We start from the raw sequence: 72,089 nt of genomic DNA on the forward strand, positions 1-72,089 counted from the left end.
ACATATAATTGATAATTGTGTTCAAACAAGTAGGTTATAAATTTGTTTCTGGAAAGCAGGAGTGAGGAAGGAAAATCTTTTGTTTTCTTCTTTTTGCAGTGCTGTGGTAAACTTAGGGCCTCACACATGCCAGGCAAGTACTGTATCTCTGAGTTACATCCTCAACCAGAATACATTTTTGTGTGTGGGACAGTAGTGGGGATTTAACCCAGGGGCAATATATCACTGAGCTCCATTCCTTGCTCTTTTTGTTTTTTATTTTGACACATGGTCTCACTAAGTTGCTTAGGGCCTCACTAATTTGTTGAGGCTGGCCTTGAACTTGCATTCCTCCTGTCTCAGCATCCCCAGCCACTGGGATTACAGGTCTGGACCACCATGCCAGACCAGAGTAGATTGTTTGATATCCTTGACTCTTATTTATTTATTTATTTATTTGGTGCCAGAGATTGAACCCATGGGTGCTTAACCACTGAGTCACATCCCTAGCCCTTTTTATTTTGAGACAGGGTCTTGTCAAGTTGCTTAGGGCCTCACTAAGTTGCTGAGGCTGGTATCAAACTTGTAATACTCCTGCCTCGGCCTTCTGAATTGCTGATATTATAGGCATGTACCACTGTACCCAGCAACCTGTCTCTATTCTGTATGACAAAATGATTTTTAATAATATCATATAAAAGGCTGGGGTGGTGGCTCAGTGGTGGAGTGCTTGCCTCACAAATACAAGGCACTAGGTTTGATCCTCAATGCCACATAAAAATAAGTAATATCATGTAAAACTAGTTACAAGAATTTTCTTGATTTCACCTTCAATTTTAAAGCAATGAAAAATTTTAAAAGAATACATTTCAATTTTAAATATAATGTCCAAATTTCAGTAAAGTATTTAGTGTATGAACTAGATTTTCACTTACCAAAAACACAGTATTACATCTTGTAGATTGCACTCTGTTGGCTGTTTTCCATCTTAAATACAAATAAAAACTCCAAGTTGTCACACAGAACAACAAGAGTTGTACTGTTTGTCTATGCAATCACCTGACTCTATTTCAAATGTACTGTTAAAACACAGGAATATCTGAATTTGGAGAAAGGAATGGCAAGCCAGAAGTAAGCTGGAAGGATTCCAAATAGTTGTGTATCTGATTTAGAGACAAATGTGGATAGTTGAATCTACATGTAACAGGGGCCAAATATATAACAGGAAGTTGTCAGAATTAACTTCCAGGTAGAGAAAAATGTTTGTGAAGGAGCTAAGTAATGAAAATGTTCTAATATAAGCTTCAAAGTCTATGCCAAATAGAAATGCATTCATATATTCACCAAAAGGTACATTAAAAATGTTGATAGCAGCACTATTTGTAATAGTTCAAACCTAGCAACTGGCCAAATGTTGATCAACAGGAGAATGAATAACAAGTCTGGGAGACTAGAGGGACGAATAGCATGTAGAACTGTTTAAGGCAAAATTATGAAACACATGACATTGGTATTTTAATGTATGTAACCAAGTACTCTACTAGGCATTTTTATGGGAGGGGAGTGTACTGGATGTTGAACCCAGGGGTACTCTGCCACTGAGGTACACCTGAGTCCTTTATTTTGCTGAGGCTGGCCTCCTACTTGTGATCCTGCCTCTGTCTCCCAAATAGCTGGGATTACAAGTTTGCACCACCCCACCCATCTGAAAGATGGAAAACACTGAGGTTCAGAGAAGTGCAGTGACTTGCCCAGTTTCACAAAACTATCGTTTCATATCCTCCTTCATAAGGAGGCCACGGACTGTGTGCAGGGCTTTGTGGTGGATGCTAGAGTTATATAGGTGAGGACATTAGAAATGGCATCACTAGAAGCAACTGTTGATTGCTTATTTTATCTATTTGAGTCTTCAGGGATTTTTTTCTAATCCCATATAGGAAATCGTGGAGGCAAAAATAAAGATCAGTAATAGTAATAGTTCCCATTGTGTACTGTCCTATGTACTGAAACACACACTCACCTTTAATCTTCATAAAAATCCTGTTAGTGTACTGTTTTATGCTCATTCTATTTACTGAGGAAAAAAGAGGCTCAGAGTCTGATTTGCAGTTGGTTACAAAGCAGTTAAGTGTTTCAGATTTGTACCCTGATCTGGCTGCCTCTGGGGCTGTAGGTCTCACTTCTTAAAACCAGGTAAAGGTTTTTGAAAGAACTGGGCCACGAGTCAGGAAAATGGAAGCCAGAATGTAGTACAAGGTCTTGGCAAGGGGACGCCTGGCTCGAGGGGCCACGTGCTGAGGGAACTCTGAAGCCAGTGTTAACATTAAGGACAACTAGGGACAATACGGACAGAGGTAGGTTTGGGAATTTGGGGATCCTCTGAATGGGAGGCTGAGAGAGAGAGAGAGAGAGAGAGACAGAGACAGAGAAGCTGCGCAGGGGCAGTCGCCGCTTCTTCCGGAAGAAAATTCCCACGGCCACCTCGCGAGCGTGGAAACCGGTAGCCACCGGCGGAGGCGCGCTGGCGAGCGCGCGGGCGGTGCTGGAGGGGGCGGGGCGAGGGCGGGGCGAGGGCGGGGCCTGCCTCTCCTTCGCTCTGAGCGGTTGCCTCAGCGGCAGAGAGCGTTGGACAAACCTCTTGGCTTTCCCGCGCCGCGCCGCCTCCTGCAGCGCCTCCGCCTCCTCCTCTGCCTCTCCGTCGGCTTCCTCCTTCTCAGACTGCCGTCAGCCGCGCGCCGGCCGGCTCCGTTATGGCGACCCGCAGCCCCAGCGTCGTGGTGAGCAATTTGACTCGCTAGCCCAGCCCGGCACAGGCCGGCGCGGCCAGCTGCGGAGTGACGGCGGCCCGGCCTTGTGGCGCCGGGCCCGCACTGCGCGTTGGGGGCCGTGATGGCCCGGGGAACCCCGGGGGGCTGAGGTGGTCACAGGTTCCCTGGTTTGGCTTTACGTCATATGAGGGCGGCAGGGAGGACGGAATGGCGGGGTTTGGGGTGGGTCCCTCCTTAGGAGAGCCCTGGAAAAGCGGGCTGCGTGTGGGCAGAGGAGGTGGAAATGGCGTTTTGGTTGACATGTGCCGCCTGCGAGCGTGCTGTGGGGAGAGGCCGTGGGCTGATTCCGGAATGATGAGGCGGGGTGAGGGCGTGGGAGCTTTCTCCAGAGAAGCCCTTCCCTGGAAGTTTGGGGTGGGGTGAGGTCCTCGAGCATCTCGGGAGAGAGCCTCGGCCCGAAAACCACCGCAGGGGAGAGCTTGTAGGGACCTGGGCTTTACATTTCGTTCTGCAGATGCTATAATTCATATATGGGAATGCGCACTGCCTCCTTGAATCCTCCCAACAGCCCCTGTAACCATAGTCGTGCCTGTTTTACACACCACGAAGCTACTGAAAAGACAGGTCATTTTCTCACGGCCAGAAGTAGCGGGACTTGAATTCAGATATGCTCGAATCCGGATCCTGTGCTCTTTGATGCTACGGAGATTAAAAATGCGAACCTGGTCCTTGCTTTCAAGGACGTTCTTACCACAATCAGCCTCTGATATCTTGTCTTCACCCTCATTGGTTCTTTTTTTCCCCTTGAGCTGGCCAAAATTGTTATCACCTCTTCCCAACCTTTTTGATCATGATTATTAAAATAGCCAAGGCTGCCTGTCCTCACTGCCAGTTAAACGCCTTAGCCTCCTTTATATGCTTATTGTCGTTGTTGATTTAGAATTACTTAGTTACCTGTTGATTGTCTCTCCCGTTTAAACTTCTTTTATTTTTGCCATGCTGAGGCTGGAACACAAGGCCTTGGGCATGCTAGGCAAATGGTGTACCACTGAGCTACGTCAGCCCCTAAACAAACATTATAAAGTTAGGATCACCACTATAACTCCAATACATACAGTGCCTTACTAGTAGGAAGTTTTCAATAATGGTTAAATGAATAAATAATCACTTGAGCCCTAAGAAAGAAAAGATTCTGTTTATATTAGGCATTGTGACTTAACATAAAGAGAAGTGTTCTTAATGCAGTTTGACTGGAATCCTGCTCCTGCTCATTTGGGCTGTTTACCAGCTGTGTGACCTTGGGCATCTTCACCTCTCTAGACTTATGTGCATCTGAGGTGCTCGCTACTGATGTTATTGCCTATGTGAATAAACAATCCTTACATAGTCCCTGACTCGGAGTGAATAAATAAAAGAAGGAACTCTGACTCAAGCTTAGGTCTCTCTCCAGAGCCTATGCCCTAAATGGTGCACTAATATACAGTGAATACTCAACAAATGGTAATGGACTGTTGCTGAGCAAGTTAGATGCCTTTAGCTTAGGGGTATGATGCCTGCACCAGGATACAGAGAATTAGTTATCATTTCTAGTTCTGATTATCAATGGTTTTCTTTGAACATCAAGAAATTTATTGTTTTCAGTTTGCAAATTCCTGTTCCTTTTTAAAAATTCCCTTCCCCTAAATTGCCTTCATGTTAGCAATAACAAACACTTAAATAGTGCTTACCATGTGCTAGTTAACCATTCTTAACCTTTTACATATATTAACTGATTTGATTTTTTTAAAATTTTTTTAAAATTTTTAAAATATTTATGTGGCATTCAAATAAATGTTTTGCTGATGTTATCTAATGTAAATGCCCTAAAGTTACATATTAGGTAGATAAACAGTAACTAGTAATGACCTTGGGCACACATGATAGTGTCCTAGAGCATGTGGATGAAATTGACCCCGGACCTGCCTGATAGAAACTATGCTACTATTTTCATTTTAGAAGGAGTTTCTGGATTTTTGTAATTTAATGTGAAACATCAGATATATTTTACATGCCTCTATCGTCTAAACTTTAGGATGGTAGTGCTAGAAGTGTAATATTATACTAACTGAACTTTAATCTTACCCTGCTGCTGATTTTTTTCTGTGTGTATTGGCGATCAAACTCAGGACCTTGCATATGCTCTACCACTAAGCTATACCTCCAGCCATCTGCTAGTGATTTTTACAGGATTAGTAAAATGGTGCATTGTTTTTGCCCACAGTTGTCTCTTTATTGTCAACAGGGTTTAAACTAACATTAGTCTAGAGGTATAAACCAAAATTATTCTTCAGAACTATCAAGAAATGGAGCAGATCAATTTAGGGGTTTCTTCTTATGAATTGAGTACTATGCCATGCATACTACAGATCCATTTTTCTCGGAGTGGCTGGGTACTGGGGATTGAACTCCAGGGTGTTCTTCCACTGAGTGACGTCCCCAGCCCTTTTTATTTAGTTTGAAACAGGATTTCACTAAGTTGTTGAGGCTGGCCTTGAACTGCGATCCTCCTGACTCAGCCTCCCAGTACTGGGATTATAGGTGTATGCCACAGTGCCTAGCATATAGTTCCATCTTAACTGTTTTCTGTCCATTATTTGTATCTGCGTGGTGCCAAAGGTGAGAAAAGGATCCACCGGATCAGCAGAGAAGAGGTATCTTGGAGTTGTTTTTTTTTTTTTTTTAAGTTTTTTTTTTCTTAAATTTTATTTTTTAACCAGGCAGTGACACATACCTGTAATCCCAGTTACTCAGGAGGATGAGTCAGGGGAATCACAAGTTCAAGGCCAGCCTCAGCATCTTAGTGAGACCCTGTCTCAAAATAAAAAGTAAAAAGGCTAGGGATGTAGTTCAGCAATAAAGCCAGTCTGGTTTCAATCCCCAGTACTGCCCCCCCCAAATTAAATTAAATCAAACTGAGGCATGGTGGTATATGCCAATAATTCCAGCAACTCAGAAGTCTAAGGCAGAAAGATTGCAAATTCAAGGCCAGCCTGGGCAAATTAGTGAGACCCCGTCTCAAAATAAAATTAAAAAAGCTGGGTAGATATAACTAGCATGTTCAAGGCTGTCTTCAGTAACACCAAGAAAAAAGAAAAAGAAGAAGAATTGAAATCAATTCTTGACTATTTAACTCAGGGATAAATTATTATCCACTTTAGGCAAGTGGACCTATAACTACTACATGTATAAGAACATGAATTTACCCAAACACTGTAATCTTTTATTAATATACATGGTGGAATAATAGGCATGTTCACTTTGGACAAAATATATATATATACCGAACAGTTACCAGAAGCCCAAGGTTAAAGATAATTGTAGTTCCATGACAATTTGAAGTGTTTGAATTCTGATTAATGGTGTATTATTTTAAATATTAGTTTGGTAGCACTGGCAGGAAAATAACAATTGAGTCTCAATATTGATATTAATGGTGGTGATTGGTATTTTATGTGGTATATAATTTTTTTTCAAAACTTTCTCATATTTTTTAGTGAACCAGTAAAAAACAGTACTTCTGAACCTCCACAGCTAAAGAAAATCACATTCCCAGTCAAATATTCTCAACTGCCCAAATACTGGTGACATTTTTAGCTTGATATGACATGGTGATCATAATCTTGATACTGAGAGGGACCACACATTAGTACAACCACTATAGAAAGCCAGTATGGAGACTCCTCAAAAAACTAGGAATGACTCATCATATGCCCACTCGGTATTTATCTAGAAAAACTAAAATCAGCTTGTAATCAGCTAGTGATATAGCCACTTCAGTATTCATAGCAGCACAATTCACAATAGCCAAATTATAGAATCAACCTAGGTACCCATCAAGAGATGAATAAATCAAGAAAATGTGGTATGTGTGCACTATGAAGTTATACTCAGCAATAAGAAAAATGAATTTATGGCATTTGCTGGTAAATGGATGGAACTAGAAACAATCATGCTAAGTGAAATAAGCCAGACTCAAAAAAATCAAAAGCTGCATGATTTCTCTCATAGGCAGAAGCTAGAGCAAAATAAGGGAAAGAAGGTGGTTGGGGAGAGTGTGAGATAACATAAAGAAAAGGAAGATCAGCGAAGTTGAAGGATGAGAAGGAAGGAGGAAGGAAGGGAAAGGGGAAGAAATATGGAAAGGATTTAATGATATCATGTTATATACATATATAAATGTACCAAAAAGAATTTCACCTTTATGTATATACCAATGAAAAATAAATAAAAGAGAGGAGAAAGAATAGGGGGAGGGAGAAGGGGAGAGAAAGGGGCAAGGAATGGAGATTGAAATCAAATTCTCTGCATGCAATATTTTGTCAAAATGAACCTGAATACTATGTATAATTATAATGTGCTAATAAAAAAATTAATGCTTGTCATGGTTTAAGCCTTAGGAGGGAACACAAGGAAGATAAATATATGTGTGTGTGTCTGAGAGTGTGTGTGTGTGTACACATATATTAATATATATAAGAATGATAAAATTGAAAGATGAATATACTACTAGCTTACTTTTATATTTAGGAATATCTGCATCAGTAAGTCATAATGTTGGATTTATAATACCTGAGTTAACACAGATTATCCCAAGGGAATGGCATATTATCTGTTTTGATGGTTTTTGAAAATTTTAATGTATCTGAATTATAAAAGGTAAAAGCATGCCACCTAGTGATTTCTGTCATTCTAGAAGCTTAGAGATGTTGTTGGTTACTAGGAGTAAAATCAAATGTATTTTATCTATTGTACATCTTTTAATTCACATAACTTAAGACTCACTTCCTCTCTTCTATTTTGTCTTGTTCAGAACCACAAACAATTGTCATTTTTTTATCAGAAAGAGACTTATGCAGTTCTTGTCACAGATGATAAATTGATGTTGCAAGGTTTATATTAGCTTGGGTTAATTTCCTTGATCACTATAATTTTAGATAATGTATCTTTTTTAATTTTTAGCTGTAGATGGACACAATATCTTTATTCCATTTATTTATATGTGGTGCTGAGGCTCGAACCCAGTGCCTCACACATGCCAGGCGAGTGCTCTACCACTGAGCCACAGCCCCAGCCCTGATAATGTATCTTTATAATTAGAAATTTTATGTGTAAACCACAAGAGTTTTCACATGAAGGCCATTATTACAAATGTGACACACATACAAAAAATATTTTTTTGGTACCAGGGATTGAACTCAGGGGCACTGAGCCATATTCCCAGCCCTGTTTTGTATTTTGTTTAGAGACAGTTCTCACTGAGTTCCTTAGCGTCTCACCATTGCTGAGGCTGGCTTTGAACTCTTGATCCTCCTGTCTTAGCCTCCCAGTCTGCTGGGATTACAGGCATGTACCACCATGCCCAAATGACCACATAATTATTAAGAATTTGTAGTGCCAGTTTTACTGGAAAATAAAATGATCTCAGTAATTTATGATGCCAAAAATATTGATTTTAATTCTAGACAAAAGGTAGATAAGTATCTGTAAATTTTATTACTGACAAGTGTAACACAAATAGTTTAGAATTTGAGAACTGTGTTCTAGAGCTCTGAGGAGGTGCAGTCAGATTTCTGAACTAGGTGGGTATTGGTAAGTAACTCAGAGCTATTAATAACCTGTTCTTTGATTTACAGTTCAACCAGAAATGGCCATAGTGGGAAAGGTGTTCTGGGGGAAAAAGCGCCTTTCCATGTGTACACTACTTGTGACCACTCCAGAGAGCTCCCCAAATATTTTGGAATTGGACCCTTCCCTGAAAGTCATCCAAGACCTTTTTGTGTTCCTCTCTAGTCATTTTTATGTTGGGTACTTGTTATGACCTGAGCATTTGTGTGTTTTCCCCACCCCTAAAATTCACATATTGAAGCCCTTACTCCCAATGTGGTGGTATTTGGAGAGGGGGCATTGGGGAGGTATTTAGGGCTAGATAAGAATAAGACCCTGATCTGTTGGGATTAGCACACTTGTAAGAAGTGGTACCAGAGATCTTGCTATAGAGGAGATCTTGTGAACACACAGTGAAAAGGCCCAGAAACCAAGTGAAGAGGTCTCAGAATGAATCCTACCTTGCAGGCACCTTGAGCTTGGACTCAGTCTTCAGAACTATGACAAATAAATTTCTATTGTTTAAGCCATCCATTCTGTGGGTGGTATTTTGTTATGGTGCCTTTGCAAACTAGTAGTTCTTTTAGAAGGTGTTGGTAATAACCACACACAGCACCGCATTACCCCAAACAGATGTGATTTGTATTGACATAGAAAGTTTGGCACAGCTATTAGTTGATTTAGAAGGCCATGCTGATTCAACATTAGCGATGTGGTGGTCTTATTTACTCTTTACAGTCTAGGCCACAGAATATAATGACTACTTTAAGAGAGAATCATCAGGTCTGGGTAACCTTGGATTCTATGTTTTGCTTTAATGCATATATAACAGCATTTGATATTTTACATTTGTGTGCTTGTCAAGTTAGATTTTAGTACAGATTAAAATTTTATTGTGCTGTACAGTTGTATGTATGCTTTTCCCACTAGATTATAAATTCTTGAAGGGATGTAAATATAAAATAATCCTTGTATCTTCCACAAAACCTATTGCACAGTCCCTTAAGGTGAATGCTTAGTGCATTTTTGTGTAATTTAATTATACTGCAATCCCCAGTTCTAACCCTTCCTATTAAAGCAGCCACTAGATTATTGACTATTCCATATAAGATGAGATTAATATCAGATATTAGCCAGTGTCAGATAAGCTAATAAGATTATAGGTCACCTTGTATATTTCTGTCTAGCTTTTATAGAGAATGACATTCTTGGATGTCTTGAACATGAAGTTATGCTGTTTGGGATGATTAAAACTGAAGTTCTATTCAATTTTATCTATTATATATTATTTCATAGCAGTGGTCCAGGTAAGTGCACGTTAGGCTTCTGAGTTCTCTTATACTATCAACAGCACTACCTGTATCCTTTTTTATAGCTAGCTATGGTTATTCATATACATGTTTTGTCATTTAATCTGCCATAATCTCATTGATGTTATCTTTGTCAAATTGAATCTTTTCTAGTAGGTACAATATGGTAGGTACTCAGTAAGCACTTGAGTATTAGTAATAAGAATACAAGTTCTAGGGCTAGGGGTATAGTTCAGTGGTAGATCATGCGCCTGGTATACAAGAGGCCCTGGGTTCAATCCCCAGCACTCGATAGATAGATATATAGGGATACATATATCTGAGTAGGGGTGCATGCCTCTAATTCCAGCTATTTGGGAGACTGAGGCAGGAGGATTGCAAGTTCAAGGCCAGCCCCAGCAACTTGGTGAGACCCTTTCTCAAAATAAAATTTTTAAAAAAGGGACTTGGCATGTAGCTCAGTGGTTGAGTGCCCCTGGATTCAGTCCCCATTACCCACCCCCACAACAAAAAATACATACTGGGTATGGTGGTGCATACCTGTAATCCCAGCAGCTCTGGAGGCTGAGGCAGGAGGAATGCGAGTACAAAACCAGCCTTAGCAACTTAGCAAGGACCTAAGCAACTCAGTGAGACCCTGTCCCTAAATAAAATATAAAAACAGCTGGTAATGTTGCTCAGTGGTTAATCCCCCCTTGGTTAAATCCCCAGTACCAAAAAAAAAAAAGAAAAGATACACACACACACCCCTAAATATATATTCTTTTCTTTCTAGTGCCCAGTTATGATGACTCTCCATCTATAGCCAATAATTTCTCAAATTAGTTATCCCCCAAATACCCATTTATAAAACAAAATTGTGAATTCATACCTAAAGAATCTCCAAGGATACATGTTTTATGAATTTTATTCTTGCCTTTTTGGAATAGTTTTATTAACATTTTTTAATGCTTGAAACAGTGAACTCTGTAAATAAATCTTTGAAAAAAAAACAAAATATAGGATTCAATTGAAAAATAACAAATCAACTCTGAAACGTAAGTCTGTTTTGATTGGGGTCAAACCTTTGAATTAGAAGTCAATTTGGTGTGTTGACAGATAGGATTACTATTTTGGAGTACATACCTGCTGATAAACTCTAGGCAGAATTCACATTCACTTTGATTGAAATGAGATTCCCAAGTTCCTAGACTACCTGCAAAACATTTAACCAGGCATTGACCCATTTTAATATGATGCAATAGTCTTTGAAGAGTCTTGGGTGAGTCTTGGTTTGCACTTGTGGCAGTGAGTAATTAGGTGAAAGGAGTGAGTAAGCGTCAGGAGAGTTATTTTGGTACTCTAGATCTTGATTTTAAGGCAGTATGAAAAGGTATATTTCTGTTCTTGTCAGGTGATACAAATATATTCTGTGAGCCTGACCTGAATGTTTATTGTATTACCTTATAAAATCAAAGTCTATCTTCTTTTCCCAAAACTTGAACTAAATTTCAGCTTATAAAATTTATAAACTCAATACTTGTTGCAAAATATTCTTGGAATGCTCCTGTACATGACACAAATTTCCCATTTCTATGTTTTTGTTTTTTTTTTAGTAAATGTGCTCTGATGTAAACATGAAATGAATGTTTAGCAAATAATTAGCACTTAATCTTAGAGGATCTGGCATAATCTTTTTTCCCAAAAAGTAGAAAAAATTTCTGCTTATGAAATTAAAACGTGTTTTTAAAAGCAAATCAATATTGACTGTGGGGTACTACAGGCTGACAACACAAAATCCCACCAGAGTCTGAACTCAAAATGGAGCTTTTGGGCCTGGAAGAGAGACAACATGAATTTCAGTTTTCAGCAGTAGAAACCTCAAAATCTTACTGGATTATGTGAATAATATTTTAATCTTACATATGTATTTTTTAGATTTTTTGAAAGTCAAACTACTTGTTCTTAAGCACCTAATAAATACAATGCAGGAAAAAGTACTCAATAAGTATTAACTGATACATTGAGATATAATTATGATTTGACCAGTATTTCTTGAAAACTGCCAGAGTTTTTATCACCACCTTCTTAAATGTGGTAGTTTTGAATATCACATGATGTAGTGTTATAATCCTTCCTGATTTATTTCCCTGAATAAGCTTTGAATATTTCACTTTAGTTTAACGTATCTTTTTGGGGAGGTATTGAGAATTGAACCTAAGGGTTTCTTACCACTGAGTTATATCCCCAGCCTTTTAATTTTGAGACAGGGTGTTGCTAAATTGCTGAGGCTGGCCTCTAACTTGTGATCCTCCTGCTTCAGCCTTCTAGGTTGCTGGAATTACACGTGTGCACCACTGTGCCCAGCAATTTAATGTATCTTTTTAAAGTATCCTATACTTTTGGGGCTCAAAGAACTAAATAAAATCACTCTAACTCCTTCCCAAAGATAACAACTTTTATAATTTTGTTGTATTCTCTTTGGGGGGTGTATAGGTATATATATAATATTTATAAAAATAATCATAGTACATTTTGCCACTTTCAGGTACCACATTATTGGGGTTAAATATTTGTATGCAAGGACTGGGCATACCAAGACAACCAATATGTGGTTCCTATTCAAACAATTTTGGAATATCAACCTTAAAGGCACCCCACGATTTGATCATAATCTCTGATTTCTATGAGTTTGAGTTTTTAAAGGATCATTTAGCTTTTTTGGTGTTTTTTCCCTCTGAGTTGAAAGAGATTATTTGGATTTGAGATGGGACATGGCAGTTTTTGTTCTGTATAGCATGTTAGCTTATTAGACTGTAGTGTACTAAATTTTTAAAATAAAATTTCAAATATACTCAAAAGTGGAGAGAATAGTGTAATGAATCACTTGTTTAATATTATCAATGTTTTGCCACATTTGTCTTACCTCCTTAAAATTTTTCTTTTTGCTTTGTAACCTGAAGGAAATTTCACATCATGTTATTTCACTTCTACATTCTTGACTGTTCATGTCTATGATATATGGTTTTCTTAAATAACTGTAATGGGGCTGGGGTTGTAGCTCAGTGGTAGAGTGCTTGCATAACTCATGTGAGACACTGAGTTCGATCCTCAGCACTACATTAAAAAACAAATAAAAAAGTTAAATTCTAGAAAAATTACTATAATGTATTATCAGGTTATAATATAAACAGTTCTTGGTATTATCTAATACCTAAATTTCTCTGGTAAACTAAGCTTTATCATTTAACTAATCAGATGTTTGTATCCTTTAATGTTATCATTTGAAACAGCTCTATTTCTTTTTCAGATTAGTGATGATGAACCAGGCTATGACCTGGATTTGTTTTGTATACCTAATCATTATGCCGAAGATTTGGAAAGGGTGTTTATTCCTCATGGACTAATTATGGACAGGTTAGTAAGATCTCAAATGGAAATTTATTTTTTCTCGTATTAATTTCAAGTGCCAGCAACTTAAGAGTTAACCACAAGTTAGAGTGGTTGATACTTGGACATAACCTAGGCCAACTTGTTAACTAGTAAATGCTTTCTATTTTTAAGGTCTTCTTTTCAAAAACAAAAAAGGGAGAACTTACTAATCACCCAGTGTAAGTCATGGTATAGTGGGAATCTATAGGGAGTAGAATAAAATCAACATTGAAGTGAGGTTGGAAGAATGAACTCTAATCAGAGTCTATTTTCCCAGTCCTGAACAGGGTAATGGGGACTGGGACTGACTCACATAATGGCAAGGTCAGATTTTGATTATTATGCATATCTAGTTTGAAAGTTTCCCCTCAAATGAATTATAATGAACAGTCTTTCTTTGTATTTAAATATTTGCCTTAAGTGTGTAGCTATTTTTTATTTTAAAAATGTATTTTAAAAATATATCAATACATTTATGTTATAAAACATTCTATCTATAGAGACTATAAATGGAAAGGGTAAAGTTTTCTCAGCCACCTGTATACATGCCCTCCCTTAGATACTGGCTGTGTTCATATATTTAAATGTGCATATATACATATATATTTTAACACGTGTAAGCATTCCACTTATGGATGTACTACAGCTGATTTAACCAGTCCACTATTGTTGAACACTTAAGATCTCTCCGTTTTAGCTCTTACAGACTCTACTAGAGGGAACATCCTTTTACACATGTTCTGTCACTTGCTTAAGAAATTCTGGGTCAAGGGGAAGATGTTTTTCAAACTTTTTTTTTTTTTGGTACAGGGGTGCTTAACCACTGAGCCACATCCCCAGCTCTTTTTATTATTTTTTATTTAGAGACAGGGTCTTGCTAAGTTGCCGAGGCTGACTTTGAGTTTGCAATCCTTCTGCCGCAGCCTCCTAAGCCACTGGAATTACACACATGTGCTAACATGCCCAGCTTATCAAATGTTTTGGTACTGCAAATTATCCTCCCAAAAGTTGTATCATAACTTATGACAGTGTTCTAATCTCGTCTAATGTTTTATATTAGACAAGTATCATTTAATCAGAATTTGCCAATCTAATAGTTGAAAATTCTATCTTGTTTTTATTTGCATTTTAAAAATTTATAGTAGATGTTCAGTGTATCTGATTTTTGAAGGTATCAAATTTTAATTTTGCTTGGTAAAGTAAGGGTATGCTTCATTGGACAAAGGGGATATGTTTTATGGAAGTTTAATGCTTAAGTTATAAAGCTTAAATATATGAAACTTTCTTTTAAATCCCCGATTTTGTTTCCGTAGAACTGAAAGACTTGCTCGAGATGTGATGAAAGAGATGGGAGGCCATCACATCGTAGCCCTCTGTGTGCTCAAAGGGGGCTATAAATTCTTTGCTGACCTGCTGGATTACATTAAAGCACTGAATAGAAATAGTGATAGATCCATTCCTATGACTGTAGATTTTATCAGACTGAAGAGCTACTGTGTAAGTACATTTGATATGATTTTAAAAAATATGACAGCTCTAGTTTTGCCTGTATTTTCTTTAAAGCTCTGCAGGCTATACTTATATATTCATTTCACTTGGTTACAGTGGGATTTTTCTAATGTATCCATTAGTGATTTACATCAAAGTAAGTATTATCTTTTTCAAATTAGTCACCTGAGTGGCTATATACTTATTTTTTAGGTTTTTTTGTTTGTTTTGTTTTTCAAGACCAACTCCTAGGATTGTATTTCTTATAACTAAAATTTTTCCTTTACAGGGATTTCTCTTAACTTCTTCATAAATTAGAATAAGTTCAGTGTTTGCTGATTCATGAGTTAGTATTGTAGTCCATCTTTCATTTTCAACTTTCATTCATGTTTTTATAGAGTAAGAACACTTACATTTGAATTTGAACCTTCATTCTCTTCATTAATTATTTATTTGACTCAAGTCTGGCCTTTTTCACAATTTTTCAGTTTAATTTCCTTTTTTTCTAGAAGATAATTTTTCCTCAGTCCTCAGTGACTCATCCCCTTTGGTGGAGTTCATGGGGCAGCACCAGCATGTCTAAATTGGGGCAGGGTTTTGGTCTTTTCTGGGCTTAGCAAGATCAGTTTCTGATCACCTTGCTGTGAATGGCAGAGTTCATGCAGTAATGTAGCTTCAAATACAACTTGGGAAACAGGCATCAAGGGACTTGCTTGGGAAGTGTCTCCAAGAGACATTTCATAGCTGTGGCCTCTGCTGTGTTTCAGATAACAAACTTCTTAGCAGCCTTGTCCTTGGGCACACGTCAGGCACGGTTTGTGCAGCAAATAGGCTGCATGCTCCTCCTTCATCTTTTTATTTATTTATTTATTTTTAATTTTTTTTTTGCCATCTTGGAAGCAAGAACTAGAAAGTATTTTTTCACATTTTGATCAGTCCTATGGGTAATTGGTCAACTATTTAAGTATTATCATAGACATCTGTATCCCATCAAACCCTTTCTGCCCATGTATCATGACATTACTTCCTACTTGCAAACTTTTAACTACCCATAGCTTTGCTTGAATTAACAACTTATTAAAATGTGGATTCTTACTCAACAGAAATTATTGATTGATTGGTTCATAGTTTGCACTTGGACTTAATTCCAGTCAGTACATCTGCTGGCGTTATAGCTGACCAGCCTTTAATAACATCGTTGCTTAGAGTCAAAACATTTACTTACAGTCCATGATATGATTTATCTCTTTGGTCTTGTTTAGCCTCTCCCCACTGTACAAAATAAATCTTGTTACTTTATGATTCATATCTGGGGATTTGTGCAGAATGTTCTTTCTTTGAAAAGCAAAAACAAGCAAAAATGGGGGAGTTTAATATTCTTAAAAATGTTATAGTTATAAAAGCAATTTGGAGCTGTAGAAACATTTTGAAATTTTAATTCCATTTTCTACATTTAGTAATTTTTAACTTTTAGTTTTAGATCTTTGAGGATTATTAGACTGAACTTCTGAATGGAGAAAAAAAGCATGAACTCAGGCTGGGGTTGTGGCTTAGTGGTAGAGCACTTGCCTAGCACGTGTGAGGACGTGAGTTTGATCCTCAGCACCACATAAAAATAAAATAAAGGTATTGTGTCCACCTACAACTAAAAATTTTTTAAAAAATTTTAAAAACCATGAAATCTTAAATATAAACAACATTTTATATTAATTTTTGAGTAGAAAAAAATCCATTATATTTTATGTGAAATTCTGTAAGATTTACTACTAAACAGTAGAAATTAAGAAAACTGTTCAGATACTCTGTGGACTGGAAGTAACATTTCCAACCTATTTAATAATTCAACAGCTTGTCCTGGAAGGTATTCACATACATATAAAAAAACTAAAGAGCTTAATTTGATAAAATCATACGTTCATTATTTTAAAAATCATACAACTGCAGAAAATTGGGCTGGGGAGACAGCGCAGCTGGTAGAGTGCTTGCCTCATAAGCACAAGGCCCTGAGTTCCATCCCCAGTACCGCAAAAAAAAAAAAAAAAAAACTGCAGAAAATTATAAAGGAATTAAGTCATCCAAATTCTGCTACCACTTTCTAATATTTTAAAGAATTTTTTCAAAAAAAAAAAAGAATTTTTTCTCTGTATACCCACACATTATTGTAGTTTATGTACTCAGAATAGCTAGGTAATATTTTTAAAAATATTTTTAGTCATAGACGGACACAATGCCTTTATTTGTTTATTTTTGTGTGGTGCTGAGGATCAAACCCAGTGCCTCACATATGCTAGGCAAGTACTCTGTCACTGAGCTACAGCCCCAGCCCCATTAGGTAATATTTTACTTGCCTAGGGATGAGAATTAGCCTGGGATTCCAAATTTTTTTTTTTTTTTTGGGTGCTGGGGATCGAACCCAGGGCCTACTGACTGAGCTATCTCCCCAGCCCCCAATTCCAAATATTATGTTTGATTAAGATGACACTGATTAAGACTTACTACTGTTTTTTGTGCTTCTAAAAAATAAAACTTTTCCAGTTATATTTATGGTGCCATCAATTGTAATAATGTTGATTTTAGGGGTATTAAAATGTAATGTGCATCTTAGAACAATGAAAAATAGTATTATATATTTGATGTCCTTTCTTGACCCTAAGATTGTGATATTCAGAAAAATGAAACAGTTCATAAGTATGCAGATAGATTTCCTCTACTATGAGGTATTTCTATAGTATTTTTTTACTAAAATAATTGAATAAAATTAATGACACTTTTAGAAGAAGTTTTGCAGGGCTACTGAGGATTGAACCTAGGGCCTTGCACATGCTAAGAACGTGCTCTGCCACTGAGCTACATCCCCAGTCCCAGTTCTTTTTGCTTCCTTGAAGTTTTCAAAGTTTCTAGGAACAAAAAAATAGGAACAAAGTTCTTCCCTATTATCCTCCTTTTTTCATCCAGATGCCAAGATGACATAGAAAGACAGGCACTGGGGCTGGGGTTGTGCTTAGTAGTGGAGCACTTGTCTAGCATGTGTGAAGCCTTGGGTTTGATCCTCAGCACCACATAAAAATATATCAATAAAATAAAGGTATTGTGTCCATCTACAACTAAAAATATATTTAAAAATTTTTATTTTTTATTAAAATTTTATTTTTATGTGGTGCTGAGTATCAACCCAGGGCCTCGCTTATGCTAGGCAAGTGCTCTACCACTGAACTACAACCCCAGCCCCCTAAAAAAAATTTTAAAAAAGAAAAGAAAAGAAAGGCGCTCATGGTATTTGTAGACCTAAAGAGTTTCTCTGGGAATTTAGGTTAGGTATTTGACAGTGACATTCTGAGTTAAAGGTAACTTGGACTCTGGTTGAGAGAAGTAAGGAGAAAGGATGTTTGGGGTGGATAAAGCAACTCTGAAAGGGGGGGCTCTCTCCTCACCCATGCCAGTCTTGTCCCAGACTTCTCCATACTTGAAGATGAGGCATTTAAGAGGCACTCAGTCAAGGGGGACCGTGGGAGGCTTGTCAGGAAAGGAGGGAGGTGCAATTCCCATGGCCAGCCAGATGGGGTAATTGATACATGGATGCAGTTTGGGCACTTATATTCCAGCAAGTGGGCTGTACCATTAGTCTTACATAGTTCTTCTTTATTAAACTCTGCTTAAAGGGTTGCTGTGTTTTCATGAAAAAAGCCTCAGGAGAAACAAGCTAAAAACCTTGGGGCCAACAGAATCTTGGAGATTCAGACGTTATAGAGCACCAATGTTCTGTGTGCTTGTAATTCTCATGTCTCTTGCCCTGTCATTGCAGTCTTTGGAGCCTGGATATTTTTCCAGTACTCTGCACTTTTGTTCTTGTGTTGTTCTTGTGCCTCTCATCCTTTTCTCTCTCAAAAAGGATCAATTGGCATTGGACTGTAATACCACATTCTTACAGAAGATGGCAATATTTAACAAGTTTATAGTGGGAATCGTTTAACATTATCCACTCTCATCTAAAGCTTCAGTTTTTCTACTTTTTTTTCTATTAATGCTATATGTTTGAAATGCTGTCTTTTAAGTTAGTTAGAATAAGGAGTATCTGTAATTTCCCTAAGATGAGAAGTAATATGCAAGGGTCTTTTGATATCATAAAGTCATACATTTAGTTTACAACTTGGAATAGTTATATGGTGGATTTTTTTTTTTTTTTTTTTTTTTTTTTTGGATACCACAGATTAAACCCAGGGGCATTTAATCACTGAGCTATATAAACCCCAGCCCTTTTTATTTTTGATTTTGAGACAGGGTCTTGCTAAGTTGCTGAGGCTGGCTTTGAACTTGTGATCCTCCTGCTTTAGGCATGTGCCACTGTGTCTAGCATTATATGGTATTTTATTTATTTATTTATTATTTTCAGTGCTGGAGATGAAACCTATCACACATATAAGAAAGTGCTCTACCGGGGCTAGGGATATAGCTCAGTTGGTAGAGCGCTTGCCTTGCAAGCACAAAGCCCTGGGTTCAATCCTCAGCACCACAAAAAAAAAAAAAAGAAAAGAAAACGTTCTACCATTGAGCTATACCCCCAGCCCAATATGGAGTAGTTTTAAACAAAAGTGGTTTCATAGGCAACACATTGGTCTACTACTTGGTCATTTTTATTGTTTAGGTATTCTTTTTTCTTTTTGTGGTGCTGGGGACTGAACCCAGGCCCTTGTACATGTTAGGCAAACACTCTACCACTGATCCCACTGATCCACATTACCAGCCCTGTGTTTTTAATTAGCATTGTTCTGTGTCAGTGTGTATTAGATTACCAGATTCTTTTTAATAGTCTCATGTTATTATTACTTTGTAGATTAACTTCATTAATTTAGGTAGTTCCCTGTTAACAGACATGTTGGTTCTTCTTTTTTTCTTGGACCAGGAATTGAACCCAGGGTCGCTTAACCACCAAGCCACATTCCCAGCCCTTTTATTTTTTATTTTGAGACAGGGTCTCACTAAGTTGCTGAGGCTAGCCTCCAACTTATGATCCTCCTGCCTCAGCCTCCAGAGTTGCTTGTCTTACAGGTGTGGGCCTCTATTCCCCTGGTTCTTTTTAAGGAACAATTATTACAGTGGACATCCTTGAATGTACCTTTGCATATTTGTAAATATTTTTGTTGTATCAATACCTGGAAGTGTTGATTGCTGGACTGAAATGGCATGCATGTTTACTTTTTCTCCTTTTTTTTTTTTTTGTGGTGCTGGGGATTTGAACCCAGGGCCTTGTGCTTGCAAGGCAAGCACTCTACCAACTGAGCTATATCCCCAGCCCCCATGTTTACTTTTTGTGTGTGTGTGGTGCTGGGGTTCTGACCCAGGGCCTCACACATGCCAGGCAAGCACTCTGCCACTGAGCCACATCCCAGCTTGCATGTTTTTAATAGGTAGTGTTATATCCTGTTCAAAAGAGGTTGTGCAGATTTATACTACCATAAATGACAAAAGTGTTTGTTTCTCCTCAGTGTATTCGTCAGGCATAATTTTGTATGGATGGATGAGTAATAGAATCACATTCTTTTGGTATTTGTTTTTTAGGTATTTTCTATGTTCTGGACTTCTATAAATTATCTAATTGTGTTCATTCTTCATCTTCCTGTGGCTTCTTATTTTGGAGCCCAATATCTGTTATAGATTTTTTTCAGTTTGGGTTCATGTCAGGGCTAAGTTTTTAAACTTTCTAAGAATGTGAAAAGTTTTCCTACATTTTCTTCCAGTCCACTTACAGCTTTGTATTTTACATTTAGATTTTAATCCATCTGGAATTTATTTTTGTGAATGCTGTGAGGTAGGGACCATACATTATTTTTTTTCAAATGGATAAGTAGTTGACCAAACACCATTTGTTGAATAATCCATCTCTTCCTTACTGACTTGATATACTATCTTTATCATGTACTAAATCCTCATATGTTGTTGGGTCTGTTTCTGGACTCCACTTTGTTCCTTGATCTCCTTGTCAATTACTGTGCTGGTACTGCACCATTTTAATTGCCATAGCTTTATGGTATGGCTTGCTGTCAGATTGGGCAAGCCCCAGCGCTTTCACCCAAGTTTTCTGTCTTTAATCCAATACATCCACATTTGAGTTTTTACCACTAACTACAGTGGATGTTGCACATTCCCCTTTGAAACTCCCATAAGAGTTTCTGGTGGATTCTGTGATTGCAGAAATTGAGAGCGTAAGCAGTGTGCCTTAAAGGACTATGGATCAGACTTAGTTTCCCAGACAGTGTGAAGATGACCTGGGCCTGGGATAGACTTTTCAGGACATATCCTTGGGTTTGGATGTGATAATAGACCAACCTCTACAACTTGCTTGACTCGTGTGGTGGTACAGGACCAGAACCAGACACCTGTCATGCTAAAAATTCCCCTTGTGGTTCAAAAGTGACCATAACTGATATTGGGTGGCTACTCTAATACTGTCCACTCAAAAATGGGTGTAGCCTATTTTTAGGTCTCTTAAAAACATCAAATCAGTAATGACCAATTCAGACTTTTTAATTTTTACTAATCTCTACTTGAAAGTTACTTAGTCATTCATTTCTGGAAACTTAATTTTTATAATTCCTATCATTTAGAATATAATGCTGTGGACATTACATAGCTACATAGCTAACTTCTTAACTAGTTTCCATTTGATAATTTGAAGTGTATGTATACTGAAGATGCACATATTCATATATATGTTTTCTTTTAAACTAGAATGACCAGTCAACAGGAGACATAAAAGTAATTGGTGGAGATGATCTCTCAACTTTAACTGGAAAGGTGCGTATCTTGAAGGGGAAGAAAAGAGTACTTATGCCAAAAGTCAATTAGTAACACTGTTCTTTCAATTACTGAGAGGTAGTTTACATAATACAACTAAATGAGGAGGGTTATTAACCCTTGGAAGCAATCTAGGTTAATTATCTTTCCCTATATTGTATAGCCAAAAGATAGCTGAGTCTAGTATTAAACTTAAAAGTTAATATTGCCAAGTACTGTTCTCTACCTCTATAGGACTCTAATTTGGAATCCTTCAAAAATTATAGATGGGAGTGCTAGAGTTATTAGCTCAGTAAAAGAGTGCTTGCTTAGCATGCTCAAGTCCCTGGGTTCAATCCCCAGCACTGGGGGAGAAACCTACAGATGAAGAAACAACAGGTTATTTAACTTCTCTGTGTCCCAGAGGTGAGTAGGTAGGGGTGATTCAAGGATTAGTTGATACATGTAGAGCTCTTAACAACAGTTTCTAGTAAAAAGTACACTAAATAGATTCAGACATATTTTAAGAAATCTCAGACACCTGTCATGCTAATAATTCCCCTTGTGGTTCAAAAGTGACCATAACTGATATTGGGTGGCTACTCTAATACTGTTCACTCAAAAATGGGTGTAGCCTGTTTTATAAATAAATAATTTTATTATTTCTTCTTTTAATCGTTGGTGGCACTGGGGATGAAACACAGGGCCTTGTGTGTGCTGGGCAAATGCTCTACCACTGAACTGCTCCCAAACCCTTTTTATTTTTCATTTTGAGATGGGATCTTGCCTGTCAAGACTGGCCTCAGATTTGCAATCCTTTTGCCTCACCTTCCCCAATAGCTGAGGTGTGTGGGGATTACAAGTATGTGCCGTCACAACCAACTCTGAAGAGTTTTATTGGGCTGGGGAGATAACTCAGTCGGTAGAGTGCTTGCCTTGCACAAGGCCCTGGGTTCGATCCCCAGCACCAAAAAAAAAAAAAGAGTTTTATTAATATATGAAAATTCTTCCAGATATTTTCCAGTATTGATTTTGCTGTCAAAATCAATTATTTGTCTCAAGGTATTTTTAAATTTCCCTTTTGATTTCTTTATTCTTTTTATACATTGAAAATTTTTGAGTAATACACAATAAGTGATGGAATGCTGCTTTTTTTAAAAGCTGCCAGTTATTGTTTGCTTATAAGACCTGTGTCAAATATAAAGGCATTAATCCTGGAAGAGTTTCATAACAATCCAGTAAGGATTGTATCCTTATTTTATAAATAGGGAGTTGAGGGATGGAGTTATAGTTTGAAACAGCATGGAATTAAGAGATAGGAAAACTGTCTCATAGTCCCAAAGTCACACAACCAGTAAGGGATAGAGCTTGAATTTTAATGCAAACATTTGAAGTTCTTTCCTTCCTCTGGCTTTTGGATCTTAATGGTCACTGCTTATTTAACTGAGTATCTGTAAGAAATTTTTAACATAAAATACTTAAGTGAAATTCTGTGGTCCTATATCAGAGTTATGCCAATCTGTTGTCGACCTCAGCATCTTTTGAAAATTTCAGAGAAGAAATTGTAATCTGTTGATGCTTTTCCTCTCCTTTACATTCTGTATACTGCTGCCAAACCTGTTCTCTTTCCCTTTTAGCATGCTTTGTCCTTATTTAGAATCCATTTGAAACCCTTATTTCTACAATCAGTTTTAGCACTGGAAGAGGTCTAGCCTTCATGGCCTTCTGTGATTGAGTTTGACCTTGCCTTTTCCACTTAATGGATCTGTCCCACTGTGTAGCTCTGTGATCTTAAATAGGTCTCAGTTTCTAAAATAACTTTTTCATGATAGTTGCAGTAAAGCACATTTATTGTGGAAAAATCAAGAAATACAAATTGTGTGAAGTTATTTCTTTGTGGTGAGATAATGGGATTATTTAAAACTTCTTCATTTTAGCTTTTTGGAATATTTATACACTATGCAGATACATATGTATATATTTTTCCCCTTTTCTCTTATTAATACTTGAAGATATGGGCTCTGGGCCTTGAATATACCTTATTCAAATCCTTCTCTTCCACTTGCCTATGTTTATAACTTTAAACAAGTCATCTGACTTATGAGCCTCATTATTTTCATTTATTAAGTGGGGAAATAACGACTTGACAAAGTAAACTCTCAATAATGTGACAGTTCTCATTCTTTTATTTGTAAGCAGTATTGGAATCATATTCTACTATAGATTTAGTATTGGGCAAATATTTAATCTCTCTGGATTTTGATTTATATAAACTGTCTTATAAAGTCTATGATTATGACTTAATCAGGTTGTAAAGCTAGGATTCAGTTTCTGTGTTTCATAATTCCATGCTGTTTTTCAAACCATGACTATCCCATTGTGTGAATCACTGCTTCAGTGAGCCATAGTCACTGATGGGAATGTGTTATCCTTCAAATGTGCTAGTTAGGGTAGGGAAATGTTGAGAAAGAACCACATAGTAAGTGGTGAAAGTTATTAGTCCAGTAATTGATTATATTCCATTTTCCTAAAGCTTTAAATTATAGTGTCTTTGAAGAAACAAATTAGTTGTGATAAGAGGAAAGGAGTGGAACTAGCTTCTTAAGCATCTACTGCTGCATTACTGTAATTATTATTTCATTTAATCCTCATGACTATCCTGTAAAGGAAGTATTGTCCCTTTCTTTTTCTTTCTTTCTTTTTTTTTTTTTTTTTGTACTGGGGATTGCACTGAGGGGCACTGAACCACTGAGCCACATCCCCAGCCCTTTTTTGTATTTTGTTTAGAGACAGGGTCTCCCTGAGTTGCTTAGTGCCTTGCTGTTTCTGAGGCTGGCTTTGAACTCTTGCTTCCCCTGTCTCAGCCTTCTGGAGCTGCTGGGATTACAAGCATGCATCACTGTACCTAGCTGGTATTGTCCCTTTCTGTGGAGGAGGATGTGGAAACTCAAAGTCATACAACTGTTAGGTGGTAGAGCCACAGTTTGAATCAGGAAAAATCTAACTCCAGTGTTTGTATTCCTTATACTACACTGGGATTTATTTGAACATAGCTTTTAAATATATTTTTTCTACCTGTAGAATAGTCTAGGAAATAGGCTGCAGTTGTCTCTACTAACTGTTCCACCGAGGGTGGGTTAGAATGAGAGAAGTAGTGTGAATTGCCAAAATTATGGGCTAACCTTACTTCATTCTGCACTTGGACCTATCCAGGCTTGCAAAAGGTATTGCCTGCAATGATACACTACTTTGAGATACGGAAATGTTGAAGCTTTACTTGGTTATAATTTTACTATTAATACCTGGAGCAGTGATTCTTCAATCTTTTATTTGTATGTCTCATCAAGGTAAAGTTTAAAAAAACATTCTAATTTTTCATGTAACACAGTGGATGTTGTGTGCCCTTCCTTGGTAACACGTAGCTTAGAAAAGAATGTAGAACTTTAAAATTCTGATGCTATAATTTATGACAGAGTATAATGACAAACACGAATAAAATAGTGTGGATATTCTTGGGGCAGTGATTATAACCATTATGTGAAATGCTTCCTCATTCCTATAAGGACAGATAGAATGCTTCTCTGCTTTGGGAAATAATCATTAGATGGTATTTTCTCTTAAGAACTCTTATAGCTATAAAATTCTGAGATGTAGAAAGTAGGGTGAAGGTTATAGTGGGAGGAAGTATTGGTGTCTTTTTTAGTGTAGTCCAAAAATATAGATACATCCATATTAGTATATGCCTAATAGGAAAATGAATTCTGAATTGGATTCAGTATGGTAACTTAAACATATGATTTTGGAGTTTTTGTACAAATTACAGTTCCTAGAATATTAGTGTCAGAAGACACATAAGAGGCCAACTAGTTCAAGTTTCTAATTTTACATTTGGGAAACGGGCCTAGAGAAATATCATGACTTGCCTAAGACCTTGCATTAAGTAAGGAAAGAATTTTATAAAAATGAACACATGGGTCAAATTTTATTTATGAAAAGTTTAGTGTTAAGGACTTCCAAATTGCAATAGATGACCAAATGATTTCAAGAAGAATTTGATATAGTCATTAAAAACAAGAATTTGGATAATTTCCTTAGAGTTTGTTATGATGTAATTTCACTTACTATTGGAAATACTTATTCGTTATACTGACTTTTCTTTTTTTCTTCTAGAATGTCTTGATTGTCGAAGTAAGTTTTTACATTTTTTAATATAATGTTTATGATTTTCTAATTTATTGTGTATCATCCTAAAGGTAAGCCAGGGAAAGAAATTCTTCTTTATTAGTTTTAATGGTGGGCTTGTGTTTTATAAAGACTGAGTGATTTTTTTACTGGTAAAGGAAAAAAACTTAATGTATTTCCTCTTTTCGTTCTGAATTTTTTCTTTCTAAACATGTTACAAATATATATACACACTCACACACATATACATACATACATATTAACTTTAGTGTTTTGCTTAAATTTCCTCTTAAGCAACATTTGGTATATATGAAAGAATATTTGTAATTTTTATCCTATTTTCCATTACTATTATGTCCTGAAGTATTGAGAATGTAATAATAGCCAAATTTATACAGTGCTTACTTTATCCGGCACTATTCTATGTCTAAAGAAGCAGAGAGAGTTAAGCAGTTTCCTAAGGTTATCAGTAATAAATGAAATTTCATATCATCACTTTCCAAAACATGATCCTAATACACAAAAGCATCAGCCAGGAACCTACTGAATCAAAACTCTTGTGATGAGGCCCAGCAAGCTATGCTTTAACAAGTCTTCAGGTGATTCCGGTACATGCTAAGGTTTAAGAACCTCACCTTCTCCTTAAGGCCTTCCCTGGCCATCCTGTATAAAAATCTCATGTTTCCACCTCCTTGATTTATTATCATGCAATACTTTTTCCCCTGATCACTTATCACTGTTTATAACAACTTGTCTGTACCCCTCTTTATGTTTGTCTCTGGTCTCCCTATTCAAATCTTTCTGCCTTACTGAATTCTGAAAACTTCTAAAGTGTTTGTTTATAATCATGCCTCGTCCTCAGACCCTATTCACCCTTTCTTTAGTCTTTAGACTGAATTCTTTGGAGTTTTTCAGTGTGGCCTTGATATATATTATCAACCTCATTCTCCAGCATATTCCTTTCATTTCTCTGTACTTGTCACTGTTTCCTAGAGCTTCTACCACCATTTTTCTGCCCTTTAACAGTTTAAGAATTTTTTCATTTGCCCACAAAGAAACTCAATCTCCTTAGCTATCATTTCCCATTGTCCCCATTCCCGTCCCTTAGCAATCTGATGATCTATGTTCTGTCTTGAAGATTGGCATAGCCTGGCTATTTCATATTAATGAACTCTCAAAATATGTGACTTTTGTTTCTGGGTTCTTTCACTTAGCTCAGCCCTTTCATGGTTCATCCATGTTATGGAATATCAGTAGTCATTCCTTTTCAGAGGTATGACAACTGGAAATGTTGATACATATTCTCATGTATATATTTATATACTTCCCAAGTACAGGTTAGCTGGGTCTTCTGCTCAGGGTCTCATCAGGTTGAATCAAGATGTTTGTCTCACCTGTGATTCGTGCTCTTCCAAGTTCATTCAGGTTGTTGACAGAATTTAGTTTCTTGTAATTGTAGGACTGAGGGACCATTTTTTTCTGAGCTACCTCCCCAGCCCTTTTTATTTTTTATTTTGAGATAGCCTCTCACTAAATTGCTTTGGGCCTTGCCAAGTTGCTGAGCCTGGCCTCAAACTTGGAATCCTCCTGCATCACCCTCCTAAGTCACTGGTATTACAGGCATATGCCACCACACCCAGCAAAAAAATGTTCAGCTTTTTTTGTTCTTTTTAGATATACATGACAGTAGAGTGTATTTTGACATATTATACCTACATGGAGTATAACTTATCCTAATTTGAATCCCATTCATGTGGTTGTATATGATGTGGAGTTTTACTGGTGGTATATTCATATATGAACATAGGGAAGTTATGTCCATTTCATTCTACTGTCTTTCCTATTCCTGTTCCGCTCCCTTCCCTTCATTCCCCTTTGTCTAATCCATTGAACTTCTATTCTTCCCTCCCCCTTTATTGTGTGTTAGCATCGCATATCAGAGAGAACAAAAAATCTCCTTTTGATAAATACCTCAAGTTCTCTTTAACGTAAAGTCATTCTGTATAGTAAAACCTTATTAATTTGAATACTTTTAAAGATTGTACATAGCAGTGTTTCTCAAAGTGGACTATTAACTATCAGACAATTGGGAAGGAATCCCTATCATGAATTTATGAAGAAAAACCTAAAATACCTTTTATAAAAGATGCCATCATAACTTTCTAATGAAGCATGCATGTATGTATTATATTTGCTGTCATTGATCTCTTTGTGCCTAGATAATCCAGTATTGGAATTCCCACTACTTTCTGAGGGCTAAATGATTTACAGATTCTAGATTATCCTAGTGTGTGAATTTTGGTGAGGATTATTGCACTGAAGAAAAATGACATTATGCCATGGGGAAGTACTGGAACATCAGGGTTCTGGTATTTTGTGTTTCAACAATGACTTTAATTTAAAACTATCCTGGTCTTATTTGCCATTTAAATGTCTTTTCTTTTTTTAAAAGGATATAATTGACACTGGCAAAACAATGCAGACTTTGCTTTCCTTGGTCAAGCAGCATAATCCAAAGATGGTTAAGGTTGCAAGGTATGTATGGCATTTTGAAATAGAGTCTTTTCTTCATTTGGAGGATTGACTACTTCTTTCTCTGGATAAAGGTTCTCAGTTGTCATTTTCTCTTCAAAATGCAATGTAATCCCAAATAAGACTCAGAAAACATCCTTTGTAAATAATTTTGTTATGTGTTAATAAAATCCTTCATTATGTTCACCTCTTGCCTAATACAGTTATCCCTCAGTATTAATAGGGATTAAATCCAGGACCTCCAATAACAAAATCCACCTAAGTTCCTTATATAAAATGGCATAGTATATGCATGGTACCTATGCACATCCTTCTATATACTTTAAAGATTTTCTATAGAAAGATCCCTCATATTCATGGATAGGCAGAATTAATACTTTTAAAATGGCCATACTGCCTAAAGCAACATACAGATTCAATGCAATCCCAATCAAAATACCAATGTCACTCTTCACAGAACCAGAAAGAAAAGCAGTCTTAAAATGAAAAGACTCAGAATAGCCAAAGCAATTTTAAGCCAAAAAAAGCAGTGCTGAAGGCATCCCAATGCCTGACTTCAAATTATACTACAGAATTATAGTACTGGGTAACTCTTAGAAGAAAACATAGGGTCAACACTCCAGTTTATAGGCATAGCCAACAACTTTCTCAATAGGACCCTTAAGTCTCAGGAAATACTGCCAAGAGCTAATAAATGGGATGGCATCAAATTAGAAAGCTTCTGCACAGCAAAGGAAACAATTAGAATGTGAAAAGAGAACTTACAGAATGGGAGAAAATCTAACTACTTTTCTGATACAGGTTTAATATCTAGAATATCTAAAGAACTCAAAAAAACTTTATACCAGCTGGGTTGAGTGGCAGACATCTATAATCCTTGTGACTAGGGAGGCTGAGATAGGACGATCACAAGCTCAAAGCCAGCTTTAGCAACTTAGCGAGACCCTATCTCAAAATAAAAATAAATAAATAAATAAAAAGGGCCGGGGATATGGCTAAGTGCTTAAGCACTCCTATGTTCAGTCCCTGGTACCAAAAACAAACAAACAAAACCCCAAAATTTTACACCAAAAAAGCAAATAATCTAATCAATAAATGGGCAAATGAATTGAACAGACACTTCTCAAAAGAACTACAAATGGCCAGCAAATATATGAAAAAATGTTCAACATCATTAGCAGTTAGAAAGTACATAGCAAAACTATACTAAGATTTCCTCTCTCATCAGTTCAAATGGCATTCATCAAGAATGCAAATAATAATAAATGCTAGAGAGGATGTGGAGAAAAAGGAACACTTTTACACTGTTCTTGTGATTGTAAATTAGTTCAACCACTATGGAAATCAGTATGGAGGCTCCTCAAAAGACTAGGCATGGAACCACCATATGACCCAGCTTTACAAAGTCAGAAGGTCAAGGGTTGTATATTTTCTCCCACGTGTGGAAGCTAGAGAAGAAAATGGAAAAGTGGTGGGGGTGGGTCTCATGAAAATCAAAGGAGGTTAGTAGAAGAAAGGGATGGGGGTAGGATGCAGGGAGGTGGGGAAAGTGCTGGGAGTGATATTGGCAAAATTATATTGTTATATTGTGTGCATGTATAAACATGTAACAGCAAATCCCATCGTGTGCAATTATAATGCATGGATAAAATGGAAGAAATAAAAATAAAACATTTCTAGATAATTTGTAATACCAAATACAAAGTGAATATTATATAAATAATTGGCTGAATTGTATAGGGGATATTGATGGAGGAAATCTGTGTATGTTCAGTACAGATGCAATTTTTTCAATTTTTTTGCTTTTATGGGTGAATTATAGTTGTACATAATAATTGGACTCATTTTGATATAATCATACATGCATAGAATTTAATTTACTGCATTTCAGTTCCCAGTGCTCCCCCTTTCCTCTTCTCCTCCCTCCCCCGTTCCCCTTCTTCTACTCCACTGATCTACCTTCCACTCATTTATATATATTTTAATTGGCACTTTATAGATATAGTTAAAGGTGGAATTCACTGTTGTATTTATATGTACAGATAGTGTAATCTTGTCAAATTCATTCTGTATTTCCTCCCTTTTCCCATCTTTCCTCTCTCCCCCTCAGTCTCTACTCTGTTCATCTTCCCTCTGTCTTTATAATATTCACCACACACACTCCCTCTTTCCCCCCCTTGTTTTGCTCTAGCTTCTGCATATGACAGAGAACATTCAACCCTTGATTTTCTGAGTCTGGCTTATTTCACTTAGCATGACATTCTCCAGTTCCATCCATTTACCGGCAGATGTCATAATTTCATTCTTCTTGGCTGAGTAAAACTCCATTGTGTATATAGACCACATTTTCTTAATCCATTCATCTATTGACAGGCACCTGGGTTGTTTCCATTTTGGCTATTGCAAGTTGCACTATTATAAACATTGTGGCTGTGTCACTATAGTATGCTGATTTTAATTCTTTTGGATAAATACTAAGGACTGGGATAACTGGATTATAGGGTCATTCCATTCCTAGTTTTTTGAGGACTCTCCATACTGCTTTCCAGAGTGATTGTATTAATTTTCAGACTCACAAACAATGTATGAGCATACCTTTTCCCCAACATCCTTGCCAGCATTTATTAATTTTATTCTTGATTGCCATTCTGACTAGGGTGAGATGAAATATCTGTTGCTTTGATTTGTAGTTCCCTGATTGCAAAGATATTCAACATTTTTTCATGTATTTGTTGACCATTTATGTTTTTTCTTCTGAGAAATTTGTTTAGGTTTTTTTATTTTGCCCATTTATTGATTGGGTTACTTGGGTTTTTTTTTTTATATCAAGGTTTTTTTTAGTTCTTTATAAATTCTGGATATTAATTCTGTCAGAAATATGCTAGAAAAGATTTTCTTCCATACCATAGGCTCTCTCTTCACTCTCTTAATCATTTACTTTGTTGTGCAGAAGCTTTTTAATTTGATAGCATCCCACTTATTGATTATTGGTTTTATTCCTTGAGCTTTAGGAGTCTTATTGAGGAAGTTGGTCCCTGTACCTATATGATGGAGTGTTGACCCTACATTTTCTTCTAATCATTGTATGGTTTCTGATCTAATTCCTGAGTCTTTGATCTGCTTTGATTTGACTTTTGTGCAGGTTGAGAGATGCAGATCTAGTTCCATATTTCTATATATGGATATACAGTTTTCCCAACACCATTGTTTAAAAGGCTGTCTATTTTCCAACATATATTTTTGGTACCTTTGTCAAGTTTCAGATGACTGTGACTATGAGGGTTTCTCTCTGTGTCTTCTGTTCTGTCCCACTAGTCTTCAAGTCTGTTTTGATGCCAATACTATGCTATTTTGTTCCTATATCTCTGTAGTATATTTGAGATCAGGTGTTTTATTTGTTTGTTTGGGGTTTTTTGGGCGGTGCTGGGGATTGAACCAAGGGCCTTGTGCTTGTGAGGCAAGCACTCTACCAACTGGTAGGTATTTTTTTAAAAAATGTTTTAGGGCTGGGGTTGTGGCTCAGTGGTAGAGCAGTTACCTAGCACATGTGAGGCACTGGGTTCAATTCTCAGCACCACATAAAAATAAATAAAATAAAGGTCCACCACAACTAAAAGAAATTTTTAAAAATTAAAAAAAATTTTAAAATTTGTTCTCTTTATACATTACAGTAGAATGCATTTTGACATATTATACATACATGGACTATAACTTCCCATTCCTGTGGTTGTACATGATGTGGAGTTACACTAGTTGTGTATTCATCTGTGAACATATTAAAGTTACATACAATTCATTCTATTATCTTTCCTGTTCCCATCCCCCATCCCATCCCTTGATTCCCCTTTGTATGATCCAATGAACTTCTATTCTTTCCTCCCCCTTATTGTGTGTGAGCATCCGCATATCAGAAAGAACATTTGGCCTTTGGTTTTTTGGGGGATTGACTTATTTCACTTAGTATGATAGTCTCCAATTCCATCCATTTTCCAGCAAATGCCATAATTTCATTCTTATTTATGGCTGAGTAATATTCCATTGTGTATACATATCACATTTTCTTTATCAATTCATCTGTTGACAGGCACCTAGGTTGGTTCCGTAACTTAGGTATTGTGAATGTAACTACTATAAATATTGATGTGACTGCATCACTGTTGTATGCTGATTTTAAGTCCTTTGGGTATAAGCTGAGGAGTGGGATAACTAGGTCAAATGGTGGCTCCATCCTAGTTTACTGAGGAATCTCAATACTGCTTTCCAGAGTGGTTGCACCAATTTGCAGTCCCACCAGCAATGTATGAGTGTTCCTTTTTCCCCACATTGAGATCAGGTATTGTGGTGCCTTCAGCATCACAATTGTGATTGCTCAAGATCGTTTTAGCTATTCTGGGTCTTTAATTTTTCCAAATGAATTTTAGGACTATTTTTTTTTGTTTGATATGTTGTAGTCATGTTATCATTTGTTTATAATAATTTCTTGATTTCTTTTTGATCCACTCCTCATTTAAAGGAGTATTTATTGTTCAGTCTCCATGTGTTCCTGTGGTTCTGTAATTTTTCTTACTGTTGATTTCTAGTTTCATTCCTTTTTTATCTGATAAGATGAATGGTATCAATTTTCTGGTATTTGCTAAGACTTACATTGTGACCTAGAATGTGATCTGTCTTTGAAAAGGTTCCGTGAGCTGCTGAGAAAGAAGTGAATTCAGTTGTCTGGGGGTGAAATATTCTGTAAATGTCTGTTAGGTCCTTCTGATTTATAGTATTATTTATTTCAGAAATATCTTTATTGATTTTATGTTTGGATGACCTGTTTATTGGTGATAGGGGTGTGTTGAAATCACCCAGTATTATTGTATTGATGTTTATCTGGGATTTAATGTCAAGTATTTTTTATGTAATTAGATGTACTGACATTTGGGGCATAAATATCTTTTAGCCTATGAATTCCTTTGCCTATGAGATGAGTCGCTTGAAATGGCATATAGTTGGATCTTGTTTTTTAATCCATTTTGTCAATCTGTATCTTTTAATTGGGAACTTGAGACAACTTACATTCCATGTTATTATGGATAAATGATTGTTATTTCCTGCCATTTTGATTAGTTTGCTACATTCTATTGTTTTTTATTCTCATTTAGTTGGTTGCTCCTCTAGTGATATTCATCTATTTGGGAGCTTTGGGGGTTGTTTTGGCGTTCCTCTGTGGGTAGCATATCATTAAGTATTTTTTTATAGTGCTGCCTTAGAGGTCATGAATTCTTTTAGTTTATCCTTATCATGGAATTTTTTTATTTCTACATCAATCTGAAAGATAGCTTTTCTAAATATAGCAATATTAACTGGCAATTGTTTTCTTTCAGAGCTTGGAATATCTCATTCCAAGCCCTCCTTGATTTTAGGGTCTGAGTTAACAAGTTAGAAGTGAGCCTTATTTGTTTGCAGCTTTTACTATTTTAATATTTCCTTATTTTCTATATTAGGCATTTGATTGTGTCTTTTTTGATCTTGTCTATTTGGGGTCCCATATGTCTCCTGTATGTGGACGTCTAATTTCTAAAGTGGGGAAATTTTTCTGCTATAATCTCACTGAAGGGGTTCTTAATGTCTTTAGCCATATTCTCTTCTGCCCCAATGACTCAGGTTTAGTCTCTTGATGTTGTCCCAGAATTCCATATTTTTTTCTTGATTGAATACAGAGTATTCAAGTTCATATACTCTTTTAGATCTGAAGTTCTGTTTTTGAGGCTCAAAGTTCTATTTTTTATGCAATCTATTTTATTAGTGATATTATGAAGTGAATTTTTAATTTGATTCATTATGTCTTTAATTTCCAGAAGTTCTGATTGGTTTCTTCTCAATATCTTTATCAAAATGATTTTTATATCCTGTATTTGCTCTCTTAATTCATTCCTTAGATCTTCTTTTAGTTCATTGAACATTTAACAATCGATGTTTCTTTATCTTTCTCTGCAATTTCATCCACTTCTCTTTCAGTGAGTTCCTTTGTTGGGGGACTGTGAATTTAGGGGCAGTTCTTTTGCCTATTTCCTCATATTTTCAGAGGTCTTGGAGTTGCACATAAAGTGCATGGATTCCTCTTCCTCTTTACATGTGTCTTTTTGTGTGTAGTTATCTTTTTTCTTTGGTTTAGAGAGTTTTCTCTCTTTTTTTCCTACATGTATGAGTAGATATCCAGGTGTGGGAATGAGATCCCCTTCTAGTTGTTCTACTTGGGACCTGATTGTTGGTTTAGGGTTTTTCTCTCCCCTATTCTATGTGTTGCAGTATTGTTGAGATGTGAGTTGGGCTAACTTGTCTGCAGAGTACAGTTTGCTGTTACTCTGCTGAGTTGTAAGTGTTGCTCATCAGCAGGATCTCTACTCTGTGAGCATGAAGTGCCCCGATCACTTTTCAACTCTCAGAGAAAGGGGGAGCAAGGACTAGCAAAAATGTTAAAAATGATGTGTAGCCTTAAAATAAATTTCCAGTGTCACTTTGACACCTATAACACTAATTACCATCTGTTGAGGAATGGTAGAGTTAGTATTTAACATTGACACCAACAATGAACAGCCATGAACTGGATCATACATTAATCAACAGGTGTCTACTATGTTGTACATTGTATTAATAATAACAACAGGAATGATGCATAAATTACATAAACTATATAATTCTATCAGATAATGGAATTGTAGTTCTTTAAGTGAAAAGAAAATATGATAGGAAGTTTACAGAAAGTTTGAAATATTTAAAAGTAAACAGAGGAGAAGTAGGAGGTAGGTAGCTGATGATGGCTTTAATGATGGAGGAGTAAAAAAATAACTAAAAGTAATAAAGTAAAGAGAGGAAGAGGGAACAGGAAAATTTATTAGTGAAGAAGTAATAAGGAACAAAACCCACTTACAAACAAACAAGTAAAAGATCAAAACAAACCCATTCAAAATTTTACCCCACCAAAGTCTAATCAAGGCTAAGTGATAAATAGATGAAAAAGAGAATAATTTAAATGCAAGAAAATTGTATGAATATATATATATATTTCAAACCTATCTGTGTAGTTATAACACACACACCCCTATATGTTTATATGTATATATATAGTCATACAGAATGGAAAAAAGTAAAAGAATAAAAAAGTCATTTTTTAAAAATAGGATAAAAATACAGTTAAAAATTGGAAAAAAGCAGAAAAGGAGGAAATATAAAAAGAATTCTGAATGAGGAAAGAAAAGGGTGTGTTTCCACTGAGGTGGTCAAAAATTTTGGCAGGGATGGATATTTTTCACTTATGCTAATGTGCAATTTTTAAATTTATTTTGGAGATGACCCTTAGGTCTAGGACTGTGTTGTTAAGTCCCACATCTTTGTATTTCTCCACAGCTGCCAGCTGTTTTTGCTAGGTGCCAAAGCTGGATGCAGTGGCTCTCAGCATCCTGTCCCCCAGTATAGAATGGGGGACAAACTGGGGAGTGCTGAAAACTGGTGTATTCCCATAATGGGGCTGGTGTAGAGTTCTAAATTGGAAGTTCAAGTAGCTGGAGATTGGTCTTGACCCACTCTTTGAACTCTGTGGGTGGGTATTTGAGATTTGGTCTACACTGTCTCTTGCTGGGCAGGTGCCAATCTCTGCTGGACCATCTGAGTCTCAGAGCCTCCCAGAATTTCCGCTTTTAGGGTGAGGAGTCTAAACCTTGACCAGCTTCAGATGTTCCATCTCCATGGTTGTGAAGACCTGGAGTGTAGGCCTGCCTGACTGCCACATTACTTAGCATCTGCCCGTATATTTGAGCAACAAAGGGAGCTCTCCTCAGTATCCCCAGCCTGTATTGCCCTAGGCACAGACCTCTGCACCTGTTTCAATCACACTGGTCCAGATAGAGTCTGGGCCTCACAGTGGGTGACTGGTAGGTCAGGCTGGCAACTTCATCTGTCCCAATCTCCAGCCTCTGCTCGATACCACATGGCCACTCAAAAATGGTTCCCGCTGCCATAGCACTAATTCCAGATGGACTAGCTGGCCCTCAGCCAATTGATTTTAATTACTTTTCACAATATCTTTCCCTACTATCTCTGGATTATTTAAGGTTAACTTTTCTCTATTTTACCGGTTCCCCCAGCCCATTTTATTTGCTACATTATTTTCTCTCTGCTTCTCCTTCCTTCCTTTCCCATCTGCAGTGAGCTGGCATGTCTCTAATGTATATTTCTTATGTTCGAAGTTTCCAACTTTCTGTATCTTTATGATTATTTTTCTGTCCAATGTTAAATTTCAGTTAATTCCCTTAGGAGGTGAAGAACATTCTTCTCACTGTTTAAATCTTGTGCTGAGGAACTGCTGGGAAATGCACCTTTCCTGCCATCTTTCACCCTCCTATTTTTTTTCAAATATTTTTGATGTGCTGTTGCTGAGTTTGTAGGGAACCCACATTTACAGAGGGCTGATTGTATTATTAACATTTGGCTTTTCAATATGCTAATTATATCAACTTGTCCTGAATAGCAAGGTAGAAGATTTGTTGCCTCCTTGCAAAATTTGGACCAAGAATCCCAAAGAGAAGTAAGGAAGTAGTAAGGAGTGGGCCCTGGAGATCTGGAACTTCTGAAATTGAGTGATATTTGCTGCATCTTGTTTTGGGTCCACAATGATATTTTACAGTTCTCTGTTTCATTTTTCTAAGCCACATCACTTCTTGGCCATATCTGTGCTGTTTGGCTTTTGCTTTTATAATTCCATGTCTATCCCTACTTTATAGTTTTCATCCTCCAACAATTCTGGGATAATGTTACTTCTGTTTTATAGATAAGGTGACTGAGGTGTAGGGAATTGCTCAGAGACACAGCTAGTAATCTGTAGAGGTGAGATTTAAAACCAGGACTGACACAGTTAAGGCTCTTACTACCTTAAATTGTACAGTTTGTTATTTTGTTTTTGTTTTGCAGTACTGGGGATTAAACCCAGGGGCTGTCTACATAGAACTGCATCCTAACATTTTTTTATTTTTTTATTTTGAAACAGAGTCTTGTTAAGTTTCCAAGGCCAGGGGTGGGGGGGAAGGGGAAAAATAACAAAATGAATCAAACAGCATTACCGTATGTAAATTTATGATTACACAAATGGCATGCTTTTACGCCATTTACAAACAGAGAAACAACATGTATCCCATTTGTTTATAATTAAAAAAAAAAGTTTCCAAGGCCAGCCTCAAACTTCTGATTCTCCTGCCTCAGGCTCCTACCACTTCCAGTCACCTTGAGTTTTTGTTAGAAGTAACATCTCTTGTTTTTTTGGAGGTGCAGTGTAGGTTGGTGGTGCTGAGGATAAAACCCAGGACCTTACACATACCAGGCAAAGGCTCTACCACCAAGCCACATTCCTCAACCCATTTTGGATTTTTTGTTAACTTATACAATTTCATTTTTAAATCTTCAACCAATGTGTGATTTTTGTGAAGGAGTCAGCTAGTGATCTATCTTTTATTTTTTTTCCTGAATGATTAACTTATTTTTATAAACCACTTTTAAAAAATCAACATATCTGTTGAGTGTCTAAATCAGAATAGGCCTACTAATGAGTCACATGCCAACAGTTTATCTTTAGAGGTTTTCTGATAACTGGTACAAGTATATGTCAGTGAATTTTTGTGTCGCTGGAGGTGTTATGTATTCAAAGAATACTTAGCTCATAGGTGGCCTACATCAGTGTTTCTCAACTTTTTTCTCTAATCCCTCTCCTACCATGAAATTTTATGACCACAGATATTTTGTATATCTGTTTAAGTTTTATATGCATATCTGTACTTTATGTAAAATGAGTAAGTATAAAGCTTATTCTTTTTATTCAGTACAGGAATAAGAATGACTAAACTTTATAACCTAAATTAAAAAGTATCAGTTAACTGATAAGGAGTATAAGCTGACATGTCCAGTATGGAAAATAGTTTGGCAGTTTTTTAAAAAACTAAACATGTAACTACTATAAGACCCCAGAAGGAGTACTGAGCATTTATCCGAGAGAAGTGAAAATTTATGTGTACATAAAAACCTGTACATGAATGTTCATAGCAGCAGCATCTGTGATAGGTAAATTGTCAAAATGAAAGGTAAATGGTTAAACAAATTGTAATGAACCCATACCATCATACTCAGCAACAAAAAGAAACCAACTCTTGATACGCAGAGTAACTAGATGAGCCTCAAAGAATTGTGCCAATAAAAACCAGTATCAAAGTTGCATATTATGATTCTGTTTACATAACCTTCTTGAAATGACAAAATTATAGAAATGGAGAACAGATTAGTGACTGACAGGCATTAGGGGGTACAAGAAGGGAGCCTTGTATGTTGCAAAGTACCTTGATTGTGGTAATGATTACATGAATCCACACACGATAAAATTGCCTTAAAACTTTACACAGATGGTGCCTATAAAACTGGTGAAATCTGGACAGGGTCGGTTTGTCCTGGTTGTAATAATCTACTGTAGTTAAAAAAAGATGTTAACAATGGAAGAAACTGAATCAAGATACTAGGGACCACCCTTGTGTATTTTTGCAACTTCCTATGAAAATAAAAATTCTGGAAAAACTATTAATATTTAACTTCATATTTGCTGAGTCATTTCAAGTATGACTTATTTATGTAAATTGTATCAAATCATATATACAGGTTAGCAATTTCTATAAATACCTAATAATAATAGCAGTGTAATAAAGTATTTTTTTTAAAAAAAATCACTCAAAACTGTTGTTTCCAGCAAGATTCAAACAATTAAAAATTTAATTACTTAAAAAATTTACTTTTGCCAGGTGTGGTGGCACACGCCTATAATCCCAGCAACTCAGGAGACTGAGGCAAGAGGATCACAAATTCAAAGCCAGCCTTAGCAACTTAGTGAGACCCTGACTCAAAATAAAAAATAAAAAGTGGGATAGTGACATAGCTTATTGGTAAGGTGCCCTGGTTTCAATCCCCGGTACCCCTCCCAAAAATTCTAAGATGGGTGTGGGTCTCAGCTACTTGGGATGCTGAGGCAAGAGGATGGGGAGTTCCAGACCAGCCTGGGAAACTTAGAACTTGTCTCAAAAATAAATAAACTAGAGCTGGGGAGATAGCTCAGTTGGTAGAGTGCTTGCCTTGCTGCAAGCACAAGGCCCTGGGTTCAATCCCCAGCACCACAAAAATAAATAAATAAATAAACAAACAAACTAACTAACTAACTAATTAGCTTCTACACTGGTGGTATAGCTCTGTGGTAGAGTGTATCCTTAGCATGAGCAAGGCCCTGGGCTCAATCCCCCGCACTGCCCTCTCCCTGCCCAGAATTGATTCCTTTAGCATGCTAGTTATTTTAAGCTTAAAGTTCCTCTTTGTAAGCCAAATATTAAGTCTTGATGAAAGACTCCCACACCCCCTTTTTTTCCCTTTGGTACCAAGAATTGAACCCAGGGGTGCTTAACCACTGAGCCACATTCCCACCCCTTTCTATGTTTTATTTTGAAAGTCTCACTAAGCTGCTTAAGGCCTCACTAAGTTGCTGAGGCTAGCTTTGAACTCTCGATCCTCCTGTCTCAGCCTCCTGATGTGGTGGGATTATAGGCATGTGGCCCCACACTTGGCTCTCTCACACCCTTTACATTTTATGGATTATACTTCCAAGGACTCTGGACCCAGAGCCCTTTTCATCTTGCTTATTGGCATTCCCGACACAGTCATCCTGCTGCTTAGCTGCCCTGCACTGGACACATGAGTGGTTAGGATACAACTCTCAGAACTGGCCATGAAGTGCCAGGTGGAGCTCTCCATTTCCTAGTCTGCTTTTGTGTATGTTAAAACTAACAGTATGCTAAATGCAAATGAAACACTATTTAGGAACATTAATGTCCTCTTTTTTAATGCCCTGTAGTCTTTCCATATGCCACATGTCACATTTTGTATTTAACAGCTTGCTGGTGAAAAGGACCCCTCGAAGTGTTGGATATCGGCCAGACTGTAAGTGGATTACTTTTTTATCAATCATTTAGCCATCTTTAACCTAAAAAAGTTGTACATGTAGTGACTTACTTTAGAGAAAATTTTTAGAGAAAGGAACATTTGCAAGCATTAAATTTGAAAATAATGTTTTTTGTATCTAAGTGATGAATTATGATTCTTTTTAGTTGTTGGATTTGAAATTCCGGACAAGTTTGTTGTTGGATATGCCCTTGACTATAATGAATACTTCAGGGACTTGAACGTAAGTAATGCTTCTTTTTCTCACTCTCATTTTTCAAAACCCACATAAAAATTCAGGAAAGAGAAGAATTGTTTTCTCCTTCCAGCACCTCGTAATTTGAACAGACTGATGGTTCCCATTAGTCACATAAAGCTGTAGTCAAGTACAGACGTCCTTCGAACTGGAACTTGGCCAGCCTAGGGTGACACTTCTTGCTGGCTGAAATAGTTGAACAGCTTTAATATACAATAACTGTCCCATGATTATTTCATATGATAAATGTAGTCATAAATAAGAAATAAATGATTGAGTTTAAGTCTTTTTTTCACTCTTCTTCAAATACCCTCCTCCACCTCTGGAGGCAGGAGTCCCATGGGTGTATTTGTGAATGTGGTTGAGAAAGATTTGGGAAGACTGCACTGAGGGCACTATCTGGAGCAGGTTTCTTGTCATCTTTTTCCACCACTTACTCTGGCCCCTATATACCTATAATACTTTGTTTTTCAATTACAAATTGAGACAAAAAAAAATAAAAGGAATGGGACAGACTACTGCTTTGTTTTCAAAAGACATTCTTCCTAAAAGTTACTGGCCTAAAGTACCATAGTACTACCTCTGTTTGTTTAGTAAGAACCCTGGCACAACCTGTAAGATATGCAAATGCTTTTCTTGCTTTTCACTTCAGAATACTTTTCTAATGTAAAGTTCTGAATTTTTATTTTATAGCATGTGTGTGTCATTAGTGAAACTGGGAAAGCAAAATACAAAGCCTAAGATGAGAGTTCAAGTTGAGTCTGGAAACGTCGGAAGTCCCATTGACATCGCCAGTAAAATTTTCAAATGTTCTAGTTCTGTGGCCATCTGCTTAGTAAAGCTTTTTGCATGAACCTTCTATCAATTTTATCTGTTTTGTATTTTAGAAATGTCAGTTGCTGCATTCCTGAACTTTTAATTTGCACTATGGGCTTATAGACTATCGGTTCCCTTTGGATGGATTGGTGTTTAACTTGTGAATGAAAAAAAACTCTTAAACTACACCACTATTAAACGAGAATATTGAAATTGTATCTGTAAGAAACATTGAAAGAGAAGATATATTAGTTTTTTAATTGGTATTTTAATTTTTATATATTCAGGAAAGAACAGAAGTGATTGAATATTGTTAATTATACTATCATATGTATATTAGAAAAGTAAGAAGCAGTTAGTTTTCACATCAATGACAGCATCTAAGAGGCTTTGTTCTGTCGAATAAACCTATGTCTCAGTAGTGTTGACTATCTCTTTCCACTTGTTCAGATTATTTCTGGTGAATCTTTGTCAACAGTTCCTTTTAAATGCAAATAAACGAATTCAAAAAATGTACCACTTTTTAATTTTTCAAGGATTGTCTTTAAGAGAACCTATACACACCTATCTTTTCTCTGCTGATTAACTTAGTATAGTTTTCTATTGGTTACCTTTTTGTTTCAGTTTTAGTAGCTAGTTTAATTGTAATCGTTCCCAAACAACAAATACTGATTATGATGGGAATGGGTTGGTGGAGCTAGCAGAGTTCCTACTGTCTTCAGGGACTAAATTTCAGACCCATGATGTACTTTACTACATTTAACTCTGCCAACAGAACATGGCTTTCTCTTGGAATTCCGAAGTTGTTCAGACTGTGATCTCAGCCACATCTCAACAGATTGTTTTCAGACATGTCCTATTGTTGCCTTATCATGTAGGTAATGCTTTATTGATCACAGAGCAACAACCAAACCTTTTGTTTTCTAGGAGCAGGGGAATAGTTTACACCAGAACTGCTAATTGCTTCTCAATTCCAGATGAGGTATGAACAAACAACCTTGTGAGCCATCTAGCTATATTTATTCCTTTCAAAATTTGTGTAATTCCTAGCAGCAAAGTAGGGAGCTTTAAAAGTAATATTAAATAACAGTTTTCTCTAGTCCGAGAACTTCCTTGTTCAGAAAACATTTCAATTCTGCTATCTTTGACCTTTGAAACTTTCAGGTTGAGGTGAATGTTAAAACATGAACTAGCCAGGCATGGTGGTGCACACCTGTAATCCTAGTGACTCAGGAAGCTGAGGCAAGAGAATCGCAAGTTCAAAGCCAACCTCAGCAATTTAGTGAGGCCCTAAAGACTTACCGAGACTGTGTCTCAAAATAAAAAGTGCTGGGGATGTGACTTAGTGATTGAACACTCCTGGATTCATCCCCTGGTACCAAAAATTTTTAAATTAAAAAAAAATGATTGTAATATCCAAAATAACTTCAGACTTTTGTCTTCCTCCCTGAAAATGTCACCTCATTAATAATGTGACCTCATTAGTAGTGCATCCTGCTCCCACTGCTAAACCTCCTTACTGTCCTTTTGATCATACTGTCACCTTCTACTGTGTGGAGCCATATGAAATTACCATCTTTGTAGGTGAAAAACTATTGGCAGTTTTGAGTGGTGTAACCTAATAATGTGCCATATGATTTACATTTGCATTTACTGTTCACTGTCTACACTCCACTCTCACCCCTACTAGAGTGCAAGCCCCATAGGAGGAGTAGATACTGTCATATCTTATTCACTGACGTATGCTCAGTGCCTCGATCAGAGCTCATGGACTGTTGAATGTGTGACTAGCAAAGGATTAATTACCTGTCACAGTGAATAACTGAGGATTAATTAGCTGCTACAGTGCAGGTAAAACAGGACAGTGGCCCCGCATATAGCAAATGCTTTGTCAGCATTAATCACTGCTGAAAATCAAATGAATGTTCCAGGATGTTAGGTGCATGGCTAGCAAATGGCAGCACCAAGATTTAAATCCAAATTTGCCTGACTCTTGCTACAACGTCATGAAGAAGCTAAACTTTCCCCTTCTGATTCATTTAATCTTGAGTTTATAGTTAAGTACAATGACTAAATTGGTGTCCCAACCCAACTCAATCTGAAACCCAGCTACCAGTCAGGAAGAAAATCATCTTTACCAAACCATCATGAGTTCCCCTTTATTATAATAGTCCTCAGACCTCCTTTTCTTTTCTTCTCTTTTTTTTTCATTTTGGAATCAGGATTGAACCCAGGGACACTCTACCACTGAGCGACCTCCCCAGCCCTTCTTATATCTTATTCAGAGACAATCCTCTTGTCAGCCTCCTGAGCCACTGGGATTACAGGCTTGTGTCACATGCCTGCCTCAGACCTTTTCTTAACCTGACTTTTGGGCATACAATTTTAATAATTTTATGATTTTAACCTTTTTTCCAGTACTAAGGATTGAACTCAGGGGATCTCTACCACTGAGCTCCATCCTCAGATGATTTTATTTCAACGTTATCTTTTTTTTTTATTTTTTTTTTATTTTTATTGTGTACAAATGGGATACATGTTGTTTCTCTATTTGTACATAGAGTCAAGGCATACCATTTGTGTAATCATACGTTTACATAGGGCAATGATGTTTATTTTTTTTTCCCTTCTCCCCCACCCCTCCCACCCCTCTTTTCCCTCTATACAGTCCTTCTTTCCTTCATTCTTACCGCTTTCCTTATCCCTAACCCTAAACCTAACCCTAAACCTAATGCTAACCCCTCCCACCCCCCATTATATGTCCTCATCCGCTTATCAGCAAGATCATTCATCCTTTAGTTTTTTGAGATTGGCTTATCTCACTTACCATGATATTCTCCAATTTCATCCATATGCCATAATTTTATCATTCTTCATTGCGGAGTAATATTCCATTGTACATATATGCCACAGTTTCTTTATCCATTCATCAACTGAAGGGCATCTAGGTTGGTTCCACAATCTGGCTATGGTGAATTGAGCAGCAATGAACATTGATGTGGCTGTATCTCTGTAGTATGCTGATTTTAAGTCCTTTGGGTATAGGCCAAGGAGTGGGATAGCTGGGTCAAATGGTGTTTCCATTCCAAGCTTTCTGAGGAATCTCCACACTGCTTTCCAGAGTGGCTGCACTAATTTGCAGCCCCACCAGCAATGTAAGAGTGTACCTTTCTCCCCACATCCTCGCCAACACCTATTGTTGCTTGTATTCTTGATAATCACCATTCTAATTGGGGTGAGATGAAATCTTAGGGTAGTTTTGATTTGCATTTCCCTTATTACTAGGGATGTTGAACATTTTTTCATATATCTGTTGATTACTTGTACATCTTCTTCTGTGAAGTGTCTGTTCATTTCCTTAGCCCATTTGTTGATTGGATTATTTGTATTCTTCGTGTAGAGTTTTTTGAGTTCTTTATAGATTCTGGAAATTAGCGCTCTATCTGAGGTATGGTTGGCAAAGATATTCTCCCACTCTGTAGGCTCTCTCTTCACATTTCTGATAGTTTCCTTTGCTGAGAGAAAGCTTTTTAGTTTGAATCTATCCCAGTTGTTGATTCTTGCTTTTATTTCTTGTGCTATGGGAGTCCTGTTAAGGAAGTCTGATCCTAAGCCAACAAGTTGAAGATTTGGACCTACTTTTTCTTCTATAAGATGCAGGGTCTCTGGTCTGATTTCGAGGTCCTTGATCCATTTTGAGTTGAGTTTTGTGTAGGGTGAGAGAGAGGGGTTTAATTTCATTCTGTTGCATATGGTTTTCCAGTTTTCCCAGCACCATTTGTTGAAGAGGCTATCTTTTCTCCATTGCATATTTTTGGAACCTTTGTCTAGTATGAGAAAATTGTATTTATTTGGGTTTGTGTCCATGTCCTCTATTCTGTACCATTGATCTACCTGTCTATTTTGGTACCAATACCATGCTGTTTTTGTTACTATTGCTTTGTAGTAGAGTTGAAGATCTGGTATTGCAATACCCCCTGCTTCGCTCTTGCTACTGAGGATTGCTTTAGCTATTCTAGGTTTTTTATTCTTCCAGATGAATTTCATAATTGCTTGCTCTATTTCTGCAAGGTACATCATTGGGATTTTAATTGGAATTGCATTGAATCTGTATAGCACTTTAGGTAGTATAGCCATTTTGACAATATTAATTCTGCCTATCCAGGAACATGGGAGATCTTTCTATCTTCTAAGGTTTTCTTGAATTTCTTTCTTTAGTGTTCTGTAGTTCTCATTGTAGAGGTCTTTCACCTCTTTTGTGAGATTGATTCCCAAGTATTTTAGTTTTTTTGATGCTATTGTGAATGGGGTAGTTTTCCTAATTTCTCTTTCTGAAGATTCATCACTTATGTATAAAAATGCATTGGATTTATGAGCATTGATCTTGTAACCTGCTACTTTACTGAATTCACTTATGAGTTCTAAAAGTTTTCTGGTGGAATTTCCAGGTTCCTCTAAATATATAATCATGTCATCAGCGAACAGGGATAGTTTGAGTTCTTCTTTTCCTATTCGTATCCCTTTAATTTCTTTGGTTTGTCTGATTGCTGTGGCTAGAGTCTCAAGGACGATGTTGAATAGAAGTGGTGAAAGAGGGCATCCCTGCCTTGTTCCAGTTTTTAGGGGGAATGCTTTCAGTTTTTCACCATTTAGAATGATATTAGCCATGGGCTTAGCGTAGATTGCCTTTATAATGTTAAGGAATGTTCCCACTACCCCAATTTTTTCTAGTGTTTTGAGCATGAAGGGATGCTGTATTTTATCGAATGCTTTTTTTGCATCTATTGAAATAATCATGTGATTCTTAACTTTAAGTCTGTTGATATGGTGAATGACATTTATTGATTTCCGAATGTTGAACCAATCTTGCATCCCTGGGATAAAACCCACTTGATCGTGGTGCACTATCTTTTTAATATATATTTGTATGCGATTTGCTAAAATTTTGTTGAGAATTTTTGCGTCGATGTTCATTAAGGATATTGGTCTGAAATTTTCTTTCCTCGATGTGTCTCTGTCTGGTTTAGGTATCAGGGTGATATTGGCTTCATAGAACGAGTTTGGGAGGGTTCCCTCCTCTTCTATTTCATGGAATAGTTTGAGGAGTATTGGAATGAGCTCTTCTTTAAAGGTTTTGTAGAACTCGGCTGAGAACCCATCTGGTCTTGGACTTTTCTTTGTTGGTAGGCTTTTGATGACCTCTTCTATTTCATTGCTTGAAATTGGTTTATTTAAGTTGTGTATGTCCTCCTCGTTCAGTTTAGGTAATTCATATGTCTCTAGAAATTTGTTGATGTCTTCGAGGTTTTCTGGTTTTTTGGAGTATAGATTTTCGAAATAGCTTCTAATTATGTTTTGTATTTCACTTGTGTCTGTTGTGATGTTTCCTTGTTCATTCCGAATTTTAGTAATTTGAGTTTTCTCTTTCTCTTTGTTAGTGTGGTTAAGGGTTTATCAATTTTATTTATTTTTTCAAAGAACCAACTATTTATTTTGTTAATTTTTCCAATTGTTTCTTTTGTTTCGATTTCGTTGATTTCGGCTCTGATTTTAACTATTTCCTGTCTTCTACTACTTTTGGTATTGGTCTGCTCTTCTTTTTCTAGCGCTTTGAGCTGTAGTGTTAAGTCGTTTATTTGTTGATTTCTACTTCTTTTTTTGAATGCGCCCCATGAAATAAATCTTCCTCTAAGTACTGCTTTCATAGTGTCCCAGAGATTTTGATATGATGTCTTTGTTCTCGTTTACTTCTAAGAATTTTTTTATTTCCCTCCTGATGTCTTCTGTTATCCATTCATCATATAATAATGTATTATTTAATCTCCAGGTATTGGAGAAGTTTCTGTTTTTTATTCTGTCATTTATTTCTAATTTCAATCCATTATGATCTGATAGAGTACAAGGTAGTATCTGTATCTTCTTGTATTTGCTAACAGTAGCTTTGTGGCATAAAATATGGTCTATTTTAGAGAAGGATCCATGTGCTGCTGAGAAGAAAGTGTATTCGTTCTTTGTTGGATGGTATATTCTATATATGTCCGTTAAGTCTAAATTGTTGATTGTGTTGTTGAGATCTATAGTTTCTTTATTCAATTTTTGTTTGGACGATCTATCCAGTGGTGAGAGAGGTGTGTTAAAATCGCCTAGTATTATTGTGTTGTGGTCTATTTGATTTCTGGAATTGGGAAGGATTTGTTTGACGTACGTGGATGAGCCAATGTTCGGGGCATAGATATTTATGATTGTTATGTCTTGCTGATTTATGCTTCCCTTAAGCAGCATGTAATGTCCTTCTTTATCCCTTCTGACTAGTTTTGGTTTGAAGTCCACATTATCTGAAATGAGGATGGATACTCCAGCTTTTTTGCTGTGTCCGTGTGCATGGTATGTTTTTCCCCATCCTTTCACCTTTAGTCTATGGGTGTCTCTTTCTATGAGATGAGTCTCTTGCAGGCAGCATATTGTTGGATTTTTCTTTTTAATCCAATCTGTCAGTCTGTGTCTTTTGATTGATGAATTCAGGCCATTAACATTCAGGGTTATTATTGTGATATGATTTGTATTCCCAGTCAATTGACTCATATTTGTTTTTGACATGATTTGGTTTCTCCTTTATTTGGCTATTCCTTTAGGTTAGCGCCTCCTGTTGCTGATTTGCATCGTTGTTTTTCATCTCTTCCTCATGGAATATTTTGCTGAGAATGTTCTGTAATGCTGGCTTTCTTTTTGTAAATTCCTTTAGCTTTTGTTTATCATGGAAGGATCTTATTTCATCATCAAAGTTGAAGGTAAGTTTTGCTGGGTATAAGATTCTTGGTTGGCATCCGTTTTCTTTCAGGGCTTGGTATATGTTGTTCCAGGCCCTTCTAGCTTTTAGGGTCTGGATTGAAAAATCTGCTGATATTCTTATTGGTTTCCCTCTGAATGTAATTTGATTCTTTTCTCTCGCAGCCTTTAAAATTCTGTCTTTATTTTGTATGTTAGGTATTTTCATAATAATGTGCCTTGGTGTGGGTCTGTTGTAATTTTGTATGTTTGGAGTTCTACTTGGTTTTCCATTTCATTCTTCAGATTTGGGAAATTTTATGTTATTATTTCATTGAATAGATTGTTCATTCCTTTGGTTTTTTTCTCTAAGCCTTTCTCAATCCCAATAATTCTTAAATTTGGCCTTTTCATGATATCCCGTAATTCTTGTAGATTCTGTTCATGATTTCTTACCATCTTTTCTGTTTGGCCAACTTTGCTTTCAAGATTAAATAATTTGTCTTCAATGTCTGAGGTTCTGTCTTCCAGGTGTTCTATCCTATTGGTTATGCTTTCTATGGAGTTTTTAACTTGGTTTATTGTTTCCTTCATTTCAAGTATTTCAGTTTGTTTTTTTTTCAGTATCTCTGACTCTTTATTGAAATGATCTCTTGCTTCCCGTATTTGGTCTTTTAACTGTTGATTGGTGCGATCATTTAATGCCTGCATTTGCTCTTTCATCTCCTCCTTCAATGCCTGCATTTGCTCTTTCATCTCCTCATTAGCTTCCCTGATCGTTTTAATTACGTACATTCTGAACTCCCTTTCTGACATTTCTTCTGCTGTGCTGTCATTGGGTTTTATTGATGTAGTATCTAGGTTTGTTTGGGACATTTTCTTCCCTTGTTTTCTCATATTGGTCAGCTGTCAGTGGGACCCTGAGATATTGCAGTTTTCCGCTATTGGCTTATAGTGTCCCGGTAGATTTCCAGTGTATCACCTCCCAGCCTTCAGTAGCCTGATGTCTTGGAGGAATCTGATAATGCAGCGCATCCGAAGAAAACTGCCCCTAGCCCCCTACTGGTTCCACGGTTTGGAACTGGCTCTGTGCAGAAAGGCTCTCACTGTGGGTCTGCACCGTGCAGCTGGCCGTGTGGGAGGAGCCCACTGCCGGAGTGTGGAAGGCTACCTTGGGAAGACTCTAGCTGCCCTGCCCGGCTCCGATAAGCCACCTCTATCTGGGCCTGCCACCCGGGCCGAGCTTTACCCAGTGGGCAGACTCACCCGTGGCTCTATTTCAGTCCGAGTCTCTCAATGCCTCCCCTTCTTAACTCCTGGGTTCTGGAGCGACTGGGGGTGCAGTCACCCTCTAGGCTGCCATCTTGGATCGCCCCGTGAAGAGAGCCTGCGGCCGGAGTGGGCAGAGCCGCCTGAAGAGGTCTCTGGCTGCCCTGCCCTGATCCCAGAGGCTGCTTGCGGATCGAAGCTCTCCGTTGGTTCGGGGGCTTGTGGCTGGTTCTATGTAGAAAACCTCTCACTGGGCGGTCTGGTCTGAGAAGCCTGTATTTACCTGATCAGTTCCTTCTTTGTAACTCGAGTTCCCGGGTTTCGGCACCACTTATGATTGCCCACCGCCCATGGGGACAATCACAACGCCTATGCTCTTCTTGATCACAGGAACCAAAGAGCTCAACGTTATCTTGATAGTTGCCCAGTCTGGTCTCCAACTTGCAATCCTCCTGCCTCAGTTTGAGTTGCTGGGATTACAGGCATGCTCTACCATGCCCAGCTTCTTTAACCAACTTTCAACAGATCAAATTTATAAATTAGGGGAAAGGACATGCTGAGAGGAGCTAGAATCATTTTCAGTTTAACAGTCTAGAGTAGAGGAAAAAGTAAAATTAGAAAAAAATCTATCTTCCATCTTCCTGGGGCCATTTAGAATAGGAGCAAATGGTCATAAATATCACACCTTAGTAATCCCTCAGGGCTTCACTTTCATTACAACCCTGTAGAATGGTGTTCATAAAAAAATGAAAATGAAATTCGATTTAAGTCAATTTAGGGGGATAGAAAACTGTACATTTTAGGAATACTACCATCTAAGAAAGTGTTAATGCTTAGTTATCTGGCAAATTCATGTGTGTTGAACCCTTTAGCATTCCTTTCTTTCGAATGCTTAGAATCATACCTTTAATTCCAGGTACTTGGGGGACTCAGGCAGGAGGATCTCAAGTTCAAGGCCAGCCTTAGCATCTTAATGAGACCTTGCATCAGATAAAAATAAGGGCTGGGATGTAGCTCAGTGGTAAAGCATGCCTGGGTTCAGTCCTCAGTATTGAAAAAAAAGACCTGTAATAAATATTAGTAGGTTCCTTTTTAATTCCATTTGTAAACAATTCGTGATAACCTGACCTGGTGCTCTACCATTAGCTTGGAACGTTGGTTAATCAATTGATGTCTTAATTCCATTTGTAAACACTTCATGATAACCTGACCTGGTGCTCTACCATTAGCTTGGAACGTTGGTTAATCAATTGATGTCCTTGCCTGCATCTGAGATTCTAGAAACACACAGCCCCTTTTGTGTCCCAGATACTGGAGAAGACAGGCGAGTTTCTGGTCTCATGGAGATTAAGTCTAGTTGGTGAAAGGAATAGTAAACAAAAGCATTTCAAATAGTGACAGGGTGTGAAGAAACTAAATGCAACGTGCTAAGGCCTGAGGGGTGGCACCATTCCTTAAACAGTCCTTAGGGAAGGTCATGGTTGGCCTAAAAGAGATTGGAGAAGAAACCAGCTATAGGGAAAAGCTAGGAGGAAAGAGTTCCTTGCAGTAGAAATAGCCAAGCAAAAGGAGCTGACATGGTGACAAGCCATCAGAGGTACTTGAGAGGAGAGTGGTGGAACTTGTGACCAGACAGGAAGGCCAGAGCCTGACCATGAGTGACCTTGAAGGCTACAGCAGGGTATGACTTTTCTGCATTCCACAATGGAAGGCCCTTGGGGGTTTTAAGCAGATTTTATTTGCATTTTTAGAGGCATAGGAACCTCTAAGAGCCCTTCTGAAAGCAGGTTTAGGGGCTTCAGAAGTACTGGCAATGCCAGTAATAGCTTTAATATGTTTAATATATGTCAGATACTATGGTAAGTGCTTTATACACATTAATTTATTTATAGCACACTTCCTGGAGGAGATCAAGACCATCTCAGATGTTCAATGACCAAATTAGTGGAGAGAAGGGATTTAGTGAAGTGAGACTGCCATGAACAAATTGGCCATAATTTCTTTTTTTTTTTTAATTCTTAGTAAATACACATTGATTTAATTTGGGAACAGGAAAAATGTGAACATTTCAGAGTAATCTTAGTAAAGTAATATGTGGTTGTTTCATTATCTTTTTTTTTTTTGGACAGTGATAATTTTTTTTAAAAAATTCCATAGTTTTTTACCTGGATTGTTGTAGCAGTCTCTGTCCTGATCTCCAGCAGGAGGATCCCTTGAGCCCAGGAGCTCAAGGCTCGCCTGGACAACACAGCAAGAGTCCATCTCAAAAAAAAAAAAAAAAGAAAGAAAAGAAAAGAAAAAGTGGTCAGACTTGAGACTCTTTGGTTGGAATCACTCTAACAGCCCCCCCATTTTGCAGTCTTCTTTGTTTTCCAGTTCTGGGGATGAATCCCAGGGGTGCTTTACCTCTGAACCACATCCTCCGTCTTTTTTGTTGTTTTGAGACAGGGTCTTGCTAAGTTTCCCAGACTGGCCTTGAACTTGTAATCCTCCTTCCTCAGACTCCCAAATTGCTAGGCTTACAGGGGTGTGTACCACCGTGCCCAACTTGGAAAGTCCTTTCACTGATGGAGAATTTGCTCTTCCCTGCCTCTCACCCTGGTCACATTACTACCCCACAGGCCTGCTGAGCAGGCTCTGTAATCCCTTCCCTTCCGTTTCCCACTCCACCGCACCACTGAGGAGCACTCCCAACTGGTCTCCCCTCGACTCTTCCTTGCTCTTCAGACTCCACCCTACAGTGCTTGTGATCTTTAATTTTTAATTTATTTAACTATTGTTTGGGGGGAGCATAATCTTTTGAAAATATCAATCAGATCACATCATTTGCTTAACACATAAGAAAACTGCAAACTGAAAAAATAAAAAACAACCTAAACTGCCCTATGGCCTGCAAACCCCTGTGTGAATCAGCCTCTGCTTGCTCCTCTACAGTCCTCAACTAGTCATCCTTTTCTGACTCACTTCAACCACACTGCCATCCTTTCAGCTCCTGGAACTTGACAGTCTCCCATTGCCTTAGGGCCTCTTCCAATCACTCTCCTCCCTGCCCCCCAGCAACATGGCCGGCTCACAGTTACATCATCTTGGTGAACCCTGCCCTGACCTCCCGCTCTAACGACCTCAAAGTCACTCTCCATTAATTGCCTCTTTAATTTTCCTCATAGTCTTTAGTACTGTCAAGTGGTCTTTAGCAACATCTACATCTCCTTGGTTGGACTTGCCGATCTGCCAAGATTCAGTTGGGAAAGAAAGAAGCCCAAGTGCATGCAGAGGGTTTATTAGCATGACCAAGAAAAGCATGGTGTCAATTCCCCACATCTCCAGTCCCACAGGACAATGAGAGGGATGGGTTACTTTATCATGGGGGAGTCAGCTCTAGATTCCCGCCTAATGATTTTATGGCCTGCAGCTGTACCCTTTGTGGGGAGGCAAGGTCAAAAGTTCCATACCTTAAGAACCAGGGAGGCAGAAGGGAAACTGCCTCATGGCAGCCCCCACAAGATAGGGAGGTGGGTGACAAATGGCCTTGGGATAGCTACTCAAGATTGCTCATGTTATCATGTTCCTGGGAGGATCATGGGGCCTTGCTCCAAGACAGGCCAGGCTGCATTTGACCTTGTCTATGAGGCCTATGTGCAGACATCCATGGCATATCCTTCTATGCATTTTAATCATCTCTAGATTACTTAAAATCTCTAGTTCTAGTTCAACAGAAATGCTGCACAACTAGTTGTTAGACTGTATTGTTTATGGAATAATGAAAAAACGTCTACTACAGATGCAATTTTTTTTGGGGAGGGACAGGTACTAGAAATGAATCCCGGGGGTTATACCACTGAGATACATCCCCAGAACTTTTAATATTTTTTATTTTCACACATGGTCTCACTACATTGCTGAGGGCCTTGCTACATTATTGAGGCTGGCCTTGAACTTGTGATCCTCCAACCTTGACCTCCCAAATCACTGGGATTACAGGCATACACCACCACACCCGGCCCAACTGATTCTTATGGACTTGAATGTTTGAGAACTATCTGCATAGATGAAATGAAAGTTTTCACAATCACTAGGATTACACGTGTGCACCACCATGCCTGGCTTGTACTAAACACTTTTGAATCCTTATGATAACTCCTATAAGGAAGTTTGTTTTAGTTTTTTCAATTGTCCCATCTTTACAGATCAAGAAAAGCAGGTTCAGAAGTTTATGTAATTTTCCCAGATCATACAACTCATAAGTGGCAGATGAGGAATTTGAATTGAGACAGGTTTATTCCAGAATCTGCCCTCTTAGTTCAGTTCTATTTAACCTGCAGTGTGCAGCTCTTGTGCAGAAAGTTATACACTGATAACAGAGGAAAGAATTAGGCTTGTTGGAGGTAATAATTCCAAATGACTTGTATATCCAACACAGTTTTTTGAGGTCGCAGCTGATCTTTAAGAATGTAAATTGACTTCCTCTGGTACTAGACAGCATTTTAAAGACTGTTGCAGAGTTTCTCTAATGTACCCTTCAGGCTTTTTTGCTGACTTACTTTATAATCCTGTGGGCAATTTCAGACAAACAAAAAACTTTCTAGTATGAATGATTATTCATACTCTTTACCTTTTTTTAAAATCTATTTTCACTGTCTTTCCTATTTCTATTTCCCTCCCTTTGTCTAATCCAATAAACTTGTATTCCCCACCCGCTTTGTTGTGTGGAAGCATCCACATCAGAGAACATTTGACCTTTGGTTTATTGGGATTAGCTTATTTCACTTAGTGCAAGTCTCCAGTTCCACTGATTTACCAGCAAATGCCATACTTTCATTCTTCTTTATGGATGAGTAATATTCCATTATGTATATATACATTTTCTTTATCCAGTCATCTGTTGAAGGGCACCTACTCTGGTTCCATAGTTTAGCTATGGTGAGTTGAGCTGCTACAAACATTGATGTGGCTTCATCACTATAGTATGTTGATTTTAAGTCCTTTGGGTATAAACCAAGGAGTGGGATAACTGTAGTTTCTTTCCAAGTTTTCTGAGGAATCTCCATACTGCTTTCCAGAATGGTTGCAACCTTTACCATTTTTAAATGTGAATGTTATAGATACTTCAAACAACTTGAAAGAATAATGATTCTTTTTTTTTTTTTTTCTTGTGGTACTGTGGATTGAACCCATGGGCATTCTACCACTAGGCTACATTCCTTGCCCTTTTATTATTTATTAATTCATGGTGCTGACAATTAAACCCAAGGACTCATGCATGCTAGGCAAGCACTCTACCACTGAGCTACATCCCCAGCTCCTTTTTTATTTTTTATTTTGAGACAAGATCTTGCTACATTGCCAAGGCTGGCCTTGAACTTGCTATCCTTCTGCCTCAGCCTCCCAAGTTGCCAGAATTACAAGCATGCACCACTGCACCCAGCTAAATAATGACTTTTTAATGGTTTTTCATTATTATTTGTAACTTCACACATTACTGACAAACTGTCAAATTAAGTTTCAAGTTTTCTCTTTATACCATAAGGACATACTTCCTAATGGATTTCCTCATGATTCAGGGCTAAAGTGTCATAAAACTCGGTAGTTTTCAGTAGAACTTCCTTTCATAACGTTTTTTCTATTCCTTTATGATAATATGAGAATGCTGAAATCAAAAGTTCAGTTATTTTCCATGTGGCTTCTGCCTGGAACTTCTTACCCTTAATCTTCTCAGTGTCTGCTGGATCCTATTGTCATTCCATCTCCTTTATTGAGCACTTACCTAGCCCTGCTCCAGAATAAGCCACATCTCCAAGGATCCCTGGTTCCTTTGTTGGGGAATGGTATTAGAAACCAGGATCGGGGTACTGAGTGTGCTTATTGCTGTTGGGTTGTCATTGCTTCTAGGTCCTCCCAGGGGACAGAGCTAGGAAATAAAAGCATGCATACCAAGCCATGCATATATGCATCTGTTTCTGTGCCTGTTTATCATAAACACTAAACTACATGTGAGTTCATACTGACATCCACTCTCATTCACACCAAAGGTTTCATTCTAGCCTTTCCTTTTTCCTTATTTCTTCTTGAAGAACTTCTTTCTTCGACAGTGGAAAATATGGTTCTCATGTGCACTCTTCCCTTATTGTTTAACCCTCGTATTATAAAGTAGTTACATTCACCTGTAACAGATCTTAGCCAGAATTCATAATATACAGATCTTCTGGTTCTAAGCCTTACAGTATCTGACCAAGACATTGTTTTAATCACTTTATTATTTTCTTCTTTACTCCTTTCAATGTGGCCATGGTATTAGGGTGCAGTTTGGTTTGTTAGCATTTGTATTCCAATTAGGCTCCCATTCTCCATATCCTAGTTTCCATTCATTAGTACAGTGAAACCTAATAAGTTAGAGACATACACAAATGTCTACTCCTCATCCTTCTCATCCTCTCCTCACTATCCCTACTTCCCATTCTTTTTTCCATCCATTCTGTGACCATCGTTCTCCTTTGCTGTTGTTGTTGTTGTTTTTATTTACTGTTTAGGGTTTTCTGTTTTGTTTGGGTACTGGAGATTAACCCAGGGGTGCTTCACCACTGAGCCACATTCCCAGCTCTTTTGATTTTGTGACAGGGTCTCACTAAATTGCTGAGGCTGGCCTCAGAATTGCAATTCTCCTGTCTCAGCCTCCTGAGCCACTGGGATTGCAGGTGTGCATCACAGTGCTAGGCTCATTTTGAATGGCAGTTATAATTTGACCAAGTACTTCCTATATAGGCACTTTGTATGTATTGCTTTATTCAGGGTTCACAGCAAGCCCTTGAGAAAGGTACTGTCATTACCCCCTTGTTTAGATAAAGAAATTGAGTCCCAGGGAACATAAGAAACTTGTCTAGGATGATATATTTGGTACACAACCAGTACTCCAACTAAGATCTTTCTGATGCTAGGGTCAGCGTGTAAACCACCATGCTGTTCACCTCTCCTTTTTCCTTCCTTCCTTCCTTCTTTTTCTTTCTCTTTCCCTCCCTCCTTCCTTTCCTTCCTTCCTCTTTTTTATCTATTTTTTGGTCCTGGGAATTGAATTTAGGGTTTGTGCATGCTAAATGCACTGTACCATTGATCTACATTTCTAGCCCCCTCCCCTTTCTTAAAATTGTCGGATCCCTCCTCAATGTGGGTCTTCCTGAAGCTCAGCATGTCTGAAGTCGCCTCTCTGAAAGCATTCTGATAACCATTGGAACCTTGTTCTAGCTATTCAGGCTTTCTGCGTGGTTATACAAGGTCCACAAGGGACCACCTGGTCTTTGGTAGAACTTGGGGGGGAGATGCTGCCTTCATGTGGGCTGTGCCTCCATTTTTAAGATGTGGTGTGACATTTCTGTGAATAGAAAGTAGTTGTCTAATTGTCTTGGGTGCCATGGGTTAAAGGAGCCTCAGGCTCTGTGCTAGTTGTCTCCAGCTTGAGATGAGTACTGTCCCTGCCCTTGAGGGGCTTGGGGTCAAGTCTACCAGGGACGCTAATGTAAGACAAAGCTGGAAGGCTCAGGTAGTGCTTGAGGGAACAGGAAGGGGAAGACTGGAGCATCCAGGGAGAAGCAACATTTCAAGTGAAACTTCAGTAAAGGTTGACAGGAAGACTCAGAGAAAAGCAGGCTAGGGAAAGGTTTCAGCCAGAAGGTCTGTTGGGCCAAGAGATAGGTTAAAAAAAAAAATTGCAGGGCAACGTGGGAAATGGTGAGAAGCCTCATTTGGTCGTGGCAGAGAGGTCGTAGTGATGAGGGAGAAAGCTAGACGGGTAGTTTGGAAGTATCCTAAGAGTCTTTCTGACGGGATGTTACAGATTTTCCAGTCAGGTCACCCAGCTCAAAATGGCTTCAGCAATAGGAGGTCCTTAGCTACATGAGTAGGATGTCCAGAGGTAGCTCGGCCCTGAGCAGTTTGATCCACTGCTGCAATATGTTGCCAAGGACCTATGTGCTTCTCATCCTGTGACTCTGCTGCCCAGAGTGTCCTCTTCTTTTAAAGGCTGGTTCTGGGCCGGGAGTGCAGCTCTGTGGTAGAGCCCTTGCCCAGCATACGCGGAGGCCCATCACTGCAAAAGGAAATAACAAAGGCTGCTCCTCCTTGTGGTCAGATGTGAGCAACTAGTAGTAATCTGCATGAGGCTTCCTCAAGAAAGGCTTTCTGTGTCAACTTGCTTTTATTTAATTTTTGCAGCGCCAGGGATGAACCCATGGCTTTGTGCATGCTGGGTAGGTGCTCTACCACTGAGCTACACTTCCAGCCCTTTTATTTTGAGACAGGGTCTTGCTAAATTGCTGAGGCTGACCTCAAACTTGCTATCCTGTCTCAGCCTCCAAGGCAGCTGTGATTTCAGGGATGCGCCACCATGCCTGGCTCTATCGCCTCTATTCTAAATAGTGGAACTCTCCTCTTCAGTCTCACCGGACATAATGGGCTCACATGCCCATTTCTTAAGCTGTCACTGGCAACCGGGGTGGGACTGCCCTTTGCTCAGTCCAGCCCACTTCTGGAGCTGAGATTAGAGCCCATTTCCCCTGGAACACATTGAACAAAATCAGGATTCAATGAGGAAGGAAGAAGTGAGAAATTGATATTGGGGAGGCAGCCAGCAGTTACCTCTGGTCTCAAGGGCCAAGAATGTGGAGTTTTGTGCTTGTTAAGGTAAAAATGAGGTTGGGGGGGCGGAATTTAGTTTTACTAAACCTAAAATATCCTTGTGTTTCATCAAATCTAAGGTATTAACAATCATGTGGTATACCGTTATTTTATGTACCCCTAAAAAAGGAAAAATGCTACCACTTAGCCTGGGATGTGTTGCAGGTTGGAGCCTCTGGGCAGGAAGTTCTGAGAAGGTGAGGATGCAGGAAGTTAATTAGAAAGTGCTCTTGGAGGGCCGGGGACATAGCTCAGTTGGTAGAGTGCTTGCCTCGCATGCACAAGGCCCTGGGTTCAATCCCCAGCACCACGAAAAAAAAAAAAGAAAGAAAGAAAAAAGAAAGTACTCTTGGAAGCCGGGTGTGGTGCTGCACACCTGTAATCCCAGCAGCTCAGGAGGCTGAGGCAGGAGGATCTCGAATTCAAAGCCAGCCTCAGCAACTTAGCAAGGCCTTAAGCAACTTAGGGAGACCCTGTCTCAAACTTAAAAAAAAATACTGGGGATGTGGCTCAGTGGTTGAATGCCCCTGGGATCAATCCCTGGTACCAAAAAAAAAAAAAAAAGTGCTCTTGAAATTGATCCTTTTGAGAAGAGAAAAGGAAACAGGGTTGATGGGGCACAGGGAGGGGTTGGGCTGCAAAGCAGTCACATCAAAAGCCTCCCCTTAGGCCTTCAGGGAACTCCAGAAACTGGGATGACATGCCCTTGGCATAGCTCTGCATTGTTGTGAGTGCATTGGGTCTTTGGGGGTGGGTACCAGGAATTGAACCCAGGGTCACTTAAACCACTGAGCCTCATCTCCAGCCCTATTTTGTATTGTATTTAGAGACAGGGTGCCACTGAGTTGCTTAGGGCCTTGCTTTTGCTGAGGGTGGCTTTGAACTTGCGATCCTCCTGCCTCAGCCTCCTGAGCCACTGGGATTACAGGCGTGTGCCACCATGCCTGGTGCATTGGGTCTTTTTAAAAACTCTTTTTATTTATTCATTTTGGATATATGTGACGGTAGAATGTATTTTGACATATTACATTCCACTGAAGTGACTTTTTTCAATAGAGGTGATTCTGAAGAGAGTTGGCCACTCATTGAGGGCTGCTTTCTGGCAACATTCTCAGCCACCACAGAAATGAGACCTTTCCAGAGGGGGTATCTGGGTGACAGCGTAGATCATCTACTGCACCACGCTACTGATTGTAATGGGCATCCCAACGGCTGAGATACTAAAATGGCAGTGTCCCTCTAGGGAACAATGAGTAATTCAATAATTATGAAGTTATTGGATGGTGGGCAGGACAGAGAAAGTGGTAGCCACTTCCAGTCTGGAAGACTCTTACTTCCTACTTTTTTTTCCTTTCTGCACTGTTTAATCTTCTTTTACAATTGTGTTACTTATAATCAGGAGAAAAAAGAAGAATAAACCTGTTGGACAGGGTTAGCCTCTAAGCAGGAACCCAAACTATCTTTATAAAACATTTTGTTCTATTAAATATGATATTTGCATACTGAAATCCTGAGAGAAAAGTTAAAGAGTTTAGTTGAGTATTTCCTCCCACCTGGAAAGACAGAACACCAGAGAGTAGAAAGCCCCAAAAGTTGTGCCTTCCATCCCCACCAACTACCTCCACCTGATAACACTTCTGCACTAAGAAACAGATTTTCTACTTTTGTTTTCATTTTAAAAAACATTTTCCTCCTGGCTTAAAAATGACACATCTGTATAGAGGACAAAGGAATATATAAAATAAAAATCAAGAAGACAAAAAATGCAGAATAGAAATAAAATGCAGTCATCACCAACATGAACATTTTTACATCTCTCCTCTAATTTTTCTGTTTCATATAATAGTAGGACTACAGAGTATACCTCGTCTTACCCTGATTCTCCCTTGCTGCTCCTGAGAGCCATACTCTCCCTCTTCATTGACCCTTCCTATCAGCTTTGTCTTCTTCCCAGGTTATCAAAAGACGAAGGAAAAAAAGGAAAAGGAGCTGGGCATGGTGGCACATACCTGTAATAACCGTGGCTCAAGAGGCTGAGGCAGGAAGATCGAAAGTTCAAGGCCAGTCTCAGCAACTTAGCGAGACCCCAGCAACATAATGAGACCCTGTCTGAAAATTAAAAAAAAATAAATACAACAGGTAGGAGATAGAGCTCAGTGGTAAGGAAGGAAGGAAGAAAGAAAGAAGGAAAAGAAATTCCTTTTCTAACCCTGTGTCACCCTCTAGATCCTGCCTGATTCCTCCCATTCACAGCCTCTTAAAAACATACATATAGCCTTTGTTATGGCTATTTTTCTCATCAGGAAATAAAGACATACTCTTTCTAGAGAACTGGAAATAGAAACAAAGATTGTTTTAAACTCTGGAATTCCACTACTCAACGAAACTCTTTACATGTTGGTGTATGTCCTTCCAAAATTCACTGAAATCTTTCTTAATGATTTCATCGATTCCCATGGGATTCTAAAGGCCTTTTGTGCTTGAGAAGGAATCACAAATTCTTGAAATGAAACTTAAGGGCCTGGGGTTGTGGCTCAGTAGTAGAGTGCTTGCCTAGCATGTGTGAGGCACTGGGTTTGATCCTCAGCACCACATAGAAATAAATTAAATAAAGGTATGTGGCCATCTGTAACTAAAAATATTTAAAACAAAGGAAATGAATTTTGCTTTTTGTTTGTTTTTGCGGAGCTGGGGATTGAACCCAGGACCTTGTGCTTGCAAGGCAAGCACTCTACCCACCGAGCTATATCCCAGCCCCTAAGAAATGAACTTTGAAAGATGCATTTTTTCAAATAATATGCAGCCATCAAAAATCATGTTTATGAGGACGATGCAGGAATAATTTTGAATCCCCTACTTTCTATCAACTGCCGACTCTACTCCAAAAACTTTCCGTATACTGACTTTACAATGAACCTGTGTAGGCTGCAACACTAGGTGGACAGGGTTTTCCTAGCAGTGCGGTCCTGGGGAAGGGCTCAATCTCCTTGTCCCTGCCTGTGAGAACAGCCTCCGCCAGTCCCCACCCCTGGAGCTACTGAGCTTTCAGATGACATGCTCAAAGTATGGTACTTAGACCAGAATAGGGCACATTATAAGCACTCGGAAAATGCATATTCTTGCCAAAAAAATTGACACTGCCCTGAAAGTTTAAACATGACAAAATCAAACTATAACAGCCCAGAAGAAAAAGTGAGTGAACATTTTTATAAATCTGGAGTAAGGAAGACCTTTCTAGGCATGCTAAGGCAAAAACAAAGACAAAGGAATTGATAGAATTGACCACAATAAAGATCACTTCTGAATGGCAGAAGTCATCACAAAGTTGGAAGAGAAGCGATAACTTGGAGAAAAAAAAGTCATTATATATATATTTTTATTTTAATTCATCGTACACAAATGGGGTACAACTTTCATTTCTCTGGTTTTACAAGAAGTAGAGTCACAACATTTGTCTAGTCATACATGTACATAGGGTAATGATGTTTGTCTCATTGTATTCTCTTTCCTTCCCCCCTCGCCCACTCCCCACCCCTCATTTTCCTCTATACAATCCATCCTTCCTCCATTCTTGCCTCCCCACCACCCCCTGTTATGTATCCTCATTCACTTATCAGAGAAATCATTCGGCCTTTGGTTTTTTGGGACTGGCTAATTTCACTTAGCATGATATTCTCCAACTCCATCCATTTACCAGCAGATGCTATAATTTTATTGTTCCTTATGGCTGAATAATATTCCATTGTGTATATACACCACAGTTTCTTTATCCATTCATCAATCGAAGGACAACTAGGTTGGTTCCACAATCTGGCTATGGTGAATTGAGCAGCTATGAACATTGATGTGGCTGTATCTCTGTAGTGTGCTGATTTTAAGTCCTTTGGGTATAGGCCAAGGAGTGGGATAGCTGGGTCAAATGGTGGTTCTATTCCAAGCTTTCTAAGGAATCTCCACACTGCTTTCTAGAGTGGCTGCACTAATTTGCAACCCCACCAGCAATGTATCAGTGTGCCTTTTTCCCCACGTCCTTGCCAACACTTAATGTTGCTTGTGTTCTTGATAATCGCCATTCTAATTGGGGTGAGGTGGACAGGGTAGTTTTGATTTGCTTTTGTCTTATTACTAGAGATGTTGAACATTTTTTCATATATCTGTTGATTGCTGTAGATCTTCTTCTGCGAAGTGTCTATTCATTTCCTTAGTCCATTTGTTGATTGGGTTATTTGTATTCTTGGTGTAGAGTTTTTTGAGTTCTTTATAGATTCTGGAGATTAGTGCTCTATCTGAAGTATGAGTGGCAAAGATTTTCTCCCACTCTGTAGGCTCTCTCTTCACTTTGCCAATAGTTTCCTTTGCTGAGTAAGAGCTTTTTAGTTTGACTCTATCCCAATTATTGATTCCTGCTTTTATTTCTTCTGCTTTGGGAGTCATGTTAAGGAAGTCTGGTCCTAAGTCTGATGAAGACTTGGGCCTACTTTTTCTTCTATTAGGTGCAGGGTCTCTGGTCTAATTCCAAGGTCCTTGATCCATTTTGAATTGAGTTTTGTGCGGGGTGAGAGATAGGGGTTTAGTTTCATTTTGCTGCATATGGATTTCCAGTTTTCCCAGTACCATTGACAAACAAAAAAAATTTTAATGCACAGCTCTTTTATTTATTTATTTATTTATTTTGATTCTGGAGATTGAACCCAGGGCACTCTATCACTGAAGTACATCCTCAGCCCTTTAAAAAAATTTTTTGAGACAAGGTCTTGCTAAGTTGTGGAGGCTGGCCATGAACTTGGTTCCTCCTGCCTCAGCCTTCTGAGTCACTGGGATTATGGATGTGCACCACTGTGCTGAACAATGAATAGCTTTAAAAATAAAACAAATACATATTCAAAGATATTTTCCTAGAAAAATAGGCAAAGGACGTAAACGAATGCAAGACACTTTGATGTGGCCAAGCTATCCATGGGGACATGCTGATGAGCCCTATTAACCCAGCTGCTATGATGCATTGGTGTGGTACGTGTGATCCCTGCCCTTCCTCTGTCTCTAAACTCCAGTACACAGGACTTGTTCTTCCTACTTTGTTCCTTTCTGCACTTAATTGTCTTTGACAAATATTTGTTAATTGTAATCAGGGGAAAAAAAGAGAAAGAAAAAACTCCTGTTAGGGTTGGCCTCTTAAGGTGCAACCAAAATCATCCTTGGTTGTTGAGGGTGTGGCCAAGTGGTAGAGCACCTGCGTGGCACACCAGGCTCTGGATTCCATCCCTAGCACTGAGGGAAGAATCTCATCTTCAAAAAAAATGTGTCACGGTAAATACAATATGTTCACTTTGAAACCTGAGAGAAAAGTTGGAAATTCAGTTAAAAATATTTCCTCTGCAGTCTAGATCTAAAATAAGGAATCTTATTGTGTTTTTTAAATTTGTTGACTTGTTTGTTCTCTTTTTATTTGCGAAGTTCTCTTCTTTTAATTAGAGCTTTATAGTTATACATAGTAGTTCAGTTCATCCTGACAAGCTCATACATGCATGGAAATAGAGTTCAGTTCATCTTACTATGTTTTGAACACCTTCCTGATCCCCTTCACTTATGTCTCTATATATCCAATTCATTTGTTCATTTCATGGGTACTTACTGAGCACCTCCTCTGTGCTAGGCCCAGTTAGACCTTGGGAATCTAATAGTGAATTGAAAACAGTCCTTCATGCCCTCATGAAACAAACATGAGGGAGGGGCATATTAAATATAAAATGTTGGGGTATCTGAAATTTCTGTGAATATAATCCAATGAGATGGGAGGAATAGGGTAGAGACAGAAGAAACTAGAATGCTCTTATGTTTATGATTATGATCTTATGATTAACTGTTGGTGCTGGATACATAGGGTTCATTACACTCTCTTACTTCTGTGTATTTTCAAACATTTCCATAACAAAAAGTTTTTTAAGAGAATATTGTGAAGACTTTATAGAATTAAGTTGAAAAAACCTAGATAAAATAGATAAATTACCAGAATTGAACCAAGAAAGACATTGAAAATCTGACACAAAAAAGCAATAATCATTAAATTGAATTGATGTTTGCAAATTTGTTACCACAAAAGACTTCTTTTTTTCAGGACTAGGGATGAAACCCAAGGCCTCACCCATGCAGGGCAATCACTCTGTCCCTGAGCCACAAACCCAGTCTAAGATCTTCTTTGACTATGGCAGGTGCATTTGAAATACATGTCACCAAATGTACGGTCCAGTCTATTCTAAGCTTGTACAATTCATTCAACAGATACCTACTGAACACAAATGATGGGCCAGGCATGTTCTAGGTACTGGAGATCCATCAGTGATCCAAGGATGACAATGACAACAACAAAAATACACATACACACAATCTCTACTTCTTTTCCTTTTTCTTTTTGGAACTGGGGTTGAACCCAGGGGTGCTTAACCACTGAGTCACATCCCCAGCTCTTTTTATTATTCTTTTTAAAAATTATTTTTTCTTTTGAGACAGGGCCTTGCTAAGTTGTTGAGGCTGACTTTGAACTCTCAATCCTCCTGCCTCAGCCTCCTGAGCTGCTGGGATTACAGGCCCACACCACTGTGCCTGGCTCTTGTGGCACTTACAACCAATAAATATAATAGATGTTATCCAGTATATCAGGAGGAAAATAGTACTATGGAAAAGAGAGCAAGGTAAAGGGGACTGTGAAACAGAAGTAAGGGTGGTTGTAATTTGAATTATGGTATACAAGGTTCAGATAGTGACCTTGAAATATCATTTCCCACGGCAAGGAACAGGGCTCCTTGGAGAAATGGCTAATTCAAGGTCTGGATCAAGAAGTATACAAAAAGACCCTGGAACATTTTGTTGTACCAAAAGGATAAAATAAAAACAAACTCAGTTAATTACTCACTTGTTGGAGGATACTAGAAAAACAATTCGTTGCTGAATTTTAAAAAGAAAGATATATATGAGAAAAAATAAGAAGAGCAAGCATTTGTACTGTTCCCTATACAAACAGTGCCACAGGAGATATTTCTTCTTATATAAATGTTTTGACTCATAAATAAGAAAATGATAGAATTAACCATCAATGTCAGCATCACAAAAAGAGATATAATTGGATACTATGTGCTTTTTATTTTTGCTACTAGGGATTGAATCCAGGGTGCTTTACCCCAGTCCTTTTTATTTTTATTTTGAGACAGGGTCTCACTAAGTTGCTGAGGCTGGCCTTGAACTTGAGATTCTCTTGCCTCAGCCTCCAGAGTCACTGGAATTGCAGGCGTGCACCACCAGGCCTACCTATTACATGCTTCTAAATGGACAAAGAAACTACCACCTGTATGAATTTCCTGTGGCTGCTATTATAACAGAGTACCATAAACAGGGTGTCTTAAAACAATAGAAATTTATTCTCTCACACTTCTGGAAGCTAAAAATCCCAAGGTTCTCACAGGGCCATGCTCCTTCAACGTGTCTAGGGGAAGATCCTTCCTTGCCTCTTCCTCTTCCTTCCCTCCCTCCCTTTCTTCTACTGGGGATGGAACCCAGGAACTTGTTCATGCCAGGCAAGCACTCTACCACTGAGCTACACTTCCAACCCAACTGCTGGCAATCTTTGATTTTCTTGATTTATGGCAGAATAACTCCAGTCTCTCCCTCCATCTTCACATGACAATCTTCCCTCCATATGTGTCTGTTTCCAAATTTCTCTCATCTCAAGGATACCAGTCATTGGATTTGGGGAACCGTAATCCAGAAGGACCTCATCTTAACTTGATTTTTTTTAAATCTACAAGGGTCCTGTTTTCAAATAAGATCACATTCACAGGTTTCAGATGGACATGACTTTTGGAGACAGTACTCAGCCCAGAATATTCTACCTATGAAGTATTCTTGACAAAAAACAAATTCAAACAGGAATTTGTTCAAACCTATACAGTCAAGTAAAAATTTATAGGAAATAAAGAAGACTGAATAACAAGTTAAATGACACCACAGGGATGCAAATGGTCAACTCCAGACTGGGGAAACTAGAGGACAGAAAACCTGGTATTCAACAAATAAAATACAAAGAGAAAAGTAATGGAAGAGGAACCTATAATTTAAGATCCACTTAGAGAAATACCACTAGTAGTGATGTCTGGACCTCATTTGGATCCCAATAAAACAAACATTAAAATATGCACACGTTTATGACACTTGGGAGATGATTAGAAATTTGAACACTAATATTAAGGAATTATTAATTATTAACCTCCACTAATGTTAAGGAATTATTATGGTTTTTTAAATGTGGGCTAATAATAGTAGTTTTGTGGTTATGTTTTTTTAAAGCTGTCCTGGTCTTTTTAAGACACACACTAAATTTATTGATAAAATGGCTTAGTGTTTGGAATTTGTTTCAAAATAATATGGGAATGGGAGATGTAGGTGGGAATATGGCTATAAGAAGAGGAACCATCCATGGATAATTTTTGAAGTTGAGTGATGGGCATATGTGAGGTTCACAATACTCTTATTACATGTGTGAAAATTTCTATAATAAAAAAAGTTAAAAAAAGAAAAAGAAGATATCAGGATAAGCTTAAATGAGGTGGCATTTGTCATAAAATCCTCAGCTTGTACAGTGCCCTTGTCACCATCTGGCATCAAAAATGTATGTTGTGGGGCTGTGGTACAATAATGATGACCAGAAATTCTTTCCTAATCTTCTCATTAAGAGGCGGAGCTAATTCCCCTCCCTTTGAATCCATCCTGGCCTAAGAGTCTTGCTGGACCAAGAGATTACAGCACAAGTGAAGTTCCAGAGCTTCTGGGGTGAAGTCATAAGAAGGTCTGTAATTTCCGTTTAGCTCTCTTAGAACACTCTGGAAGTCCTGAGCTACCATAAAAGAAGTTGTACCACCCAGAGTCCTTTCCAGGAAACAGTCCCAGCTGAACTCAATCCACCCTCCCCACTAAGGCTCCAGACCTGTGAGAGGGTTCCACAGGAACCATCCAGCCCAGTTCATCTGCTATGGGAAATACCAGAATCACTTAGCTGATCCCTCCCTGAATTCCTAACTCATAAAATCAGGAAATATACTTAAATGGCTGATGAAACTACCATGTTTTGAAGTAGTTTTGAAGGTAGTAATAAGTAGCCAGAACAGAGGAACATACATGTGTGATTAAATTGTAAGCAAGGGAATAATAACACAAAAGTCAGGATAGTGTTTGCTGGGGAAGAAGGTACAAATAGCAAAAGGCATAGGGGCGACCTTGGGAAAAACACAGCTAGATTCAAAGATACCCATAGGAGCCTACATTTGAGGTGATTTGTTGTGAAGGGTTCTAAAATGTGCATTTTAATGTTACATACAAATTAAATAATATTGTAGATAGAGAATATTACATAGTAAAAAGGCTTGAAATATCTCAAGCAAAAATGGAAAAAAGTTAAAATTTGTTGAGTAGTGGGTACATGGGCATCTGAATTATTATTTTCTATGCTTTATGTCTGAAATATCTTAAAATATTTTTAAATTAAGAAGGCTTCTATAGGACAAAATCATAAAAATACATTTATCTGTACACATATGTGTAGAAAAAGATGCATGACAAATATGAGTTCCCAAATTATTGTTATTATTATTTGTTTTTGCAGTGCTAAGTATGGAACCCAGGACCTTATGCATGCTAGGCAAGTGCTCTACCACTAAGCCACATCAGCCCTCCCCACCCCAATTTTAATAATTATTATCTTAGAGAGGTCTTGCACTTTTTGAACATTGTGGTAACATACCCATAGCATAAAAAATACTATATGAGATCTGGGGATGTAACTCAGTGGAAGAGTGCTTGCCTAGCATTCATGAAGCCCTGGGTTCAATCCACAGCACTGAAAAAAAAATACCATTTTAATCATATTTAGATGTACAGTTGAGTGACTTTAAGCACATTTTTGCTGTCGTGCAATCATCACCACTATCCATTTCCAGAACATTTTCATCATCCAAAACTCAAACTGTACAAATTAATGACTAACTCCCCTCTCCCTTCTAATCCCTCCCCATGGCAAACACCATTATACTTTTGTCTCTGTAAGTTTGAATAGTCATATGAGGACAAAATTCATGTGGGTAGAATTCTATATTTGTCCTTTTGTATCTGGCTTATTTCACTTAGCATAATGTCCTCAAGTTTCATATGTATTGTAGCATGTGTCAAACTTTTCTCCCTTTTTATGTTAGCTTTCCACTACTGTAACAAAATACCTGAGATACTCAGTAATAAAGAGGAAATGTTTGTGTTGGCTAATAGTTTGAGAGGTTTCAATTTACAGTAGGTTGATCCCATTGTTTTGGGGTCTGTGGTGAGGGAGCACATCATGGCAGGACTATGTGACAGAGGAAGCTGCTCACCTCATAGGAAGCAGAGAGAGAAGAAAGAAGAGACTGTGAGTCCCACAATCCCCTTTGAGGGCATTCCATCAATGACTTAACTTCCTCCCAGTAGGATCTCCCTCTCAAAGGCTTTACCATCTCCCAGTAGCACCACAAGCTGGGAACCAAGCCTTTAGCACGTGGGCCTTTAGCACTTTTTAAGACTGAATGGTATTCTATTGTAGAGATAATTTGTCCATTTTTCATCCATCAATGGACATTTGGGACCTTTAGGCTAGTATGAATAATCCTACTGAATTGCAGAAAGCACACTGGGGAAAAAAATCACATTCTCTGAGCAATTGCCTGGACACTGGACATAGTAGGAGTTAAAAGGAGGTTCAGAATGGATGGGGATGGTTGAGAAAGTCCTCAGAAGAAGGAAGCACTTGGATTGGGTTCTAAAAGTTAGTAGATTGGGGCAGGGAGACGACAGCCTTCCCCTCAGCTAACAAGTTACCATCAGTGGTGTATGGACCCCATGTGTAGACAGATGTGTGTGTGTGGGGGGGCATTCAGTGCTGAGTGGGCCCCAAAGCCCAGCGTCAGTCCAGTGTACTGGCAAACAAGAAAATGGAGCAGACCAGGGAAGGCTGGAAAAAATGACCCACTGAGGGGAGGAAGGGCAGGAGCTGGGGCTGGAACACTTTCTGAGAGCTCCTTATTTTCCTTCAAAATTGGATTTCACACCAGAGACCTTGATTCATGAGAGCATTTCAAAAAATTGAGCCAATCAAGAATCCCCAACTCCAACCTTCCGTAGTCACTGCTTCCAACCTGGCCCAGCCTCAAATCTAGAGCACGTGATTCCTCCGCGCAACAGTTTTTCTGAATGCTGTTGTTTGCGTTAGTCTAGGCTAGCGTGTCAAGTCTTCCCTGATCTGGCAGGCAGCGCTGTTTCAGTTGCAAGTGAGAGAAGCACGGCCGATCTGGCATGTAAGCCCAGGAGAGCATTCACCACCCTCTTTCCAGATCCAACAATGGTGCTTGGCACATAGAATACTTTGGGTAAGTGTTTGTTGAATGAATAAATAAAATGGCTTAAATTTTAAAAGGAAAACATGCGCTCTGGTAACAGACGGCCAGAAGCGGAGCTGGACACAGACAACGTGGGTCCAGGCACACACAAGCACTATCATTCTGTGCTTCTGGCTCTATTCCTCTCCTGGTAGGGGTCCTCCCATGGTGGGCATGGTAGAACGACATAAGGGAGGGCATAGCTTGATATAGCTCCAGGTTTAGGAACTGTAGGAGACTGACTCCACCCATTTGAGTATTTTAAAAAAGAAAGAAATCCCAGGCAAGTACTCTGATTGATTAGGCTGGGGTCACATGACAGGGAAAGAAGGATGGAATACTATGATTGGTCCACCCTGGGTCACGTGCCTGGTGGGAGGCTCAGCAGTTTCCTGTGATAGGCAGCCCTTCCAGAATCCCTTGATTGCAGTGGAGGAGGGGCAGTTCCCCAAAGGAAAGAGCCCGGGAGGGGTGCTGTTATCAGGAGAAGACAAGGAGGATCTGGTACTGGCAGGAAAAACAAATAAAAAGCCAAATGTCTGGAGACTCATGCATAAATACTCCCTCTGCATGAGACTGGAGTGGGAGTCCCAGGGCAGCCTGGAGGAGCCTGTAACAAGCTTGAAATGATTTTAAGGTCTCAGTTTTATCTTTTTAAATCTCTGCTCATTTTAACGGGGAAGCAATGCTTTAAATTTCTCACTACTGAATCAAACCTGTGTCCTAAGAAATTGTGCCATATTTGGGGGAGCAGGGGCTTCACGCACCCCTAGAAACACTGTTATATCCTTAAGAGTATGCCCAGACCACGTTCAGAAGCAAGACTTGACCTTGACAGCTGCCTCCAGGCTATCTTCTAACTGCTCTGGCGACAGACCGAGTCCATGTCTGCCTGTGCCTGCATTCATGCTATTCTCTCCTTCCTAAATTGTCCTCCCCTGTCCTCTCTGCTTCTTCCCACCCGACCCACTTTCAAAGGTGTGCATCAAGTCCCCCATCCTTGTCTTCGTGGGTTACTCCCTCTGTCCTTTAGACCCAGTGTCTTAGAGTAGAAAGAGCCCTGAAGACCAAGGGTCAAGTTCTAATGTCGCACCAATTCTCTGCATGACTTCTCTCTGTGAGTTATTTCCTCTCTGTAACTCTATTTCCTCTTCTGTAAAATGAGGGTGGAATTGATCTGTTAGCAAAGGGAAGCTCACCCTCCCTCCCCGCCTTTCCCACCCCCCAGCCTCTCTTGGCATACACCCAACTAGGAGGAGTGCATTCTGCACTGGCCAAATTCTAGAAATTTTTATTGATTCAGAAATTCAGGGGCTGGATCTTTTTTTTCACTGGTAAATGAGAAGGTTTAAGATCAGTGCTCAAATCAGGGGATCTCTCTCATTCTCAGGCCTGGAAGTGGGAGCTGTCCTTTAGGAAGGGGTCCCACCCATACTCTGTCCCTATTTCACGCACTTTGTTTACCAGTAACCAGATCGAGGCCTAGGGGAGAGGAGGCCACTTGGATCATTGGGCTTCACAAAGCAAGTTTTCTGTGTGATCGAACTTGGCTTAGAAGGTCAATGCCCCAGCTGATTCCTGCTCAGTACTAGGTGGCACACAGAGGCAGGAATTCCAGTGTTCAAGGCCTCTCTAGCTCAGCATTGCCTTAACCCTTATTTCTCTTCCATCGTCTCTCCTCACAAGTTAAGGAGTACAAAGCTAGGCGCCAAGTAAATATACTCTAATAGAATGTGGTTGCAAAAATGCTTATGAAAGACTTAAAAGAGAAGTGTACACATTTCAGCAAAAGGACAAGTTGGGCTGGAGTTATTTGTTGCTAAGCAGAATGAGGGCATAGCATTAGGACACGGGAAGTATGGTCTCACAAGTCTCTCTCTCTCTTTGGTACTGGGGATTGAACTCAGGGGCACTGGACCGCTGAGTCACATCCCCAGCACTATTTTGTATTTTATTTAGAGATGGGGTCTCACCAAGTTGCTTACTTTGAACTCGAGATCCTTCTGCCTCAGCCTGGGATTATAGGCGTGCACCACCGCACCTGGCTCCAAGTCTGTTTATAATTGGATAATTTTGCCCCATGAATGCAACTTCTGCTTTAAGGAATATGACAGATATATTTTGAAAGTAATGTCTAGTGATATGGACTTGCTAGTGTAGGAATGATTCTTTGGAGGAAAACAGTTTCCCCAGAGTGCTTTTAGAAGGCTTGGAGGACCCTTGTTCCTCTTCTAATGTGGTGCAATTGAGGGACATTAAAACCTTTGATAGGTGCCTTATCAGATCATAGGCCAGTTGTGTTACCAAATGGTTTTGTCTCATCTTTTACCAGAGGAAGGGCTGCTTAAATTGGGCAGGTAGGGGATCACATGTGCCCTCTCACACCAGTTTAATGGAACTTGGCACATTTTGTGGGGAAATGCAGGGGACATGCAGGCATGTCCCAAACTGGTCAGTGTGTCTTAAGGCCCTGGGCAAACATCCAAGTACCGCCTTCCTGAATTGCTGCTAGAGGAAAAGGAGCCCGTTTCAACTTTCTTTACTTCTTAAAGTGATACTTTGATTAGATGGGAGATAGCAGTGTGTTTAGCCATATTACTATTATTATTCTGAATGGTTATATTTTTAAAGTATACTTTCTTTTTCTTTTGCCAAGGGCAAATGGAAAAACATATTTGTACTTGCAGATCCAACTGAAGCTTCGCAAGGTTTTGCAAGATAGGTTGAAAATGTGTTCTAGGCACACTGCTGCTCAAATAAGAAGTTTCCCCATCCCCAGGTCAAGGATTCAGAC

At 38.4% G+C, this 72,089-nt stretch overlaps 1 protein-coding gene across 1 annotated transcript; it reads left to right on the top strand.

Annotated features, from left to right (window-relative positions):
* Positions 1-2,583: 2,583 nt before the first annotated feature.
* Hprt1 (hypoxanthine phosphoribosyltransferase 1) lies at positions 2,584-41,669 on the top strand. Its single transcript, XM_047537136.1, has 9 exons — positions 2,584-2,756; positions 12,990-13,096; positions 14,425-14,608; positions 21,326-21,391; positions 25,541-25,558; positions 28,005-28,087; positions 40,035-40,081; positions 40,249-40,325; positions 41,031-41,669. Exons 1-9 carry the CDS (start codon positions 2,730-2,732, stop codon positions 41,076-41,078), a joined length of 657 nt encoding a protein of 218 aa, XP_047393092.1. The 5' UTR covers positions 2,584-2,729; the 3' UTR covers positions 41,079-41,669.
* The last annotated feature ends 30,420 nt before the right edge of the window (positions 41,670-72,089 follow it).

This window comes from Sciurus carolinensis, chromosome X, assembly GCF_902686445.1.
Source record: "Sciurus carolinensis chromosome X, mSciCar1.2, whole genome shotgun sequence".
NCBI classification, from domain to species: Eukaryota; Metazoa; Chordata; class Mammalia; order Rodentia; family Sciuridae; genus Sciurus; species Sciurus carolinensis.

Bases quoted from the DNA above. Each gene is read 5' to 3' on its own strand.
- Hprt1 (XM_047537136.1), top strand. From the start codon at position 2,730: ATGGCGACCCGCAGCCCCAGCGTCGTG. The intron at 2,757-12,989 runs GTGAGCAATTTG...TTTCTTTTTCAG, and splicing joins CCCGCAGCCCCAGCGTCGTG to ATTAGTGATGATGAACCAGG. The intron at 14,609-21,325 runs GTAAGTACATTT...CTTTTAAACTAG, and splicing joins TCAGACTGAAGAGCTACTGT to AATGACCAGTCAACAGGAGA.